The sequence below is a fragment of the Mytilus trossulus genome, chromosome 1, assembly GCF_036588685.1.
Source record: "Mytilus trossulus isolate FHL-02 chromosome 1, PNRI_Mtr1.1.1.hap1, whole genome shotgun sequence".
Classification (NCBI taxonomy): Eukaryota; Metazoa; Mollusca; class Bivalvia; order Mytilida; family Mytilidae; genus Mytilus; species Mytilus trossulus.
The window spans coordinates 11,663,081-11,735,169 of record NC_086373.1 but is presented as its reverse complement, the minus strand read 5'-3'; the positions used below and the strand labels follow the sequence as shown (position 1 = coordinate 11,735,169).

Below are 72,089 nucleotides of genomic sequence, written 5' to 3'. Positions count from 1 at the left end.
ACCAAAGTTTTTGACAAAAATGCATTGAACTAGAAAGTTGTCTATTTACATTGTATCACAGGAAGACAAACTGGTGATTGACAAAAAGAAAGGATTGAAATGAACATCTTTATATTATCGCCATCTTCTTTGAGGTGGGCATACAAATTCAAATATACATTACATCCATTAACAAAATAAATTTCATAATTTTCATACAATCATTGCAGAAGGATGAAGTATAAAATTATACAAACCTTTAGATACAGGAATAGATACCACTGAGTATAGGACTATAACAATGGAAGGAAGTAACAAAATGGCCACCAGACTCCCATACCATCGTCTGAACTTCATCATCCGCAACATCTAAAAAATACAAATCCTGACGGTCTATAACATTGAATATTATCTGTAAAATGTAGGAGAAATAATGCAGCCACAAAGAGACTTTCATCAAAGCACATGTTATAAAATCAATATGCCAAATATGACCATTGGAAGACATGGAATTGCTACCCTCATGACCCTTAACAAAAGTCTCCCCTCAATTAAACATGATTTCACTTTGCTTTAAAAGAAAAAAAATGCTTCAGATCCCATAATTAAAGTGGTTGTAAGCACTGAAGGGTAAAGAAATAAATCTTGCTTTAAGATTCTAATGAAACATACATGTGATGGTAAAGTAAATATTTAAAGCGCCAACATTTTCCTAAAATTTTCATTTCTTGACTGTATTAAGATCTATTAACAGTAAGATTATCAATCTTCATTGAAATTGTTATAAGTAAAAAAATGAATTGTACACAATTTAACTTATGTGACAGGGCAATTAATCAGAAATCAACATGTATGGAAATGATATATGTGCATTTTAACACAACTGCTGCATGTATGTTAAACTGACCTCAACTTAAATTTTAATAAAAATTAAAATTGGTTCTAAATGCTGCAGCCAGAAACAGCAGCTACTTTAAGAGCAGACACAAATGATTACATCTGAAATCTCATTTAGGTAGCACCTGCCTTGCATAATAATATTTAAGATGAAATGTATCATATGTCGTAACATTTTTAATGTACATGTATGTACTAGTCCAAATAATTATGACGTTTGGCAAGGCTATTTTAATTTTTTCCTGGGACGCCTTCCTCTAACGAAGTAGGAAGGCCTCCCAGAAAAAAAAAATAGCCTTGCCAGACGTCATAATTATTTGGACTATGTACATGTATGTACATGTATAGCAGTGCCAGACTGCGAAATAGAAGGGCCACTCTAGTCATGCTTCAATGATTCCCTTTATGCTCAACAAATTATTCTCAGAAAAAGGGAGGTACAGGCTAGGTCCTTATCTAAATACCGCCTCTTCATACATGTAGTCTTTTTTTACTTGATAAGATCATCAGGGTCAAGGAACACAGTCAGTAGATGTCCTCTAGTCTACTTTTTGTTTTCTACAGATAAAATATTGATGTTGAACTTTTTTACTACTTCAACATTGATTTTTTCTTGTTTCATAAAAGTTAAAACTGTTCAAAGTTAAAACCTGTATAAACATGATAAAGTAAGGGATGAAAATATGTATAAAGTGTTAAAAAACATTGTCATGAATAATGAAATAGCTAGTGAAAAACGTATTTTTTTTTCAATTTGCATCTTTTGTACATCCACTCGGGTCAACTTTGGACATAGCAATCTCGAATAAGGCCTTTTCTTAAGGGTTATGGTGGTCAAACGAAAAGAGTTCTGATTCATTTTATCTGTACAGACTGCACTCTGCCTCTAGAAATAGTTGCATCAGAGACATATAATGTATTATATGTCTCTGGTTGCATGTGTACACTTATCATAAAAAGACATACAGCAAATATAACTATGATTATCTGATGGTTGATTCTTTTACCATCGTACACAGCCAAACTGGCCTACACCTCCTTGGGTTGGCTAGGCTTCTCGAATTGCAAACTTTTCATCAACAAAAAAAGTTACACCGGAAATCATAAAAGTAAATGGAATCCAAATCGGACAAAGTTTTCCGGAAAGAAATCTTGTATTTAGGTAACTGAACTGGTTGGAAATTTAATATACTGTTTAAAAAAAGCAGAAAAATGTGCTATTCCGTCAAGGATCATTAAACTAAATGGCCCCAAACTGAAGGTCTCAGCCGAAACCAAAATTTTGCTAAACATCAGTAAACAAAAACACAGGATATGGGATATTGGTGGTCGAAAAAGAGGCTTAGATGACTGCTTTAAACAACTTAAGGAAGCTAAATATAATGCCAGGAAAATGATCCGGAAGGAAAGAGCTATGGAAAGGGAAAACTTTTTTAGTCAATTAGAACAGAAACCCTCATCAAAAACCTTTTTCCAACTCATAAAAAGGAATCTAGGCAATAACAAAACCTCTGTAACCCAAGTCATATGATGTCCATCTCTGGAAGGGGTCCGTAGAACTTTTTATGCCCCACTAAAACAGACTGTTATAAATAAAATTGGGATTGATCAGTGGAAAACAACTTTTCAAAATAGGGAAACATTAAGCCAATTAATTGTTGACTGCAGAAAACTAGTGGGTTCTATACTTCCAAACGACAACAATTTTTTAAATATGGTTGAAACAATTTCTAGGAATCTGTGTGATAAATTACATCAACAGAGGTTAAGTCAGATTAATGCTCTATCATAATATATACATCCATTAACAATAACATGGAATTGAGCTTTCTTTCGATCCTTTTCAGAGCATAAAATAGTGAACTTAAAGAACAGTTAGAAGTGAGAAGTACATGGAGGACAGTTGTGATATATATGTACTTGGGAATACGTTGATATTATCAATAATATACGGAATATACAGACAATTGCCGTATCAAAGTGGTAGCTGATGCCTTCTAGAATATAGAGTCATATTTAATAGTGTCAGACCACGGTTTTACTAATATCATTAAGTGAATCAGTGTCATTTTAGATTTTAGACTATTTTTAACGAAGTATCAAAGTGAATAACTTTTAATATCGTCCGTGTAAAATAAGCCCATCGTCTTTTAATATATGCAATTGCGTTTTATACTGTGAAATAACAAAGTGATTTTAGCTGTATAAGTCCGTGTAATATAAGCCCATTGTGTATAATCAAGAAATTGATGTGCTCCTAACCACAGGAGGAAGTTACTGAAAGAAGAAGAAGGTAAAATTCGGGATAATGTTATTTTAACTTTTGAAATCAGAATGTGGTATTTTTCTGTATTTTATTTCTCCCCTGTATTTTGCCAGATAAATGTGTATTGTATTCTAACGAAAATTAAAAGGTAAATGCAATTTACAGTCTCTTTTTTAATTCATCATCAATGCTTTCAAGGCCAAAGATAAGACTGTCAGTAAGCATACTATGTGACCATCCCTCTATAGTCGATTGGTTCGCGTTGATCGTGACTGAGAAATATAATGTATGTCTCTGATCGTGAGTAGTAAACATGGATACAGTACATATATGGTATATTGGTACAAATAAGTGATATATATGGGAAAATCTGAGAAGACAGCTGGACATAATATATTTTACCAGTCCAAGGAGACAAGGGAAAAGGTGTGAGAAAGGAGAGGAAAGATCCACAAATCACATGTACACCAAAACTAAAGAAATTCGAGCAAAAAGTACAACAAGAACTCCGTCGTGCATATTTAAATTACATTCAAAAAATATATTGATACCTGAAGAGGATATCTACTAACAATAATGGTGGTCACGGTGTGTTGGTTGGTTGGTTAGTTTGTTTGTTTTTTTTTTTTTTGGGGGGGGGGGGATTTATCTCTGTTATTTGTTTTTCCGAGAGGAAAAATGAAAATTATCAGTTCTAAGAAACGCCCGAGTAAAAGGGGATATAATGAAAATAAAACTGTTATGCAGGAGGCGAGTGCAAATAAAAGAAAATGAATTGTTCAACTCAAATCAGGAGACTCTAACAGTTGCCTCATAGTATTATCAATTAAGACAGAAAATAACCCTAGAAAGAACACAATTTTAAACACTGGGATGAATTTAAAAATGACTGTGACGAAAATGCGAATCTTTTGATAAAAGCTCTCTTTTCACGTTCCGTAGCACGGGCACCTGTCTCAGAATTTTGTTTCCTATATACCATAATATAAGTGTTATATTAAGGTATATAGGATTTTTTTTCTGAGACAGGAACCTGTGTTCCGTGGGTATTCATGCATAAATTGTTTCACATTTCGCAGTGATATAACAATGTTACTTTAATTGTTCATCCCTTAGTTTACTGATTTTATATTTACATTGTATCATAGATCTAATTATTCGTTCGGTGTATGTCTACTTGTGTTAACTTATGTCTTTTGATTAAGCCATTTTAATTGATATTTTATAGTGTGTCTTTCTATGTTGTGATGTTGCACTATTGTTTCCGATAAGAGTGAATTAAGGTATGATACCATTAAAACGTTTAAACCCTCTGCAATTGTTTGAACCTGTCCTAAGTCAGGAATCTGATGTTCCGAGTAGTTGTCGTTTGTTGATGTGGTTCATAGGTGTTTCTTGTTCCTTGTTTTCTTGGGGGGGGGGGGGATTTATAGCTTGATTTTCGGTGTGAGCAAATGCTCCGTGTTGCAGACCGTAGTTTGACCTATAATGGTTAACTTTTATGAATTGTGACTTGGATGGAGAGTTGTCTTATTGGCACTCATACCACATCTTCCTATATCTATAAAGACCATACTTAGCCTATAATGATTTATTTTCACAAATTGTGACTAATATGGAGAGTTGTCTTATTGGCACTCATACCACATCTTCTTATATCTATAATAAAGACCATAACAAGACCTGTAATGATTTATTTAAGTCCAAATTGTGACTTACATGGAGAGTTGTCTCATTGGCACTATGCGTACCAAATCATCTTATATCTATTAAATGTCGTTTTATAGCACGCTGGTGTTTAAATGCCATTTCATTGCACATTTATATACTAATTAGTTATATTTATATATCATGAGCTGAAAATAAAAATTTTAAAGACATAAAAGTCAAGACACATATAGTCATCACAGTTCAGTTTTCGCATGATATCTAAATCTGGGGGAATGAAAAAATTAAGCTCTTATCTACCAGCATGCACTACCCACAATTAAAGTACATTTTCTAGTTTCTCTCTCTATCCCTGTTCGTCAATATAACTATATTTAATGTAATAAACCGACTGTTGATCAGTGATCGTGACATATTCAATATTTTCATTCACTAGTCGATAAATGATATCTTTATTTAGAGAGACTCAGAGTATTTTATTTTGGATTGCATCAATTTTCAATAAAGCTCTCTTAATACAATAATAATTGCATTTAACAATACAGATTCAATAATTAAAATAAAGATGCAATAAAAATTCAAAAAATTAACAAATTATTATATGGATGATTAAACCGTTATAATACTGTGTTTGATTTTTTTAATGTAATACTAGGAAGAGCATTCCAACCTTTTTGTCATCTACAGGTACGAAAAAAAATAAACATCAGCAACACCGCCTTCTGTTTTGGAATTATAATATTATCAGAAGACGAAAATTTCGTAAGTTTGGTTTGCAGAAGCTGATAAATAAGACATGACACATAATATAGAGATAAACATAGATGTATTAACCCATACATCTATGAAAGTAAACCATTGTTTGCCTTATACAATTAGTAATGATTTATGGTAATGTATCCTTTTAGTATTTGGCAAAATTTCACATTCGTGAAAAAAATCGCTAGAGGATTTGCTGTAATCATGTTCGTCTAGAATCATCTTAGAGAATGGTATAAAAAGAAGATGTGGTATGATTGCCAATGAGACAACTGTCCACAAGAGACCAAAATGACACAGACATTAACAACTATAGGTCACCGTACGGCCTTCAACAATGAGCAAAGCCCATACCGCATAATCAGCTATAAAAGACTCCGATAAGTCAATGTAAAACAATTCAAACGAGAAAACTAACGGTCTTATTTATATATAAAAAAAGGAACATGTTGCTGCCCTCATGATTGTTGCAGTTGTAGTAAAATACCTAATAAAAAGCTGTTGCAGTTCCCCGAAATTGAACAACAATAATCTAAATGATGTAAAAAGTAAGCGATATAAAATATTTTCTTTGTCTGGTGATTCAAGTTTATCTTAACCCTCTTTCAAAAAAATACCTAGAACCTTTTTTCACATGTACATTACTCTCTTTTATTTGTTTCCGATAATGGCTAGATCAAATATATATTCATCTGGTGTAACAGCAGAAAGCTTCTGTTTAGAGCCAATACATATGGTTATCGTCTCAGATGCATTGCTAGAAATATCTCGTAAAACCGTAAAAGATGTTTGACAGCTATCATTAGCAAACAAATTAGTGATATGTTTATAGGATTATTTAAAAGAAGATCTATTGTAAAAGTAAAAAATTCTTAAGGGTTCCGCGGAACTCAGTGTCTCGCCTACTTATGCTGTTAATGCAGGCTCAACAAAAGAGGAATAAAATCAATAAAAATATTCCTCTTGATACTGTCTTATGATTCTAAGAAGCTTCTGTCCAAGTTTGGTAAAAATACAGTATGTTTTTTAAACTTTTTTAAAAAGTCCATTTATAAGTAAAATACAGATACCAGCTTTTGATCATAAACAAGCTTCTGTCCAAGTTTGGAACAGGTCCAAAATAGTATAAGAAAGTTATTAAAATTTTAACCAGATGCTCCGCAGGGCGTTGCTTTATACGACCGCAGAGGTTGAACCCTGAACGGTTGGGGCAAGTATGGACACAACATTCAAGCTGGATTCAGCTCTAAATTTGGATTGTGATTAAATAGTTGACACAGCATAGGTTTCTGACACAGAATGAATGTGTTCTAATGAACTTAAAATTTGTATTTTCTCTTAGAGCAATTCACTATGCTGTTGAATATTAATCCTCTCAAAAAAATGTTTGAAGAAATTTTCATTTTATTTATGAAATTTTATTTCAAATGAGAAAATTGAACCCAATTTTTTTAATCACATCCCCCTTTCCCTTATTCCAAATTAATCTCAATTAAATTTCTAATAGAGTTTGCAACAATAACTACTCATTTAAATACATCATAAAATATTAAGATGTAAAAAAAACTGCTTGTTATCACTGAATGTTAAAGATTATTTTAATTTATCAGTTGGTAGTAAAAAGTGAATATACATTGTATATAACAAAGATTTGAGTTGATTCTGGACAAAGAAAGATAACTCCAATTAAAAACAAATATTGCTATTTCACAATATTGTGCGATTAGATATTTCTTGCTTACTATTCTGGACAAATAAAGATAACTCTAATTAAAAAAAATATTGCTATTTCACAATACTGTGCAATTAGATATTTCTTGCCATTGTGCAATACTGTGCAATTGAAAAGACTTGATATTGCACAATACTTAATATAATATATTAGATCCTGATTTGGACCAACTTGAAAACTGGGCCCATAATCAAAAATATAAGTACATGTTTGGATTCAGCATATCAAAGAACCCCAAGATTTCAATTTTTGTTAAAATCAAACTAAGTTTAATTTTGGACCCTTTGGACTTTAATGTAGACCAATTTGAAAACAGGACCAAAAATGAAGAATCTACATACACAATTAGATTTGGCATATCAAAGAACCCCATTTATTCAATTTTTAATGAAATCAAACAAAGTTTAATTTTGGACCCCGCTTTGGACCAACTTGAAAACTGGGCCAATAATCAAGAATCTAAATACATTTTTAGATTCAGCATATCAAAGAACCCAACTGATTATTTTTTTGTCAAAATCAAACTAAGTTTAATTTTGGACCCTTTGGACCTTAATGTAGACCAATTTGAAAATGGGACCAAAAATTAAGAATCTACATACACAGTTATATTCCGAATATCAAAGAACCCCAATTATTCAATTCTTGGTGAAATCAAACAAAGTTTAATTTTGGACCCTTTGGGCCCCTTTTTCCTAAACTGTTAGGACCAAAACTCCCAAAACCAATACCAACCTTCCTTTTATGGTCATTAACCTTGTGTTTATATTTCATAGATTTCTATTTACTTATACTAAAGTTGTTGTGCGAAAACCAAGAAAAATGCTTATTTGGGTCCCTTTTTGGCCCCTAATTCCTAAACTGTTGGGACCTAAACTCCCAAAATTAATACCAACCTTCCTTTTGTGGTCATAAACATTGTGTTTAAATTTCATTGATTTCTATTAACTTAAACTAAAGTTATTGTGCGAAAACCAAGAATAATGCTTATTTGGGCCCTTTTTTGGCCCCTAATTCCTAAACTGTTGAAACCAAAACTCCCAAAATCAATCCCAACCTTTCTTTTGTGGTCATAAACCTTGTGTCAAAATTTCATAGATTTCTATTAACTTAAACTAAAGTTATAGCGCGAATACCAAGAAAATGTTTATTTGGGCCCTTTTTGGCCCCTACTTCCTAAAATGTTGGGACCAAAACTCCCAAAATCAATACCAACCTTCCTTTTGTGGTCATAAACCTTGTGTTAAAATTTCATAGATTTCTATTCACTTTTACTAAAGTTAGAGTGTGAAAACTAAAAGTATTCGGACAACGACGACGACGACGACGACAACGACGACGACGACGACGACGACGCCAACGTGATAGCAATATACGACGAAATTTTTTTCAAAATTTGCGGTCGTATAAAAACTTTAACCACAGAGTGAATGCGTTGTTTCCTGGCAGAAAATCTAAGTCCATTTAAAAGTAAAATGCACAAAAAATGGATTTATTTGTTAACAAAATTTACTTCTGGATACTATGTTATGATCATAAACAAGCTTCTGTCCAAGTTTGGTACAAACCCAGGATATTTTAAGAAAGTTATTAAAATTTCAAAAACTTTAACCACAGAGTGAATGTAATGTTTCCTGGCAGAAAAACTAAGTCCATTTTTAAGTAAAATATGGAAAAAATGGAATTTTATTTTTCCAAAATTTCCTTCTGCATACTATCTTATGAACATAAACAAGCTACTGTCCAAGTTTGGTAGAAATCCACTTTAGTTTAAGAAAGTTATTAAAATTTCAAAAACTTTAACCACAGAGTGAATATTTGTTGACGCCGCCGACGACGCCGACGGAATGTAGGATCGCTATGTCTCGCTTTTTCGACTAAAGTCGAAGGCTCGACAAAAAACCAACAGCACAGGTCCTTCATATATATATATATATATACTAGTATATAGAAGTTCACCCGGTTTTTTTTTTGTTATTTCTTCGTCTAAAATGTATTTGAAATAAATATCATCTTGTATCTGTCAGCCAAATAAGATTTAAACGAACATATTGATTTTAGTACATGAAAAACAGAATAAAACAAAAAACATTTACATTGGCCAATGAACCATGAAAATGAGGTCAAGGTCACATGATACCTGGCAGACACCTTACAATCAGGCAATACACAAATAAAGTTGACCTATTACTTATAGTACCTGAAAAACAGTACAAAACATACAAAAAATGGCATTGACCAATGATCCATGAAAATGAGGTCAAGATCAGGTGAAACCTGTCAGACTGGCAGGTACCAAGTAAAACCAGTCTAATATTACATATATATTGAGCTACTGATTATAGTATTAGTGAAACAGACCTAATTTCGTAACTTTAACCTTGATCACTGCTGCATGAAGGCCTGGTGAACCCTGTCTAATGGACATGCAGACGTAGCAATGTACTCATATACCAAATATAGTTATCAAGCGGTCGTTGAACCATGAAAATGATGTCAAGGACAATGAACATATGACAGACAGAAACTTTGTTACATGAGGTATCTCAGTGAAAATATGAAGCATTCAGATCTTTTACCTTACTGAAATACAAGGCTTACCCAAATGGTAGAAAGACTGTTAGTACTGAAAGTAGCAAAAAATAAGCATTTATATAAGAACGGCAAAACTCGCTTGTTTGGTTAGTACCGTTTAGCCGACTCCTCATATATATGTTACAGGCATTTTCTAAATTTCGGCATTTTGTAAAATGACTGAATTTTCAGGCAATTTATAAAATGCCTAACCTTGACAGGCATTATACAAAATGACTAACAATTCCTAGTCATTTTGTATAATGACTGAAATTTTGAAACACAATTCCACCAATTGCCCCTTCAGTAATATCTGGGAAGGTTTGGTTTGTATGTCATATGATGTGTTCTTTTTAGTGAAACCACGTTAATTATGTACTCACTCTGTATTCCATGTACCGGTAGTACAAGTCCAGATTCAAAACAGTAACTGCCGCTTGCCCATTTATAGCATGGATTTCGCGATAATACAAGGCGGTTAATGGTTGAGATGTATGGCAAGCCGTTTTACTATTTATTCGAATTTCAAGATATCTCCTCTTATATAATATATAAGATATCTCCTTTAATATATAAGATATCTTATATAATTTCATTTTTATAAGATATCTCATATATTATTTAAGATATCTCCTAAAGTTTATAAGATATCTCCTAAAGATTATAAGATATCTTATATAGTTTATAAGATATCTTATATACTTTATAAGATATCTCCTAAAGTTTATAAGATATCTTATAAAGTATATGAGATATCTTATAAACAACTTTTATATAAGATATCTTATATAATTTATAAGATATCTTATATAGTTTAAAAGATATCTTATATAGTTTATAAAATATCTTAAATAGTTTATGAGATATCTTATAAAGACAATTATATAAGATATCTGATAAACTATATAAGATATCTTATAAACTCTATAAGATATCTTATAAACTATATAAGATATCTCATAAACTTTAGAAGATATCTTATAAACTCTAGGAGATATCTTATAAACTTTATGAGATATCTTATAGACTATATAAGATATCTCGTATAATATATAAGATATCTTATATAATTTCATTTTTATAAGATATCTTATATATTACATGAGATATCTTATATATTATATGAGATATCTTATATATTATATGAGATATCTTATATATTATATAAGATATCTCCTAAAATTTATAAGATATCATATATACTTTATTATATATCTTATATACTTTATTAGATATCTTCTAAAGTTTATTAGATATCTTATAAAGTATATGAGATATCTTATAAAGAATTTTTATATAAGATATCTTATAAAGAATTTTTATATAAGATATCTTATATAGTTTATAAGATATCTTATATAGTTTATAAGATATCTTATATAGTTTATAAGATATCTTATATAGCTTATGAGATATCTTATAAAGACAATTATATAAGGTATCTGATAAATTATATGAGATATCTTATAAACTTTATAAGATATCTTATAAACTATATGAGATATCTTATAAACTATATAAGATATCTTATAAAGTTTATGAGATATCTTGAAGTAAGAATAAATAGCAAAACGGCTTGCCATAGAGATGACAATGTATGATTATTTCCTATGATAAAAACTGCCTCAAGTAAATTTCTAATATATATGAATCATTGGTTATGGGCAGGTCTGATTCAGTCCGTTAAAATCTATAAATCAACACGCTAAATTAAATCATGACAAAGTTCTTTTATTGATCTTCTGGGAACATATAAAAAAGAAGATATGCATGTGTGCATGGCTGGTGTGCTCATTGCATGCGAAACACAATGTTTAGTGTTTTTTTTCTTTCCTTTTTTTTTTATATCAAAAATGGTAATGAAAGTGCTTATAAAAAAGAAGATGTGGTATGGTTGCCAATGAGACAACTATCCACAAAATTGGTGATAATCCAGGTTTCTCCTAATGTGGCCGAAGTGCTATAACTAGATTTTACGCCAATCAATGTATTTGCAAAAATCAGGACAAATACTGTGACCAGTTCTGTCAACCAAACATATTTAGAAATTATATAATTCAGTTATTGTCATAAATAAAACTGCTTTGATGTTCAAAGCTTTCAATTTCATGTTGTTTTTTTTTATTTATTCTATAAATTTTATTTCAGGCATTTTGTATAATGCCTTTCACTTTTTTCAGGCATTTTGTAAAATGCCTACAAAAATTAGTCATAATGTAGAATAACTGAATCTTGCAGGCATTTTAGAAAATGCCTAAATTTAGAAAATGCCTGTAACATATATATAGGAAATAAATAAGTCAATAGTAAATAGGCATAACATTACCTGCCATCCTCGTATATAAGAAAGTCAAGTTATTTGCGGTATCAAAGTCATTGGCTTAGATTTACCAGTGGTTCCGTTATAGATGACGATATTAAAAATCGCCCATGCATGTATGGAAAGCATATCCAAACGAATTGGGGCAAATACAAACTGATAAACTAATAAGCGTCATAATTTCGCACATCAAACATAAGACTCATTAATGATAATATAATAATAATACAGACATCTTTAAGATTGGATAATAACAAACATAACCTAGCTTGTTAAACAGTATATGAGACATTATCTGAAAAAGTCGATTTTCCATGTCCCCACTTCACCAGCAATTATTTTTTTATTCAACCATCTTTTTTGAAAATTTCAAGTTTCAGTATGAACTAAATTATATAATGCACCAACTCTTGCCAATTAAACACTCTTTCTTATATTTCTTCCAATAAAATATTGTAATCTAAATGTTCAACCCCCCCTAAAATCATGTTGTCCCCTGTGTTTTTTTGAAAACTAAATCATTCAAATAATATCCAAATTAATTAAACAGGCGTTCGATTCTCACATATATGATAAATTATATAATAAACTTGCCCTTAATTTGTCTTTTTATATTATAACTATAGCATGTAATAAAATTTTGCAAATTTTAAGACAAAAAAAAATTGTCCCCAGAGGTGATTTCCCTCCTGTTACCACACGGGTTTTTTTTACCTTTGGAAACGTTTATAAGACTTAGAGTTATTTACCCATTATGTATTGTGAAGAGCATCATTTCCTGAATGCATTAGTACAAAGAAATAGTTGGAAAGGCAGCCAGGTTTGAAAATCAAGCCCATCCAAAGTAAGAATTTATAGAAAAATATTTATTGGTGTTCTATCCTGTTATAGCCTTTTCTTCAACTTTCTGAGAATATTTTTAAGTGTGCACCACAATATTAATATATTTTTGTTTTTATATCATCTTTTTAAAAGTTATAGGACACAGGAAATTCACTTACATTTAATGTGATAAAAAGGACAAAAACTATCGCGTAATTCCTTTCTATTACGTTCTGTCATGTTACCTGATAAAAAGTAACAGCATAACCATCATTAGTAACAGGAAGGATGCTCAAGACATTTTCACTGAAGAATCGAAGAGTTAATCTACTGTATATGTCAACCATTTCATTTAATATAAGTTATCACCACCATATCAAATAAATTTCAAAATAATATACAGTATATTGAATAACAAAATAGGTTTTTTGCTTTTGATAACAGCAGAGAACATTGTGCATTTTAAGTATAGTAGATAGTAACAGAAAGGAATTAATTTTAGAATTTTTCATTACCTAGGCAGATTTTTCATCTTGCAAATACAGTTTCGAAGTATAAATGACATTGTTTGCTGTTATCTTCCAATTGATTTGTGACCAATCTAAAAATGATGTATTTTTCTTAAACTTTAAAATAAAGCAGAAAAATCCTTTCTGTTACCAACTCTGTCCTGTTACCGTTGTCCTGTTACTCAAGATTCTTTCATGTTACCGACATACCGAACTATATTTAAGTATATTTCTAAACCTTTTGTATTGCAAATGTTAAAATCAATAATTGGCATTTGATAAACTATTGTAGGATATACTAGTAAACCACAAATAACGTCTAAGACTTATTCCTTATTCCCATTAGAAACTTTTTAAAATTGATTCCCTTTGGTAACAGGAAAGAACTGGATTTTTGTTGTACCATTTTTAAAATTGCCATTGTTTCCTTATTAAATAATTGTTTGAATTACAGACAACAGTTCCTAGATCCCAAATGTGTGTTCTTCGATTTGTGCTATTAAAATACCGGGTTTAAAGACATTTTTTTTTTCTTATAGCCAAAAAAATTTTCAGATATTGTCTCATATAATACATTTATTTTCAAGATTAACAACTAAAAGTAAAAAAAAAATATAAATAGCCCTTCCTTTTAAACATTTATTAGTACATTAAAACTGAAAAATACACCAGAGTACAATTCATATAAACACAAATTACTATACATACAATTTGAAAATTAACAAAGTCAAACCGTTAAAGTAATTTACTGTCGACACAAAACGCTAGCAATGGCTCCATCCTTACGAGTTCCAAGCATAAACTCAACCCATTCACCCACATAAACTGATTTTGTTATATTCCCCCTTTTTTCTGTGTCTATATTAGCAAACATCATTTTCACAGCTTCATCTTGTTGAATTCCAAGACAACGTAAACCTCGAACCATGTCGTCTGCAGTTATCTTTCCGTCGTTGTCGGTATCATAAATGTCAAAAAATGAACCCACCATCATTTCAAAATTATTTTGAAACAGACCTTGGTTCACTTCAACGAGTTGTTCAAACGCATTGGCATACTGATCCTCTGTTATTGCTTCGCCTCTATTCAAGGTTTCGGAAACGTCGAAAACCGACGCTGCGTTAGCAGACGTCAATCCGCCATTTTTGCCAGAATTTGCCAAATCTTCTCCCTCCTTCACTAAAATATCCCATCCTTCACACAACCATTTCTTCAATAGCGAATATTGTGGATCTTTTAGTTCATATTCACGTTTGAAAATGTCTGCTATTTCTTCGAAATCGGTTTTGCCCATTCTTCCGTTTCCTTTGATATTGTTCATTTTAAACCATGTCCTGATTTTTAAATCCATAAATTTTTTGTCGGTCATCTTTTTCAATTTGTATTCAACTTGACTGATTATTTTTCCTTCTCGATAGAATCTGTGGTACACTATGGATGAAATTGGTCATGTGGGCTTTTATATCATGATTTGAAGCTGAAGCCAAGTAAGGCGATTGGGTATAATTATACGTCTTGTAGGTCGTAGCCAGTGCGTAAATTAAAATACAATCCGATTTCATGGTGTTCCGTCGAGTCAAATTAATCAGATTTTAAATATCATGCAACAACCTCCCTCGTTAAAATGAAACTTCAAGAAGATACATCACAAGAGATAAAGGTATCAGGAATGGATGGATTAAAGATGACACTGAGCAACTACATAGAAATAGAAGAAACAGTAAAGAGCTCTTAGTCTATATGTATAACCGAACTATTAAATATCTTGATTGTTAAATGACAATATAAGTTAAGTCGATCCTTTAGTATTGGGCATGGTATGTGAAATTTGATTACAGTCTGCCCGTAAAAACATGTACAAGCGTTATCAAATTGCGTTCATATTATGGTAAATTTAAAATTAATTGCGTTTATTGACCGGTCAATAAAAAAAAAATACAAAATGAAAATAAAATGCAAAATCCTTCTATATATTTCTCTATAAAAGGTAAAATCACAAAATTATACTGAACTCCCAGGAAAATTTAAAAAAAAGTCCATAATCAAGTGACGAAATCAAAAGCTAAAACACCTCAAATGCAGATAGCAATACCATTTTAAACGTATTTCTTTGCTTTGATATAGTATTTAAACACATTTATTACAATTTTTGAAGGATGAGATATGAACGCAAGTTTGCATACCTTTTTTCCAAATAGAGAAATCGCGAAAATAACTTTACATTAGAAAAGAAGTCAAATAAATTACGAAAAATTAAAATTAAAATGTTGAAAAAATTATCTGTTCCGATTTATGAAATAGTAACTGGTGCTATAGTGTTGCCACATTTTGGTTCGGAGTCATTATTTAGTATATCGAAGTATGAAAGTTAATGGAATGCTACTTGGGAAATAAGTCAACATAAGCATACTCCTAAAGGTCTAATATGAGACAAATATCTTCAAAAATGGTTGTCACCGTAAGGCTTTACAATCACAGGCACCTCTCTTAGAACAATAATTTCATATGATACGTGTTATATTAAAGTATATATAGGATTTTTTTCTGTGACTAGTGCTTGTGCACTTACAAAAACGCATATACTAGTAGAGGATATTTATTGTATTTAAAGGTTTTCCCTCTGCATTAAACTTGAACGTTATATTCGATAATTATAATAACCAACTGATCATCATGCTAAGAATAACCGACTGATCATCAATATCAGAATGACCGACTGATCATAATTATACTCAGAATGACTGACTGATCATCATCAAGCCAAGAATAACCGACTTATCATCAATATGAGTTGTTCAATGTACATTTAGCGAACAATTATGCATAAGAGTTAGTATTAGTTTAGTAAAGCTCTGTTCGAGTTGGGATTGAATGATTGTCGAAGGCTTTAAGCCTAGTGGCAATTGGTTCATGCATGTTCTGGACAAGAGAAAATTCACAATAGACTTGTAAATGCCACTGAAATATGAAGGTGTAATTTAAGACATCTTCCATACTTCATGTACTTCAAGTTCAACTTTAAGTTCCATTGAGCATGTTGAGTTTATATCATCTATAATACTAAAATTACGAGGTCCAATTTGTCAGCCGTCATCACGTAAAAACGATGAATCAAGTAATTCAACTTTATATATAACTGATATAGTACAAAGGTGTAGATATAAAATTACACCACTCCAGGCCCTTTTGTTTTCCACGTAATTAATATTGTAAATAATTAAGAAGTTCCAGGTTGAGTCCGATACAGATACCAATAGTATATTCAACTGGTCCGAGAACACAATTAATTCGTAGTGCATTTCTTTTAGAACAAAAATTAAAATTAAAAAAATCCCACCTGCGCTTTCTAAATGAAACTTTTACAGTGTGTTGTACTACTTTTGGGACAAATTATATCAAAATTATAGAAAAATTCATCGTCTCTAACTCAAAATATGGACAATTTTATCTTTAGGGCGTCTTGAAATCTTTTGACAGCTTCCGAAGTACTATTTTTCAACCTTTTTCACCTGGACCAAATCACTACTTTCCTTTAAAATTCTGGACCCAAATTTTTTTACAGTGTAATTTCACCCCCCTACTTACAATTTGAGGCATTAAACATGGAGAAATAAATTTGGAAGGTATAAAAATTAATGGCAAGTAACCCACTGTTAACACTAGGGACTATATTCGTGAACAACGAAAATCAAGGGACGACAATTGTGGTCTCGGACCTAATAGGATAGAAAGAGTTGACAAATCTTAAAAAAACTTAGTATGACCAAAGCTTAATAAATTATAACACTGCTTGCAAAGTGTCATAACAATAGGATATATATTATAGACAATATGTTAAATTCTATACTCATCTTTGCGTGTTAAATTTTGACGTTAAAATTGAAAAATTTCAACTATCTACATGTTGAGCTTTAAAAATTAAAATATTGCAAAAAACTTCCTTTTAAATGCCTTAATATATCATTTATTATGTACTTAAAGCAATAGAGTACTCATTTGATTAATCAGACTTAGCATAATTATTCAAAAGTCAAATTTATATCAGCATGGGCCTAAAAATTGAGGTTTTTCAATGAAAGGGGGCCTTACATGAAGATGTAATATTTTCCAGCAATTTTAAATTTGTGAAGTTTTTTGGTTATAAATAATCCTTACATATGTATTGAATGTACTTTAAATGGAAAGAAAAGTTACAAATAACATATCATATTAGTTTAAAAGGGTCTTAAGCCAAGTAAGACTGGAAAAAAATAAGGGTCAATTTAGGCCGTGCCACATATTTACATTAAAAAATGCATATTGAGTCTATAAGAAATAAAAAATTATGTCTTTTTTTATCATTTCTATACTCATGTGACATGATACAACAAATCTGAGCACAAAAAGGCTCTTGCAATTAACTTTTCTTGCAGACAGTATGGTCTGATACAAAGATTTTTGGCTTTTTAGTGAAAAACTTGAATGCAATTTTAGTCTCAACAGGCTTATATTTAAACCACTTGCTATCCTACAGAAGAAAAGAAAGATATTATGTGAAATGGAACAGGTACAATAGACATTGTAAAGTGCTTTTGGTACAAATTTAGTGAGGTCTTTATTGTGGACTTCAAATTTTATTAACCGAGAACCCCACTTTTGACTTCATCCAAACAGGGCGTAAGACAAGGGTCATTTATACAACACATTTTGCACATATTGTCTGAGATAATCTTCTTTTCTGTAGATTCTGAGTTCATAAACAAGTAAAAGAACTATTTATAGGCATAGAAACACAAGTATTGACACATGAAAACCTGTCAGATAGAAAGTCAGAATGCCATGTGGATGCATCAATATTGAAAAAGCCTTAAAATGACTATTTCGACCATAAAATGTCAAAATTGGTCATTTTTGCAGAAATTTTATAGAATAAAAGTTTGAATCCTTTAGTTTCATGCTATTTGACAAATTGACCCCACCAACTCATTTAGGGAAGTTGCCAAAGTACAGACTTCACCTCTTAGGTCCGAGAACACAATTAATTCGTAGTGCATTTCTTTTAGAACAAAAATGAAAATTAAAAAAATCCCACCTGCGCTTTCTAAATGAAACTTTTACAGTGTGTTGTACTACTTTTGGGACAAATTATATCAAAATTATAGAAAAATTCATCGTCTCTAACTCAAAATATGGACAATTTTATCTTTAGGGCGTCTTGAAATCTTTTGACAGCTTCCGAAGTACTATTTTTCAACCTTTTTCACCTGGACCAAATCACTACTTTCCTTTAAAATTCTGGACCCAAATTTTTTTACAGTGTAATTTCACCCCCTTCTTACAATTTGAGGCATTAACCCTTTCCTCCATTGATTTTTTTTTTTGCATACTTGATTCGCATAGGATTTTTTTGATAAAATGCTAAACTTATGCTTTAAAGTATTAAGGAATTGCGAAAAACAACTATTTCATCAAATAAATTTAAGTTGGATATTCCTATGATATTCCTTTTCATATTGGATACAAACTTTATTAAGTCAACTGCAGACACTTTGTAGTCAAAGTGTTTCAACTGAGGTACTACACAGGCGTCATTATGGAGTAAGGGGGGTGGCGTCAAAAGGCGTCATTATGGAGGAAAGGGTTAAACATGGAGAAATAAATTTGGAAGGGGTATAAAAATTAATGGCAAGTAACCCACTGTTAACACTAGGGACTATATTCGTGAACAACGAAAATCAAGGGACGACAATTGTGGTCTCGGACCAACTGTTACCTATTACCTTATCTCATATTATAAGTTATCTGTACGTTCCGCATCTGACAGGCTCACCAACAAACGGTGTATTCAGGATTAATATGCTAAATACACGGGTCATAATCACAGGGTTGACACTACTTAATTGTCAAATTGTTACTTAAATTGTAGTATTTTAATCAGTAAGACTTTCTAAGAATACAAATACTAAAAATCTGGATTAAAAATAAGGCGTATAGGTACAGTCAAGTTACAATTTGTTAGCGGGCATGACGTAAAACAGCGAATCAAAGAATTCAACTTTATTTATACATTTTTTGTAACTAATATAGGACAATGCTGTATATTTAAAAATACTCCATTCCAGGACCTTTTGTTTTCCAAATAATTAATATTAGTAATACCAATAATTGATAAGTTCCAGTTCGACGTGTTCAAACTGAAAGATTTCACGAAAGCAGAGAAAACTGTTTCTCTAATTTTTGTGCTATTTTCACATTTCCTGACCGGTGTGAGAAAAATATTTATCCTCACTAGTGAAAAATCTGTTCTCGGAAAATGATTAGTCGAAATTTGATTATGACATCAAAATCTTTTGTTTTCTTCTCAATTTTCCTATTGTGACGTTATGAAAAAAGGCGACCTTGCCTGATGACGTCGCATATAAAGAGCACAATTTTCTGAAAATCTTTGAAAAAGAACGATAAAAAGCATTAGAGAAACAGATTCCGACACTATAACTCGTGTATTACGATATTTCTCTACTCTCGACAGTTATATTTTATTATTTAAAGGGCTCGGCATATGGATGGTATGTTTGTATCTGGGAAAGGGGGGGGGGGGTACTTACTTCCTATATAACTTTTATATCAGAAATATGCCAAAAATCAGGGTCGCTGTTTCATGCCCTGCTGGTTAGAATAGGGTACCGGTCCCTTATTTATGACCTTCTTGTGAGAACAGGGTTTTTTGTAAACAAAGTATTTGTCTTCTAGGGGGGTTGGAGGGGTCCTGATTGCAAAATCCGGGGCATAAAAAAAAAAATCTAGAGGGGTGGGTATTTTCGTCACCCAAAACACCACCAAACACCCCGAAAACCATTGACCACCTTTTGTCAATCATACATGCACAGAGTTTGGGAAACACAGTCACTGTTTGATTTTATATGATTTTAGTTTATGTAAAAACTTAATCATGCCAAGTAAATAAGTAATTGGTCAACTGTTTTGTGTGTAGTGAATGCCAAGTTTCACATACATGTAACCTTTATCTTATTTTCACAGCTGGTTGAATTGGTCAACAGTGGCAGATCCGGAAATGTTAATAAAAGTGGGGTGTTGCACTGACTGCCAAACTGGAGCCTCTCCAGTCATGCGTGATGATGCTTCAATAATTCCTTTAAAGGTAATTTAAATTAAAAAAAAAAGATTTCGATCCTACATGTGTCTTACCGACAACTCTATAGTGGGTATTCTTTTGTGAAATGTTTTCTAATTTTAATACCCGTATCCTATCTGCTTGTTTGAAACATGAATTAAAACTTACTAATAATTTTATATATAAGACATACCAATCAATATCCAGTACCAAAAGAACTATCACTAAATGCATGAAGCCAGACACAAAAGATTGTTTAACGGTGTACAAAATAAATATACAAGTCACTTTATAAAAGGGGGATGCTGTTATTATAATATTTTTTTTCGTGTCATTTTCATTGTGAAAAGGCAGATAATTAATCATGTGGTTGTAATTCTATAGAAATTAAAAAATTTGGGCATTAGATGGTTTGATAGACATGTAAATCATTTAATGTATAGATATTCCCCATTTCCAGTCTCAATTTTATTGTCGAGCCTGCAACTTTTGTTGCAGAAAGCTCGACATAGGGATAGTCATGATAGTGATCAGGGGGCGGCGGCTGCGGTGTTAGCTCACTTCTTGAAAGGTTTATATTTTAGAAGATGAAAGACCTTGATGCTTCATACTTTGTATATAGATGCCTCATGTTACGAACTTTCCGTCAGTCACATGTCCAATGTCCTTAACCTCATTTTCATGGTTCAGTGATCACCACTTGAAAAAAAAGTTCAGAATTTTTGTAATGTTGAATTCTCTCTTATTATAAGTAATATGATAACTATATTTGGTATGTGCGTACCTTGCAATATCCTCATGTCCGTCAGACAGTTTTCACTTGACCTCGACCTCATTTCATGGATCATTGAACAAGGTTAAGTTTTGGTGGTCAAGTCCATATCTCAGATACTATAAGCAATAGGGCTAGTATATTTGGTGTATGGAAGAACTGTAAGGTGTACATGTCCAACTGGCAGGTGTCACCTGACCTTGACCTCATTTTCATGGTTCAATGGTTATAGTTAAGTTTTTGTGTTTTGGTCTGTTTTTCTCATACTTTTTGCAATAGGTCTACTATATTTGTTGTATGGAATGATTGTAAGGTGTACATGTCTAGCGGGTAGATGTAATCTGACCTTGACCTCATTTGCATGGTTCAGTGGTCAAAGTTAATTTTTCAAGTTTTGGTCTTTTAATCTAATATTGTATGACAAAGGTCAACTACAGTACATGTATATTTGGTGTACTGAAATATATTATGATCTAAATGTCAGTCCCTCAGGTTTTATTTGACCATGACCTCAATTTCAAGGTTCCTTAATATATTGCACAGTGTTAAGTTTTTGTGTTTTGGTCTATTTTTTTAAAACTTTTAAGTAATAGGTCAACTATATTTGTTGTATGAAAGCATTGTTAGCTGTACATGTCTGCCTGGCATGGTTCATCTGACCTTGACCTCATTTTCATGGTTCATTGGTCTTTGTTTAGCTATCTTGGTTAATGTTTAGTTTATGTGACAGTTGTAATAAAGCTTTATACTTATAACTATCAACATAATATCAATGATAAGTAAAGAAGGCAAGACATTTCAGTGTGTGCACTCTTGTTATCTATAGGTGTAGTAAAGTCAGAACTGACACGAATACAGCACAAAATCGTGATACATACATGTATATACTTGCTGTTCAGTGTGAGCCAAGGCTCTGTGTTAAAGGCCGTACCTTGACCTATAATTTAAATTTATGAATTGTTATTTTGATGGAGAGTTGTCTCATTGGCACTCATACCACATCTTCATATAACTTAAAATTTCAAATTCCTTTATCATGTTAATACATGCATATGTACATGTATTATGTTTATTGCCCAAAGATTGACATTAATTGACAAAATCAGAGATGCAATATAACCAGTTCATTCATTAAAATGTCGTATTGATCATATTGATTTGAAATGATGCAGGAGAACATTAAAATAATTGATGAAATGCTTTTTGTAAAGTCATATTTTTTAGGGCAAATCTGTTAGTTTTATTTTAAAATGTCAAAGTGAGGCAATTTTGCCAGTTACATGTATCATAACTTCATGTAATTTCCTTTCATCATGTTTATCATGTTTATGCATTTAAACATTTTTCTTTTAGCATTTTTAATGAAAGTACATGCACTGAAAGAAGTAGTGGAAAATAATCAACAAAACAGAAGTCATTAGAGGCGATGCTTTCTATATTTATACATGTATCTAGACTAGTAGTGGATTGATGTGCAAATAAGGAGCAGCAGCCAATGAAACATTGCAAATGTGTGATCAGAGGTATGTCATGAAAGTTATGTTTAAGTTTTTTGTTTTCAGACTTAGGGACGACATCAAAATTTCAATATAGGATAAAAAAAACTTACTTCACATAGTTTTTCACTGACCTCCCCCCCCTCTCATAACTTAATTTGGGAAAAAAGGATTTACCTATAGGGATATATGTAAATATCGATTTAAGATATACAAAACTTGCAGGATTTTAAACCCCCCACCCCCAAACTATTTGATTTAAATTTTTTATCCTACATCGATCTTTTGATGTCGTCCCTTACATGTACAATGTGCGTACATGTACAAGTAAATGTTGAGGACATAGAGGTGACATTTTTTATTCTTGGGTTAGTTTGAAAATTAACCATGTTAGCAGTAACATACTATTTATTTTAATTGGAAGCTCTCTTTACAATCAAGTATAGAATTTTAAACACAAGGTTAATGACCATAAAAGGAAGGTTGGGATTGATTTTGGGAGTTTTGGTCCCAACAGTTTAGGAATTAGGGGCCAAAAAGGGCCCAAATAAGCATTTTTCTTATTTTCGCACAATAACTTTAGTAAAAGTCAACAGAAATCTAGGAAATTTCTATGAACATTAGGTTTAGGACCACAAAAGGAAGGTTAGGATTGATTTTGGGAGTTTTGGTCCAAACAGTTTAGGAATAAGGATCGGAAAGGGTCCAAAATGAAACTTTGTTTGATTTCATCAAAAAATGAATTATATGGTTCTTTGATCATGTTGATGCCAAATCTAACTGTTTATTTAGATTCTGAATTTTTGGTCCTGTTTTCAAATTGGTCTACATCAAGGTCCAAAAGGTCCAAAATTAAACTTAGTTTGATTTTAACAAAAAATGATTTTTTGGGGTTCTTTGATATGCTGAGTCTAAACATGTACTTAGATTTTTGATTATGGGCCAAGTTTTCAAGTTTCAGATCGGGGTTAAAAGTTAAACTTTATTTGATTTTAACAAAGATTGAATATATAGGGTTCGTCAAATTGGTTCACATTGAGGTCTAAAGGGTCTAAAATTGAACATTATTTGATTTCATTTGATTTCATCAAAAATTGAATTCTTTGGGTTCTATGATATGCTGAATCTAACCATGTAATTAAATTTTGGATATTGGACAATAATAGATAAATGTCCAATTTAAATTTTTTAAGTTTTTAAGTTTTTAAGTTTAAGTTCTTAGACCACATTTATTCTGTGTCAGAAACCTATGTTTTGTCAACTATTTAATCACAATCCAAATTCAGAGCTGTATCAAGCTTAAATGTTGTGTCATACTTGCTCCACATGTTCAGGGTTTGACCTCTGCAATCTTATAAAGCTGTGCACTGCGGAGCATCTGGTTTACTAAACATAAGTACATAAGATAAGTACATATATATAATCTTTAAATCAGTAATTTGTAATAAAATCAATATTTTAATTGTTTTAATTTCAGAGGTCATTTTTCCACAAAAACAAGCTAATATATGTCAATGGGCCTGATGAAGTTGAGTTTTTTTTTTACTTTTGGGAGAAATGGAACATATATAAGTGAAGAAAAGAAAAGAAAAGGGGAAAATATAACAGACACAGTACATGGACACCAATATGAGCAAGTTAAGACAAGGTATTATGTTATATATATTTATGAATGTTTTTATTAACTTGTGACCTCAACCAATCAAATTATATCACCACTAAATGAAGTGGGTGGTAAACAGGAGTTTCCTTGACCAAATTCACATGTAAACATTAAAAAATAACATAGAAAATATGATAAACAAATTCAAATTACCACCTTAGCAATTCAGCAAAGCTATCGATAAAAAAGTGTCACAATGCCATCATCGCACTTTGACTTAATCAAAATTTGCGATAGTGCGTTAACCCATTGCACATCAGCATGCGATAGTGGTGCAGAATCCTGCATGTGGGATTACAATGTTACTTTTGAATTTCTTTGCCCTCAACAACAAAAAAGTAGTAAAATTTAAAACATAATTATTTTGCAATTTGGATTATTAGGAAGTTTATATTAGTTAGACAAAACACATTAACATGTACCTTTATGCTTTAAAAATGACATGTAAAGTATGTCAAACAATTTAAACTAGAGAAGGGTGACAGTTGAGGATGCAAACAGAAATTGTTTCCTTTATTATTTATAATGAGTTATTTGAGAAGAAAAAAATCACTGTTTAAATAAGTATTCTGATATATATGTGATTTTCAATGGTTTTAACTTTTTAGTTCCCTTCCTGTGGTCTGTCCATCCAGTTTTCCACACTTTTTTATGCCCCTTTTATATGATTGGGCATTTTGTTTCTCGGTTTGTGCATTGGTTTCTCTGTCTGTCTTTCTTCAGGTTAAAATTTTTGGTCAAAGTAGCTTTTGATGAAGTTGAAGTCCAATGATACGATCTGTCTAAATTTAATGCCAAATTAGAGTTTTGTATCCAATTTCATGGTCACTGAACAAAGAAAATTTGATAGTGCAAGTGGGGCATCCATGAACCAGTCTATGGACACATTCTTCTTTCTTCATGCTTGAAGATATTGATATGATATTGTTTTATCATGACAAGTAACAGATCCAGTTTAATTTTTTTTCTGGTCTAATGATTTTGAGCGTAATAATAATCCTTGGTCTTACAAAATTCACTTAAATAATTAGTTTCAACACTTTGATTTGATATTTGTTATATAGTTTACACATGTTACACCATGACAAGTTATACTATGGATTCATTCATTTTCGTGGGTACCAATTTTCGTGGATTGAGGAAAACTTACAGGTTTGCGGATATTTAATTTCGTGGTTTTGCTGAAGTCGGCATACAAGCCATAGGAAAAATTGTCATTCGTTGAACTTTTAATTTCATGGTTCAACTGTCAGTGATATTTTTGTTTTTTTTCAAAACTACCTCTACCCTTTTTTATTGGGAAAATATGCGTCATTTTCATCAAATTGAGAAATTTAAAATTAACCATGAATTTGACTGAAACTTCAATTTACAGAGCCATTTTAAAATAAGACCTCATTTTGTCAGTGATGATACCTAAATAGACCCTCAAATCTGCAAATATAGTCATTTTAGGCGTGAAAAATGTTTAAATGAGTGTTTTTCAGTTTATATTCATGCAGAATTTCTACTGAGACAGCACTGTTTGGGAAAAAATTGTCTTTTTGGGAATAGTTTTAAGCCATTTTTTTTAAAATTGGGATTCTTCTCCAGGGGAAAAAGCCTTTATTCTCCACTAAATTAAGGCAAACAATATCACTGACTGTTCACACGAAATCCACGAAAATTGGTATCCAACCAATAATAATGAATCCACAGTAGATAAAGTTAGAAATTTGTTCCAATATAATGAAATTTAACTGGTAGGGGACTATATTATAAGTTATATGGTTGGCTATTGACCCCTACAGATCCATAGAGGGTTAGTTAAATCCATAGGGGGTGAGGCCGGAGGCCAAATCCCCTATGAATTTATTCACCCTCTATGGATATGTAGGGGGTCAGTAGTTAACCGTATAACGAATTTATCAGACACCAGACTTTTTCTGCTGCGTTCTGTTGAAAAAATTAACAATGAAACACAACAACATTAATAGATGTCACCATTAACGTGTCATGAACCTCTTATGAAACTAACTAACCCCAAAGGGTCTCATAGGGGGTCACCACGTGAGGGCGTTTAACCAATCACAACGTGATAATTCAGCTGTGGTCCGATAAATTGTAATGCAATACTGACAGATTGCTTGTAAATATACAGATGTTCATGTATCACTGTAAGTAATAATAATATTATAATATTTTGCTTGTTTTAAAATCAAGATATATTGATAGTTAGTTGCTGTTATTATAAAATTTGCATCTTGCGTTTATTTCAGAATCTGCCATGGAAAGAAACTGTTAAAAGAAGAAAAAAAAGATGAAGAAATAGACTTTTACTTGTGTTACATATATGTACATTTTATTATACTATTAACAAATTTTTAAAATATATTCTGTTACCAAAAATGAGAATTTATTATCAATCATACCATTTTAAGAAAACATGCATGTATAGATATTGGTTTAATTTTAAGCTGATGGGATGGTTAAGGGGTTCTCATTTTAATGATACAGTTTGTAAGCGTTCTTAAAAATCCTTAAAAAACCCATGTCAAAGTGCAAACTGTAAAGCTGTAGATTCCTTATTGATTAAAACATCTGCATTCAGACGAAATGCTCAAATGATGCAATAGAATTGATACCATGAAAGTTTTATTTCAAATGAATAATTCACATGATGACATGTTTTGTTCATATATTCTACATGTTATTAGAACCCCTCAGTTATTCTGAAATTGAGTGCAAGAGGTTATTAAAGGTTCAAACAGGGACAGAGTCAATGCAAAGACTTGAAAACTGGTATAAGCTGCTTTGCTAGGCAAAAAGCATTAAGAAGTAAGAGCAGACTGAATCAACACATAGTCAGAATTTTGTGTCCAGGTAGGGAGACATATCTTCCTGCAAATTGTTACTTTGTGAGTAAGGGTGTCAGTCTTATACAAATTAGGGTTGGAGCTCATTTCTGATTATCATGATTTCATAGCCTGAATATGCATATGACCTGCAACTGGAAGTAAAGCAACCATCATCCAAACATATGTTTACCATACGGTTTATGATCATCTGTTAACCATATGTTCTCAAACATATGGTTACCGTTCTCAAACATGGTTACCATGAACATGCGTTTATCATGTGTTTTCAAACGCATGTTTCACATAAACATCTGTTTACCATGTGTTTTCAAACGCATGTTTTCCATAAACGCATGTAAACAATACGTTCTCCAAACATGCGTTTAACGTACGGTGCTCCAAACATGCGTTTCTGACATGTTTTGAAACGTATGGTAAATTCCTGGTAAACATGCGTTTACATGCGTTGCAATTTTGCCTGTGTAAAGATGTATATATATTTATAGATATTTCTTTGATCAAATCTTTTCAACCCATAGAGAAGTAAACTATGGAAGGGAATATCCGCCAAAATTCTTTATTTCTTTATTTGTAAAATGTAATTTCTTAATTTGTAATATGTATTTGCTATATCTGCTACATGAATTTCTACATTTCTTGATTTCTTAAATCAAATGTAACTTCTTAATGTGTGACTGCAATTTCATTATTTGTTCACATATTTTCTTAGTTTGTTACATTTCTTAATTTTTGAAATATTATTCCTTTGTTTGAGTTAAGTTTTGAGAGAACGTGTGACAATGTCAGTGTAATTGTTACTGCTGTCAGCCAATGAGAAGTTCCTTTTCTCAAGAAACACTACAAGTTACAAATCAAGAATAAAACAGTTCCACAATATTCCACATGATGTAGCTGTTGATCCATGTCAACTCGTAGCTTAGCCAACTCGTACCAAACCAACTCATATTTCTAACAACAGAATTTTTTGCTGTCTTATAAAAACAGAAGCACATTTTTTAAACAAAGGATAAGGTACAAATTAGGAGGAAATTGACCAGTAAAGATAATATATCTAAAAAATCCCACTTTATTTAAATCAAATGTTGAATCTATGAATTTTCATAAAACAATTTACATGGAAGTTTTTTTGGTTAAAATATACCCTTTTCATGGTTCATACTACAATCAAATGACAGCAAATTGTATAATCATGCAAAATCTAATAATGATATAAAGCAAAAGTGTCCCTCAAAAAGTTAATTTAACAGGAAGATTTTTGTGTTTATCACTCCATTGACATAATATTCTCATTTCTTGAAAGTCCTTCTTCTGATACATAATGTGAAGGAAGTATGCTTTCATACATTGTTTTATTTTCAGTGAATGTACAAACAATCCCTAAATAAAACCTTCTACATTATGTATTCTGACTTATTGTAAACTTGTCAATTGTGAAGCTAACCAAATACTTTTAAAGCCATCATATTTTAATAGAATAAATTATAAGGAACCAGACCATAAAGAAAAGAAAAGACAGACTAAAATTCTCTCATTCATTAAATATGATATCACTGTACAAAGTATTTATATAATTATGTCTTGATCCCCAATTTCTTCCTCTGAAGGTAATACAACAGTGTCAGGGTTCACTAAATTGGGATCAACTAAAGGTAAACCCTCTCTTTCTCTCCGTTCTAGTTCTAAGAAAGCTTCTCTCCAAGCCCAATTTTTCAGTCTGAAATATAGAATATTATACTGTTACTCAATTGACCGATTAACACAGAAATTAGCACAAACAGTTTGTGTAATAAAAATATTTGTGTAATTAATTTAAAATTGCACCTAATCTTAGTTTTTAACTACAATGCATGCAAAATGATTGTAACTGAGGGAGGGTTAAGATTTGAGAGGATTGATCTGGCACAACCACATTATAATATGCCTATACATGTATAAAGTCCTAATTGATTGTTATTATGATACATGTATCTTAGTGTGAATTAAGTTGTTATTCTGGATTATGTGTGTTAAAAGGAGAGCTAAATTAATAAGGTATCTTATTATATTTCTTTACTCTTTTCTAGACTCTAGATAAAGTTAAATCAATAAATTCTGCAGAATTTTAATATAAAAAGTACATGATACAGTAATGGGAAATATAAACTTATCCAATTACCTTAGTGTATATTACTCAACCATAATCTCAAAATCAAGTGACTAGATACAGGGGAGATAATCTTATTGATTCAACTACTTTTTGGTTTATTTTTTTTGTACATTACAAATGTAAACTTACAACAAACCTATCAAATTGATAATGGACCTTACATGTACATTTGTAAATCAGGGCTAGCTGTACATTACAAATGTTAATTATCAACTTACAACATACTTACTTATAAAATTGAGAATGGAAATGGGGAATGTGTCAAAGAGACAACAACCTTACATCAGGGGTGTACCTGTACATCACAAATGTTAAACTTATTACAAACCTACTAACCTTACATCAGGGGTGTACTTGTACATTACAAATGTTAAACTTATTACAAACCTACTAACCTTACATCAGGGGCGTACATTACAAACGTTAAACTTATTACAAACCTACTAACCTTACATCAGGGGCGTACATTACAAACGTTAAACTTATTACAAACCTACTAACCTTACATCAGGGGCGTACATTACAAACGTTAAACTTATTACAAACCTACTAACCTTACATCAGGGGCGTACATTACAAACGTTAAACTTATTACAAACCTACTAACCTTACATCAGGGGCGTACATTACAAACGTTAAACTTATTACAAACCTACTAACCTTACATCAGGGGCGTACATTACAAACGTTAAACTTATTACAAACCTACTAACCTTACATCAGGGGCGTACATTACAAACGTCATAGCTGCAACAAACATACAACTGACTATAAGAAACATAACCATATTTTTCATGAATGTGTCCATGTCTCTGTCTGTGAAATCAAATCCATATGAAACCCAATTCTGAAATAGAAAAAAAAACATTTTAGCATATACATTATTAGAATTTTAATGGCAAATGGTGCTATAATTACAACGATCCTAAATAAATTAATTTTAAATCTCAATTTGATAGCAATTATTTACCAATAATGCTTTTCAAAATTTCTCTTCTTCAATTACATGAATTATTGCTTTATACATGTTTATTATGGTTATGCATGTACATTTTGAAATACTTGTTGACGCGTTGTACCCAAAAAAGAGCTTAAAAATCCATTAAAAGCCATCAATAAAGGGAAATAACTCTTAAATACAATCATCTGACAATTTTTGATGAATTCATAATGGATTTCAGTTTTCTAAGCTTATTTTTGAAATCCATGTCACACAAAGTTTTAACAAATTAATTTTGACAGGCTTATATATATATATGTCTTCTTTTCAATAATTGCATGTACCTGCTTTGGATGTACTGTATAGAAAGGTGTTCACTGTTGTAGGTGTAATAGGAACTGGGTTATTGTGAAATTTTATCAAATAGACTTCATAAGACTTGAAGGGATTATTTATAAGATGACAAAATTATGAAATCTCTTTGGAGACAGAACACAAAAAGGAATTAAAAAAGAAAGGACTAACGGTAATAAAGATTTGAAGATCATAACCTATAACCAACTTTATCGAAAGTCAGAAACACAAAGCAGGCTGTTATTCTCAAATGAAATTGACTTGGGGCCTGCACCAACCTGATATCTCATTCACGGCACCAATTTAGATAATCATTGTCTGCTAAATAGACGCACAATCGAAGTTCAAAGACAATAATTTGCTTTATTTTCAAGTTTTAATTATGAACAAACATATATGAATTTTGAATAATCGTAACTACGACCTTTGGCCTGGTAAATATATACATGAAACAACCTCCATTAGGTGGACTAGCAGCGTATTCATTAAGGAGGGTAATTATATATATAATAATGGTGGTACTTTCATTTGGAATCTAGAAAAAACTTGCCAAATGACATTAACTGTAATTTTTTATGCAAGACGATAAAATGAACACTTTCTATTAGATGATAGAAAAATTGACCGATTTTGACAAATCACTTATTTTTTTTCCCAAAATAACGGTAACATTAATTATTTCAGACCTCTGACAAATCACAATAAAAATATTATGATGAATCACAGTAAAATTTTAACCAATTTGACGCAAACGGTAGCCAAAAATGACTGTTTGACACCTGATGGTAAAGGGCTTACTACCCTCATTAAGCAATACACCTTATTGCTATTTATCCGCCATTACTGGATATCACACAGGTTCCCGTAAATTTTGTAGTCATCATACAAAATATCTGACGCCACAATGGAAAAGTGATTGTTGTATGCGTCAAAAGTTCAAGCGGCTGTGTCAGCCGGGATTAGCGATAAGGTGTATTAAAGCATACATGACTTTTGGCGTTTGTAACTTTGAGACAAAAATACCGCTCTTCTGCTACATCACTTTATCGGGTACAATGTTGATTTAGTATTCTATTTTTATTGATAAAATCAATGTTTCAAGTAGAAATAAGCTATTTTTCATGTGAACCTTTGATTTCTCTGGATCCCAATCTGCAAAATGTTCCTTCAGTCTCTTGAATTCTTCTGTTTCTTCAAGTGGGGTTGTCGAATCAGGTCTTACAGTTAAGCTCTCTTTGTTCTTCTTTGAAGTTGAAATGAAACAGCATGGCTGACCAAATTTAGTATGATTAAAGACCCTAGTGATATAAATTTCGGTTGTTTTCCTTGCCACCAACCTCAGCAAGGTCGCCATTTTCACTAATTTTTCACCAAATGTCGGAACGGTATGAACAATTTCCGTGTTTGATATTATTTTTAATTGTTTATTTAGGATGACTATTCAAATTATGTTTTATAAAAAAGTTTTTCTTAAGGATTATAGTTAATGGAAACTAGCAACCAATTTTAGAATTAGCCGTAAAATAACTGTCTAATATTTACGGATATTCTAATATTATTCAAGGTGTTTCTGCTTTTAGTTTTCAGCAAAGACTGGTTACCTGTCAATCGAAAAAAACAGTAGAAGTCTGCGGCGGTAAATATTGAAACTGATGTATGATGTGTTTGATATTTACTTGAAAAACATGTGAAACCTCTTAATTTACATAGCTGTCTGGGTTTATAGTCTTGTGGTTAACACCGATGGCTACAGTGTTGAAGGTCCTAAGTTCGGGGAACTATACAGTCATTGCACAGGCACTTGTCTCAAAAATAAAATAATTCCTATATTCCTTAATGTTATATTAGCTGAAAACGTAGCTCTATTGTCCTTTGAAATTTTTTTTGCAATAGATCCAGTCCGCTAATATCAAAAACCATCAAAAGGACCTTAAGAGCTACGTTTTCGCAGCTACTGTTATATTAAGGTACTTAACTAAATTTTTTGAATGACACCCAGTCCCAAATTCCCATTATTTTTTTTATTTCTTGGTTGTCAAATCTACTTAAACTTAATATGCCGTAAATTTAAATTGATTTATCTACACAATGGTATATGACACGACTATCAGACTATCATTGTTGTCGGGATCAGTAGTAGCAGGCCTCAGAAGTCGGTCAACTGGATGATTTTTTGCATTCGTCTCAAACTTTGGCAACACCCAGTCAGCATGTAATTTTATACTGGTTTCTCATTGGTCAATCGTCTGGCTAAAAATAAATGTGGGAAATTTTGGTCAATTTATAACTCTACATTAGTGTCGTTGTGTACACAAGTGTTTCATAACAAACTTATTTGGGTTTGTTTCACATAATCTGTAAAGAATTTACAATAAAGGTAATAATTCATAGTCAGAGGGAAGCTGACAGTTTTTATTTTAATAATTTTTTATAATAATTCAATCACTGCGGGCTGGGTGTTGCCAAAGTTTGAGACGAATGCACAAAACATCCCGTTGACCGAATTCTGAGGCCTGCTACTAATGATCCCAACAACAATGATAGTCGTGTCATATACCATTGTGCAGATAAATCAATTTAGATTTACGGCATATTAAGTTTAAGTAGGTTTGACAACCGAGAAATAAAAAAAATAACGGGAATTTGGGACTGGGTGTCGTTATTCAAAATATTTAGTTAAGTACCTTGTGTTATATTAAGGTATATAGGAATTTTTTTTTTGAGACAAGTGCCTGTGAGTCATTGAACAAAAGTGAGTTCCCAGTCAAAAAAAGTCCTATCATTTCAACTAAAATCGATAATTTTCAAAAAATTATTACAAAGTAACTGTATTATCAATTTTCTAAATATAGATACCAAAAGTTGTAGAAATATCTGTCAGAAGTTTTATTGTGTATTTGGTTATAATATTATTCATGCTCATTTTCATTTTCTGACGAGATAAACACAATGAAAAAAATTTCTTGAAAAGTTTGCTATCATTCTAACCAAATTAAAATCGTAAAAATTTGCATTTGTGTTTAACTTATCAGATGATGATAACAAAACTCAAGAAAATTATGACTAAATAAACAATAAAACTTCAGACATTTTTACATCTTTAGGTAGCATATTAATCTAAATCTATTGCAATAAAAAATCATAATATCTAATAAAATTTGTAGAGTTAGCAAATTAAGTCCTTATATTTGTATAAAGTAACATTCGTTTATAGTGGAAAATAGTTTTAACGTTGATTCAGCTACAATTAAAAATTGCTTGCCGGTCCCTGTCTGTGATTACCATTAGATAACGCTGGTTCATTTCCCAATCAATCTATCATCAAGAGAAGATAATTAATACGATTTACATTCATAGTCTTTTTCAAAAATGATGAACGGTTCTTGGTATGTAATCATTTTAAACGTTTCAAATTTATGAAATTATATTCTTACATCAATTTTTTTGATACACCAATAACAAAAACTGAAATATATTGAATTGATACACTTTGTAATTATTCAAAATTATATCAGAAACGTAAACTTAATTATAAAATAATGAACCTTTTAAGGGGAGAGAATACTCGCATAACTTTTTCGAATTGACACATAATACAACAAAATGTCACTCTTGCTTACAAATGGCACATCAATAGAATATTTTAACTGCGCAATTGTCAGCCACCTTCAATGATGATTCTCAATTATAAATATAACCAAAAGTTGCTAATCTATAGATAGTGAAGACTAATGAAAGCTAACCCACTGTAAAAATATTTTTTTGCAATTTTTTAAAACTTCCTCAGAAAAATGCTCGAGCCACTTGACTTTCAAAGCTCAAAATTAACGATTTTACACAATATTTGAATAATTGTAGTTAAGGATTATTCGCTTCTCAAAGTGTAAGACGCAATAAAAATCGTATGCTTGCACCTTCCTACCGAAATACAGTTTAATTAAGTCCTGAACATTTCAACATTTCTTCGTATATTTATAACAAAACCGGTTTTAACCAAATCACAAGTACGTGTTAAGATTCGACTAAATACCTATTTCCGGATATGGTCAGGTAAAATTACTACTTTAGGTATCTACATGTATTTTATAAAAATCGCTCATACAGTTAGTTGGTAATATTTTTTTGAAAAATACTGATTTTGGTTGAAATGATAGGACATTTTTTGAGTGAGAACTCACTTTTGTCCCATGACTGTAGTTAGTCAAATCGGTACCTGGTGATCATAGTGATAGCCCCCCCCCCCCCCCCCCCCTAGAAAAAGTCTTAGTCAAATCGGCACCAGCTTAAAATCTGACTGTTCAATCGGCATCTGGTCAATTCGGCACTCATTTAAAAACAAGTTAATTTGATATAATATACGGTGCAGTTGGCATATCCATGCACTGAAGACTTTTGACCTCGCTTTATTCAACTGATATTGAGATTACTCTGACGTCCACTGCCATTGGCTGTTTTGCCAGTCAAGCTGGGGCCGTGGAATGTCAAAACTCGTCTCATATCAAAAAGTGGATATTTGCCCGTCCAGAATAGTTGTGCTGCTTTGACGCTTCGTGTGCCATCTAATGGCCTTGGAATTTTATTTTATTTTCTCATATTTAGACAGTTTTCACAGTGACCCATTGATTTTGATCAGGCAAATATATCCACTTTTTGACATTGGACAAGCTTTGACGTCCCACGACCACAGCTTGTCTAGCCATGGACGTCGGAGTAATCATGGACTCAAAACAAATAATCAGATAATATTTTTTGTGCAAGGATTTGTATAGTGACAAATCCTTGTATTGTGTGAACAAATTTATAACTTAATTTTAATTCATAAAATCTTCTGTACATGTATGTATGGTTTTGCTTTAAAGGTTTTGTGTAATTGGTGTTCAAAATGAGGGAAACCCCTGTTTTGAGCGTTCAACAAATGTCTGCTGATTTCGTGCACGCCTTCTAAAAATAGCATATTTTGAATAAAGGAAAGATTTTATGCTACTAAATATTGTCGTGATTGTAGAATATGAACTAAATAGACTGCCAAAGATGTAAATGTAGAACAAAATAAAAATTCAATTTGATAAAATTTGACATCAATGAATCAAATTTTATCAGATTATGTGTTTTTTTTTATATAGAAATTGCCTAAATATGGTTAACTTGCAGTCTTAAATTTACTCTTGTACTTAGCAATTTTAATCTTTTCTGTCCCATTGGAAGACTAAACAAACAACAAGAATGTTTCTCTTTGTGTAACATTGCTGATATGACAAAATGCAGCTGGACATCAACCCCAAGAAAATAAAAAATATTAAACTCAGTAAAATTTGATGGACCAGAATTTCCAGAACGTTTGATTAAAATCATCCAGAAATTCTGGTCTGTCAAATTTTACTGAGTTTTATATTTTATACTCTTTGGAAGTGACATATTTTGGTCTTTTTTTTAAAGGTCAACTTTATTTGGTGTATGGAAATAATTTATGATGAACATGTGTCAGTCTAGCAGATTTATTTGACCTTGACCTCATTTTCAAGGTTCATTGCTCAGTCATGTCAGTGTTAAGTTTTTGTGTTTTGGTCTGTTCTTCTTAAACTTTAAGCAATAGGTCAACTATATTTGCTGTATGGAGGAACTCTAAGCTGTACATGTTAGCATGGCAGGGTTCATCCGACCTTCATCTCATTTTCTTGGTACTTTGGTCAAGGTTTAGTTTGCTTGTTTAAGTCTGTTTCTTAGAAACAATAAGCAATAGGTCAACTATATTTAGTGTATTAAATGATTGTAAGGTGTACATGTATTTCTTGTTTGGTTTATACGACCTTGACTTCATTTTTTGGATCATGTTAACAGTTAAGTTTATGTGATAGTTGTAGTAAGTTTTATATTTAGGACTATCAACATAATATCAATGAATAGTAAAGAAGGCAAGTCATTTCAGCATATGCACTCTTGTTTAATGTATCTATTATCATGATAATGTACTGATGTATGTCATTATTTTTACAGATAAAAAAGTTCTACAATGAAAATGGAAAAAGGAAAAGGGGTGTTTGAAAATATAAAATGAAAATGTAACCCTATGTGATGGCAGCTAACTCTTTGTTTTCCTGCTTTAGAGGGAAAAAATTCTCATACACTCCTCAATTAAAGAACCTACCAAGAAATCCTGTTAACTTGTTGAGAGTTAACAGTATGGACAAACCCCCAGCACCAAAGAAAAGAAAGGTTGAAGAAGAAGATGAACTATGGGGTGATGATGATGATGACTTTGAACTCACTCAGAAAGACTTGGAAAACCTAGACACTGAAGTAATTGCTTCTCAGTCAGTAACAAATGGGAGCACATATAGAAACAACTCAGCTGATCCAGGACCATCTGGGGCAGCACGACCTAAATTATCACTATCCAAATCTGGATCAGACAGGTCTTCCATGTCCTCGGGACATTATCAGCATTCCTTTACAAAGCCTCATCCTGTCAACAGCTCTTCTTCTTCAGAATCTCTTAACCCAGCATCAACATCTACTAGTAGAAATAACAGTTCATGTAAGTCAATCGTGTTATAACTTTCATGTACATTGTAAGAACATGTTAAAGCTATTGTAATATTGACAAAGTCATATTAGACTTTTTGACCTATCAAGTTAATGTTTTTTACTTCTTTACAAGAACAGTTTTCTATTAGTTAAATTTAATCCCTTACTGCATGTACTGTCTTTTTCTGTTTATCATGTTTATTTCTCCTTGCTTGTAAACAAAAGTGTTTGGTTCCTAACTTCTATTCATGATAGTTATGATGGTTGACTGTCTGTACATGTTAAAGTGTCTTTAATGTATTTACTTTAACAATACTCAGAAACTGCAAGACAAAATTTTGGTTGAGTCATCATTAATTTTGATCTGATGATTTTGAAAAGTCATGGATTTCTATTTTGAATGGTGATGTTGATTAACATTTATCTTTTGATTAGGTAGTTCCGAGGAGATACCATTTGCACCACAAAGTAGACGTACTTCTTCGTCACATTCCCTCGATGCCAATGATCAGTCCCTCACTACAATGTATCTAAAGAATCCTATTGTTGAAGCTGAAATGGACAAACTGAAACAAGAATGTCAGCGCCTTCAAAGAGAGGTAATGTTATAATGGGCCTTTTTTCAGTTTAAAGATGGTTGTCTTTAGTGCTATTCCTATGATTATGTCTAATGATGATAGACTAATTATGTATTAGCAAAAAATAGTCAGTTCAGGCAATCCAGCTAGATAATTGAACTTTAAGAAAGGTTAGAAGTCATCTTGAAATGATTGCAACTTGCAGTGTTTCAGAAGAATATATGTAGAGAGTGGAAATATAAGCTGAATTGTAAAGCAAGATATTTCGTTGCATAATTAGAGCTTAAAAGCATGACTTCACATTTTTTGAAATGTTTAAATATGACCTGTATTTCATGTTCCTGTTGCCTCTTTCAAAAACAACAGATAACATAATCAATACATATAGTAGGTTCCTTTGCCAATTATAACTGATCATAAAATGCAATTCCTCACTGATCGATCAACACCATTTGTCTCTATTATTTCTAGCTTGAAAGTGCAAAAGATGACAGATATTCCAATGATGGAAGACTAAAGATCTTACAACAAAACCTCTCCAGCAAAGATGCAGAGTTGGGAATCATACGACAAGAAAGAGCTAAATATATAGAACAACAGAAAAGAGAACAAACTGAGAAGGAGAAAAACTTACAGACTGAAGTAGACAAGCTGACTACACAGTTACAGTTCAAAGACAAGGAACTGGATAATTTCAGGGACAGATGTAGAACATTAGAATCAGCTTCTGCTGCAGGACCCAGTGTCAGTCCTGTTCGTAGTCCTCGAGTTTCAAGTCCACTTGTTAAAAAGCATAAAACAGAAGACAATTCACCCAAAGGAAGGTCATCATTTCCTACATCACAAAGTTTTATGGCGGAAAATTATATGACACAACCATCAACAAGTCGAGCTGGTTACAAACCAGTAGAAACCAGAGATGAAGGTAGTTTTTTAAGAGTAATATATCGATATAATCCTACATGTCAAAGTTAAATAAAAAGGCTAACTGGACAATCAGATTTATTGGTCAGCATCATGTAGAATTATATAGTTTTGGTATCATTTTGACAGCAAGTAACCAATAAGATATAGCCTTCAATGCTTTTCTGTCAAATGTGATGGCAATAATTGCTAAAGTTCAATGATTAAGCCAGAATCAAGTGTCACCAGAAAAGTTATGTTAGATCAATTATATTTTTGACATATCTCATTTCAATTGAGATTATTGACCCTGCCCTCTCAGTTAGTTTTCTATTGTTTACATGCTAAGATGTTGCCATTTTGACTTCAACATTTGCATTATACAATGTATACTCTAAATTGCAACAGGAATTTGCTGCAAAACATACATTTAGTTAACAGTTCTAAATGAGTGTCTAAGACTAAACCTGTTCAGCAATGTGTTGAATAAAGCTTTTTACAATGTATGTAGGTTTTGATCAAATTTTCATTCAATCTTAAAATATTTTGTAGGTACCATGGCAACAGAGCAGCCAATTGTTGCAGAATCTTCAACTCCTAGAAATTTTAGGCTGAAATTAAGATGCCCCAGAGGTACATGTATATTCATGTTTTATGCATCCTGATTTAAATCTGATCTTTACAGAAGAGAGAAATGAAAAGTTGAGAACCGTATGAATCGACTTCGAAGTTTTTAAAAAAAAAATTGGAAAAAATAGTAATAATAAGCTTATTTAGAATTTTGAAATAGTTCTGTAATGCTTTAAAAAATAATAAGTTACTAATATCTGTAAGAGTTGAACTGTAATTCTGAATGTACATGATGCTTGCAGTTACAACAAAAGAATACACATTTACGAAATGTATTTGTTAAATGACAGAATAAATTCACAGGTTAAGATGGATTCATTTTTGTTAACAGGTGATGTTCCAGGTGTAGAACTGCTGGCAGATTTATTAGATTCTGATCTAGGTACAGAAAAGTCAGGAGAAGAGAAAGGAATTGTAGGACTTTTACAAAAAAGGACTTCAGTAGTAGATTTACAATTTTTACAGTTTGACAGAGACAGCAGTAATTTATTATCACCAGTACATAATAAAAGGTCAATATAACTAATACAAGTAAAAAAACCATCAGCTCATGGAATGGGTTTCATTTGGGTTGAGCATGACACAGGATTTGCCATTTTGTTATGTGTGATATGTGAAAGTCACTTAATATAAAAAAAGAAGATGTGGTATGATTGCCAATGAGACAACTGTCCACAAGAGACCAAAATGACACAGATATTAACAACTATTTAATTAAGTTTGCTTGAAAACAGGACAGGAAATTGTCTATTGTTGTCTATATGACAAATGTTGCAGTACCAAAACACAAGGACACTCATTGGGTGCCAACACCTGTGACTCTAGAATATTTGTGTAAACTACAAATTTTAAAACATCCAAGAGCTGGATTATGTAACATCATTAGCATTGCATATTACATGTATTAACTACCTTGGATTCATAATTTTTTGTTGGATACCAATTTTCGTTGAGGAAGAGGTGAACCACGAATTCAAAACGATCAACAAATTGTTAATTTTCTATAGGCTTTGTTTGTATATCTTGGCAGAACCATGAAATAAAATATCCACAAAATTTTTCTCAATCCATGAAAATTGAAACCCATGAAAAAATAAATGAAATTACAGTATTATGAATTTGATCATATCATTTAGTGTTGGGGCATATAAACCTCTTTTTTGAACTTCAATCTTTACATTTTAAGTATAATGTATGAAAATGCTTTAACAATATCTTGTTTTTCAGAGTACTGGATTTAAAACATCAGCCTTCTTCAATTGTGTCTCCTGAAAAACCTGTCAAAAAAGCTATTATCTCCCCTGACAGTTACTCTTCAGCAATTCATGGCATGAAATGTCTACTACGTAATCAACAAACTTTCCAAAGTAGATCAGAGACAAATATTGTTTTAACAGAAAATACATTAAATGGTGCTATATTAATTTTACCTATGATTGACGATTATTTAACTCAGTATATTGAAATGTTGAGAATTAATTTAGATGCTAGAACATGTGTCAGTCCTCGTAGCTCCTTTACGTCATCAGGATCGTCTAAATCAAGTTTTGACAGTTCCATACAATCTTTGACTGGATCATTAGATATGCTATTAAAGGATAGTGCTGATTTTGCAAATAATTTAGAAAATATGGCTTTAGTGACATTACAAGTTTTACATAAATTGGTGTCATTTTCTGCTGTTATACGGAACATTTTATTGAATGTGGAAAAAGGACCGCAACCTATGGAATCTACTGATGAGGTATACATATATATTTAATGAAGCTTGGGGAATTTTTAAATCAACTATGTTTAGTTAATCACTAGTGTATTTATAGTTTTTGTTATTATTATTCAAGTATCAGTATGGGTTTAAAGTTCATCAGTCTTTAAAGAAAAAGACTTGACAAACATTAAAAGAATTTTGGACTTCAAAATTACATATCTGAGAAACCTTGGTTTCTGAATGCCTAAACAAAATAAGGTTTCTTTTAAGTACAATAAAACAAGCAGTCAAGTTATCTACCGGTGCAAGAAAGTAAAAGAAGTGTAAACCAAACCTCAATTGACCTATACTTGGAAGAATCAGTGGATAATTCAAGTCAGATGTCTGATTAATATGAAGAATTACCAATGCAGTGTTCTCCTCTCATATGCCACATAGCATCATGGTAAAAAAAGGAAATTTGAAATACCATCATGTTTCTAAAATTTGTAGTTTCACATCCATAACACAATCTATAAGAAAATCAGATAGCATCACATTCAGAAATGTAGATCACATTCAGAAATATAGCATCACATTACCATGATGCTACAAGGTCCTGGGGAGAACACTGCAATGTATGTCACTCCAGTTAAACATAGTGGTATATTATATCATAAGATATATCATTCAAGTTTTTAAAGGTTTAATAACCTATCGATACTCTATTAACTTTTTCTTGTACAGGGTGAGCAACCAATGGAAACAGATAGAAGTAGTCCTGAATCATCTCTAGATTCTGACTGGTCAATATCTTCTGAGAAATTTTCAAATCTCCAGGTTTTAAAGAAAGTAATAAAGATAGCTGATTGTGGTCAAAAGGTAAGTGTATTCTGTTCAATATTATTAATAATCTTTGATAACTCTATATGATTTGCATATTAGGGAATACATTGATATGATTGGTCAAGAGGCCTTCCGGAAGTTGATCATGACGTTGGTTATTTTGCGATAGATGATGTTGACTGAACTTCTTTTTGTAACCAATATAAACAAGATGGCGGTGATAATAACACTGATGTTAATAAAATTTATTTTCACTGCATGTTAATCGTTAAATTAAATAATAAACACAAAAACATTCGTTTGAAGGGTAATAAAAGTTTGTGCAGTTTATTTTTTATCAGATAGCAAATTTCATTAAGTTCATATTATTGCGTTAACCAACAAATATACTCATGCGCCAGGCCTATCCAATGACATAAATTTACAATAAAAATGTGATAGAGGTAACAAGTGTAGAAAAAAATATTTCCCCATCCAATTTTAAAGAATTATAAGGATTAAACACCATTTTAAAGAATTTATTGGTGTATAAACTAGACCAAGTCACTCACAAACATATCATAAAAGTCCTCCAGAATTGGTCGAATTATTCACCAATGATTTAATTTTGGATGTAACACGTCTTCTGATTAGCTGACGTTATTTTGTTATCAGCCAATAGACATAGTTGAGGGTCTGAATGGGGGGGTCTGTTATTCTGTAAACATTTAATTTTCACCCCTTTTTTCTCTAATCTTCAAAAAATAAGTCTATTCTTTAAAAGTGATTTTTTACGCATTATTCCCTCATTTTTTCCCCAGTTTTCTTTAATCTTTAAAAAAAAGAAAGTAAAAACAGTCTTTTAAATGAATGAAAACGGTATTTTCCAAACAACAGCAAGGCTTTCATTTGTTTCTCAACAATGATGTGTTGATGTGTATTGTTCTGCATGATTTAATTGCTAGTTCCTTGAAGTAACAAGTCAAAGTTCTCATCAGTTCTTTCATGCAGTGATTTGACTACATATAAGAAGATGTGGTGTAATTGCCAATATTGAAGACAACTCTTCAAAGAGACCAAATGACACAGAAATTAACAACTATAGGTCACTGTATGGCATTCAACAATGAGCAAAAGCCAACCGCATAGTCAGCTATACACAGCGGCGGATTCAGGTTTTTTGAACTTGAGAGGGGCCTATTTGTATGTAAAGATAGCCGAGCGTAGGAAGGCGAACTTTTTTAAGCCCCTTTTTAGGACTAAAAACATAGAATAAGTGAAATATGCACTTTTTAAACGGTTCCTTGCGTGGGGCATGCATATTTTGTAGTTGCTTGTGAGGTGTAAGGGTTGGACATTTTAGATGCTGTATCTCCCTATTAATTTCTATCATTAAATGATAGTTTGGATCCAAAAGCTATGTACTGATACATTAAATGTGTGATTTTTCAGTAAAACATAAGCATATGAAATTCTCGCACGTTTGTTGTAAGTTAAGTTAATAGAATAACCTCACAGAGTTCTTGTTGTTAACAAGATATACGCTGGGCTATTCGATTGAATTTGAAATACGACCGACACGAGTTAAAAAAGACAAACAAGCAATTTTCATCCAAATGGTTGGTTAATATGTTTCACCCAACAACATTAAGGGAAGTAAAGGGTTCCAAATCAATCAAAGGATAAGAATGAGTCTGAAATGACAATGAATTTATAAATGGGGACCGACAAATGAAGACATAAAGGCCACACCCAGTAGGCAGGTTGCAGTCTGGTCTTGAAAAAAAGTATTCCATGTATATCAGTTCTGCGAAACAGACATTCCGGTCAGATATGAAAACCCCTGCTACAAAAAAATATGCCCGCTTTAATTCATCATGTTCATTTAATGCTAAATAATTTTGTTGGGAATTTTTGTTTCTAATAGCAAAAAAATGGACAAGATTTTTGTTTTGCGTCTAGAAATTTTGTTAAAGGCAAAAATCAAAGTTATTTTCTTTCTCTCAAATATCTAAGACTGTCTCCTTAAATCAAATGGTTCGTACTTTTGACTTTAAATCTATAATAATTATAGAGCTTATACTGACTGGGATCATTATTCAGCTATATTATTTTTAAAATAGGCTGGGGCGTTTGGGGTTAAACATGTTTCCGTAGTTAGATACTATTGCTGTGGAACTTTTTGTTCATGAGAGTGTACTAATTGTCTATAGAGCATTACTTTCTGTTTGGTGAAATAGAAGTCAAAATGTTCTGGCTAAATCCTGTGTCGCTTTGAAGGTGTCCTGATTGTCATCCTCAGCCTACGCAATGTGTTGCTGTAATTTTAATTTCAAAATGACTGAGAGACGTTTTATTCGATGCACTGCAGGTCAACTCCACCATATCGAATCACATAACTTTGATGATCAGTAAATTCCAGCGAAAAATATCTTTATAAGTCAAGAACTGTCGTATAAAAATTGAATAGTAATACACGGGAAATGGCAAAGTTCACCATGTTCACGAAGTCTAGTCTGATTAATCTTTTTTTTTTTAAAGTCAGAGCAAAGATTGGGGGCGTACGCCCTCTACGCCCCCCTCTGTATCTGCCACTGAATTAAAAGTCCGAGCAGAAGTATCGGAAACCAGTTCTCATTGACTGAATCCTACAGTCTGTTATCGCGAAACCAAAATAGGTTTACAAAGTTTGTTTTCACTTTTATCATATTTTTACAATGATAATTTTGATAATTTTCTTTACATTTTATGAAGGGAAAATTCTGTTAACAGTTAATTTTTAGCGGTTTTTTTTATCAATCATTCAATATTCATTATATTTTTAGACCACGAATTTCTCTAATCTTTATTTTTTTTGCCCATTATTCTCTAATCTTCATTTTTTAAGGGCATTATTCTCTAATCATTTAACCCCATCCAAACCCTCATAGTTTAGTCATGTGACTGTGATGTCATCAACGTTTTTTCAGGTTTTTTTACAGTTTAAAATGGATATTGTAATTTAATTATAAGAAATGAATGTAATAGTTTTTTCTGTCTATTCGAAATAACATTAAAAATGTGGTGCACACTGTTAAATAATCCGCTACGCCCTTTGTTCAGTGTGCACCACATTTTTTATGTTATTTCTTCATAGACAGAATTTTTTTAAGTCATTCCTTAAATAACTTTCTTTAAAAAGGTGTTTAATCCTATAATAAAGTGGTGTGTCTGTTACCTTTGTTATGTCTTTATCTGTGTGCCAATCAATCAGTCACTTTCTATTGGACAAAATTTAAAAAAAAAAAATTTACTCGCACAGCATTTAGTGTTTTAGTAAAGGTGATGTATAACAGTTTGGTTGTACAAAAATGTTTTGACATATTTATAGTATAAAGGCTTATCTATTCTGGAGAAATAATTTGGATAATTCTTTTGTAACTTTATTAAGTCGAGGTGTATATGCAATTTTCTTTCTTTTGTACTTTGCAGGTCAACACATGTAACCTCTTGTTAATACTAGATTACAAATAAACATTTATTGTTTTAGGAGAGGTGGTATAACAGTTTGGTTGTACAGAAATGTTTTGACATCTTGATTGTATTAGGAACGAACAGTACAGAAGAAAAACTTAGGAGGTATGGTTTTGCATTTGTGATTGATTATTTATACAAGTACAGTTTCAGTTAAAGGAAAAGATTGATAATAAGTGAAAAAGGTACAGGTTATTTTTGGCAATTTATATAGCTTTTGAAACAGATATAGTAATATTGAAAACGATCACTTATGAGATTTCTGACATCAATCTTGTGTTGAGCTCTAATGTCTTCTCCTGTTGCAGGTAAAATCTTTCAAGCATATTTCTTACTTTTTACAATTCACCCACCGTAACATGAAGATAATTCTCTTTTGTCTACTTTATTTAGTTTACAGCCTGAAAATATTGGAAGAGTTTTGATAAACGCTTTAGACTGCAGGACAGATAAACAAATGGTGCTATGTGCTCTCCACCTCATCTCTACACTGGTCCAGTATAACAAAGTGGTATCATCTTTATGTATTTGTACAGGTAAAAAAATCTATGTAACTTGTACATAACTTAATAGAAATATTGGGAAATGATAATTAAGAATAGAATAAAGTTGTGTGTAATTCCCTGTAAACACATATAGCTTGCAACCTAAGCTGACATTATTGGACTACTTATCATTCTGGAGTACCCAAATTGAACAATCATTTGTTATAGGGGTTTATGCTGCTCAATAGTTTTCTTCTGAGTCTGAGTAGAGCTTAATAAACTTGTTTTGGTCTATTTCTTTTTTTCTTTTGACCTAGTGAAGTCTGTTTGTATTGACTAATTCTATTTTGTTGACTCCTTTGTTTTCTGCTCCTTTTTAGCTCACATTGTAAAAAGGACAGGTTGGCTTTTCTCATTACTTTGCATCAGGCATTGTCATAATCTGTTTACATTTACAAAAAATCTTTTTATCTGAAACTACTCAGCCACGATCATTATTGAAGTACACAGTTTATAAATGTGTCTGGCGATCCTGTCTGTCTACCAAGATGGCAGTCATTGCTGAAAATAGAACAAAATGCATAAATATTTTGTCTCTTATCTTTTAAATCCTTATGAATAGACAAAATCTGACCGGTGCAAAAATGTTGAGATCTGCCTGCTGTCCATTTATGTCAAATTTACAAATAACTTCTTAAAAGAGTTATTGCCTTTTTTTTTATGTTTATTTTTATATGACAGCAAAAATCTTTTTTGGTAGTTTTTTTGTTTTGAAATTTTAGTAGTTTATTTGTATTGACATTTTTGTAGTTTTTGTATTGAGATTTGTTAGTTTTTTGTATTTACAGAAAGTTGTGTAAGATTTTTTGTAATGTTAAATTCTCTCTTATAATAAGTAATAGGATAACTATATTTGGTATGTGCGTACCTTTCAAGGTCCTCATGCCCGTCAGACAGTTTTCACTTGACCTCGACCTCATTTCATGGATCAGTGAACAAGGTTAAGTTTTGGTGGTCAGGTCCATATCTCAGATACTATAAGCAATAGGGCTAGGATATTTGGTGTATGGAAGGACTGTAAGGTGTACATGTCCAACTGGCAGGTGTCATCTGACCTTGACCTCATTTTCCTGTTCAGTAGTTATAGTTAAGTTTTTGTGTTTTTGTCTGTTTTTCTCATACTTTATGCAATAGGTGTACTATATTTGTTGTATGGAATGATTGTAAGGTGTACATGTCTAGCGGACAAATGTCATCTGACCTTGACCTCATTTTCATGGTTCAGTGGTCAAAATTAAGTTTTTGAGTTTTGGTCTTTTTATCTAATACTATATGCCATAGGTCAACTATATTTGGTGTATGGAAATATTTTATGATCTATATGTCAGTTGTGCAGGTTTTATTTGACCTTGACCTCATTTTCATGGTTCATTGCTCAGTGTTAAGTTTTTGTGTTTTGGTCTATTTTTCTTAAACTATAAGAATAGGTCAACTATATTTGTTGTATGGAAGCATTGTTAGCTGTACATGTCTGCCTGACATGGTTTATCTGACCTTGACCTCATTTTCCATGGTTCATTGGTCTTTGTTCAGTTATCTCTCAGTTATCCTGGTTTTAATGTTAAGTTTATGTGACAGTTGTGATAAAGCTTTATACTTAGGGCTATCAACATAATATCAATGATTAGTAAGAAGGCCAGACATTTCAGCCTGTGCACTCTTGTTACAGTAATAAAGCTTTATACTTAGGACTATCAACATAATATCAATGATTAGTAAAGAAGGCGAGACATTTCAGTGTGTGCTCTCTTGTTGTATTATCAGAAGGTTTTGTATTACTGAACATGTATCAGACTTGTACAGATTTGATAGTTTTTGTATTTACAGAAGGTTGTGTTTTACTGAACATGTATCAGACTTGTATAGATTTGATACTTTTTGTATTTACAGAAGGTTGTGTTTTACTGAACATGTATCAGACTTGTACAGATTTGATAGTTTTTGTATTTACAGAAGGAGATGTGTATTACTGAACATGGATCAGACATGTACAGATTTGATAGTTTTTGTATTTACAGAAGGTTGTGTATTACTGAACATGTATCAGACTTGTACAGATTTGATACTTTTTGTATTTACAGAAGGTTGTGTATTACTGAACATGTATCAGACTTGTACAGATTTGATACTTCTTGTATTTACAGAAGGTTGTGTATTACTGAACATGTATCAGACTTGTACAGATTTGATACTTTTTGTATTTACAGAAGGTTGTGTATTACTGAACATGTATCAGACTTGTACAGATTTGATACTTTTTGTATTTACAGAAGGTTGTGTATTACTGAACATGTATCAGACTTGTACAGATTTGATAGTTTTTGTATTTACAGAAGGAGATGTGTATTACTGAACATGGATCAGACATGTACAGATTTGATAGTTTTTGTATTTACAGAAGGTTGTGTTTTACTGAACATGTATCAGACTTGTATAGGTTTGATACTTTTTGTATTTACAGAAGGTTTTGTATTACTGAACATGTATCAGACTTGTACAGATTTGATAGTTTTTGTATTTACAGAAGGTTGTGTATTACTGAACATGTATCAGACTTGTACAGATTTGATACTTTTTGTATTTACAGAAGGTTGTGTATTACTGAACATGTATCAGACTTGTACAGATTTGATACTTCTTGTATTTACAGAAGGTTGTGTATTACTGAACATGTATCAGACTTGTACAGATTTGATACTTTTTGTATTTACAGAAGGTTGTGTATTACTGAACATGTATCAGACTTGTACAGATTTGATACTTTTTGTATTTACAGAAGGTTGTGTATTACTGAACATGTATCAGACTTGTACAGATTTGATACTTCTTGTATTTACAGAAGGAGATGTGTATTACTGAACATGTATCAGACTTGTACAGATTTGATAGTTTTTGTATTTACAGAAGGTTGTGTATTACTGAACATGTATCAGACTTGTACAGATTTGATACTTTTTGTATTTACAGAAGGTTGTGTATTACTGAACATGTATCAGACTTGTACAGATTTGATACTTCTTGTATTTACAGAAGGTTGTGTATTACTGAACATGTATCAGACTTGTACAGATTTGATACTTCTTGTATTTACAGAAGGTTGTGTATTACTGAACATGTATCAGACTTGTACAGATTTGATAGTTTTTGTATTTACAGAAGGATGTGTATTACTGAACATGTATCAGGCTTGTACAGATTTGATACTTTTTGTATTTACAGAAGGGTGTGTATTACTGAACATGTATCAGACTTGTACAGATTTGTTAGTTTTTGTATTTACAGAAGGTTGTGTATTACTGAACATGTATCAGGCTTGTACAGATTTGATATTAACAGAAACAGATGAAAGTATGCTTGTTATAGGTAAACTGGTAAGTATGTAAGAATTAGAGGGAAATTTCTAATGAAGAAAATTGATTTGAATTATCAACAATTGCAGACTGGAATGATCACAGCAACAAAGGGGAGACAATTCACTCAGAATTAAGTACAATTATTTCTCGGTATACAGCATGAGACATATTAGTACAGAATCAGCTACTGTGTATTCATTATTTTTTGCTGGATACCAGTTTTCTTGGATTTCTTTAGTAGAGGCAAACTACAAGTTTTGATGTCCAACAAAATGGTTATATGCAGACTGTTTGAAAACCATGAAATCAAAAATCTGTGAAAAATTCACTTTTTCCTCAATCCTTGAAAATCAGTACCCACAGAAATATATTATTCCACGGTAAACATAATGATGTTTTTTTCTGTCCCATGTTTTGAGATTTTTGAAACCTACAAAGCTAATGCCTGTTGTTGAAGTCCCAGTTTCATGTTTACCTGGTATTTGAAATGCATCAGTCTAATATTGTTCCTTTGATTTTTGATCTCTTATTATTCCCTTTTCTAACCAAATTTGGAAAAATATATTGATGTGTATGCCTGTTTACAAGTTACATGTTATACATTCATTGGTTTGTTCATTGGTCTTGGACAAAATTTTAATTCAGTCCTCAGTAACATTAATGACTGTGGTATTTAAAATTACCACTAGCAGACCACTAAAAAAAGAATATTTGATATTTGAAACCATCGAGAGTTATTTCAGATTTTCCCTTTCCCTTTTGAAATACTAAAAATTTGTATGAAAAATATGGTCACTTCAAGCAATGTTTGAAATATCCATTACAGCTGTCTTTTATATGATAATATAACCAAGATTTTTTGTTTCTATTTTAGGTGTTAGAAATATTACTATCAATTCAGAATGTACACAAAGGAGGAATTGTGTTACTGTGTGAAGCTGGCTGTAATTGTAGCATAAAGGTAAACAACAAAAACTTTAATAATAAGCATCAGATATACTGTAAATTAAAAAAATGATGTGAATACTGGGACTGTGTGAGTATCGCAAAAATAAGAACCCGCATTGTGATATCTGACACATATAGCTGTAATTATGTATACAGCTTTTTCAGAAATTGCTAAAATTGGTCAGGCATTCTTGTTCATTCTTTACAATTTGCAATAAATGTGTGCAATAATTTGTGAATTTACAGTAAACAGATAATGTCTTCTTGTCTCTGTGACACATTCCTCATTACAATTCTTAATTTTCTTATAAACAAAAAAAATAATTTAAGTCTGACTTGCAACAAATGTTGCAATACAAGACTTCAGCCCACTTCTTCTAGTTGTGTTTGTGCAACAACTCAAGTTTTATATGAGACACATCTATGTGTTAACTGTTTTTTATACCCTTCGACATAAGACACAATCTCTTTATATCAGAATACAACCTTATTAAGACTTGTCAAATATAATAAGAAGGTATTGCCTTGAGTAAGTTGAGTTACTAGCCTTCAATTTAAATGCATGTAACCATTTATAAAGGTATTTGAAATTATAAATCATTTGAAATGCAAACTGGCTATACCTCTGAACCATGTTTATTCTAGTAAAGGTACAAAAATCAAATTCAATAGAAAAAATAGAAAAAAATTAATAAAATTATACATTGCAGGTTGTGCAGACAGTAGTTCTACTGGTACACAAATTGCTGAACATTTATGAGAACTCTCAGAACCAGTCTATCTTAGATGACATCATCAAAGGGTTACAGTTATTACATATAATGTCACAAAAACAAAACAATTTTGCTGAAAATCACTTTCATGTGGAACATCAATACGTTCAATTTGTGTGTGGTCTGCTTAAAGTCCTTAAAGATTTTCCTGGGAATTATGAATCTGAAAGTAAGTGTAAGAATACCTTGTATCACAGTTACAACTATCAGTCAAATTAAAGTATTGTCATAAAAATCAGTCAAGATTAACAAATGTCACAACTATGTGAAAATTAAATACTTGCCACAATTAATAGTCAAATAAAAAACTATCGGACAATACACATGGAATATTCAAACTCATTAGTCAAAGAGAGGCTGACGATACACATGGGAAATTCAAACTCACAAGTCAAAGACTAACTAAAAATGCCACTTCGAAAAATGTCCCCAAAAAACCTTAAGACCAATAACAGGAACCCAACCTAAGACAAGGAGAATCTCAGGTGTTCAGAAATATACAAAAAATGTCCCAAATATTAATTAGTCAATTTAAACAATCATCACAAATATCATTCTAATTGGACTGTTTTCAAATCTAAAAGGCTTTATGTAAAGGTAAAACAAAGAAAATTGCTAAGCCTTTCTATATCCTATTTCATGCTGAATACAAACAGAAATTTTACCTGTAGCATTATACATCATGCATATAGTTTTAAGTATAAAAAAAGAAGATATGGTATGATTGCCAATGAGAAAACTCTCCACAAGAGACCAAAATGACACAGAAAATAACTACTATAGGTCACAGTATGGTCTTCGACAATGAGCAAAGCCCATATAGCAGTCAGCTATAAAAGGGAGGCTTTTATTAAGAAAAGAAAATGCAGAAAACTTAACAAAAAAAGGGACACACAATCGTAATGAAATAGAAACAAGTTTAAAGAAAAAATTGTTGCTCATGACATAAGAGTTGACTTATTTTTAGAAAATGACAAGAAAACATTGTTTAAAGTTTTACTAAAAATGTTTTTATATTTTGAGTTTACCAGTAAAGTTTTATTTTAGCTCATAAAAAATATGGACAGAAATTTTCCTCTGATCAAGTTTTTAACTGGATTTTTGTGACAAAAATGTCGGTTATTGTTTTGGGGATGTACGGCGGGCGGCCGGGCAGTAGTGCGGGCGGCAACCAAATGTTGTCCGTGCATTTACTCATGAACCCTTCAACCAAAGCTTTTCAAATTTTAATATGTTGTTACAGACAACAAAATGAAGTCAAGTTCAATAATGACGATTTGACTTTTACCGTTCAGGAGTAATGGTTCTTGAAAGATTGAAAAATGGCATTTCCAGTCGTGTCAGTGCATTTACGCATGAACTATTCAAACAAAGCTTCCCAAATTTTCATGTGTTGTTACTGATGACAAAATGGAGGTCAAGTTCAATAATGACGATTTGACTTATACCGTTCAGGAGTAATGGTTCTTGAAAGATTGAAAAATGGCATTTCCAGTCGTGTCAGTGCATTTACTCATGAACCGTTCAACCAAAGCTTTTCAAATTTTAATATGTTGTTACAGACAACAAAATGAAGGTCAAGTTCAATAATGACGATTTGACTTTTACCGTTCAGGAGTTATGGTTCTTGAAAGATTGAAAAATGGCATTTCCAGTCGTGTCTGTGCATTTACGCATGAACTGTTCAAACAAAGCTTCCCAAATTTTAATATGTTGTTACTGATGACAAAATGTAGGTCAAGTTCAATAATGATGATTTTGACTTTTACCATTCAGGAGTTATGGTTCTTGAAAGATTGAAAAATGGCTTTTCCAGTGGTGTCTGTGCATTTACTCATGAACCATTCAACCTAAGCTTTTCAAATTTTAATATGTTGATACTGATGACAAAATGGAGGTCAAATTTGATATTGACAATTTTCACTTTCACCGTTTATCAGTTATGGTTCTTGTGATATTGGCAGGATACAAATAAATGTTAATAAATCCGGTTTGCTGTCGTTGTGACAGCCTCTTGCTATTATCTGAATTTAGTTCTTGGTTATAAATCTTCCTATCATCACAATTATTAGATGGTATTCAGTTCTCAAAAAATAAGCGCAGGACCAACAGGACATGACCTGTCAAAATATATTTGGTCCTATTGATTTTTGTTAATTTTGTTATATACACTCCGCAGAAAAATTTGAAATATTATCAATTCAGTCCTACAAATTTATGTCAAACTTCAACTTCTATGACTGTGATTTTATTTTTCAGTTATTGCAATTGGTGATTTATGGGATTTTAATCAAGATGATTCAGAGTTAATTCAAGAAAGTGATGACGAACCAAGCTGATACCATTTTTATGTTCATTAATGTACTAATATGTTTAACAAGATTCTTATCTGTTATTTAAGCTACATTTTATAATAATTTATCAAAATATAGACCTGTTGATAATACTCATTGTCAAAGTCTCCAAATATCTTATCTTATAAGAATAGGTTTCTGATCATGAGTGAAATTTATGCACCCAATGTAACAATAATAATATTATTTTTTAGTTCTGAATTTTCCTGCAAATAAATCTGCAGCTCTTTACTTGTATTCATAACAAGAATTTAATGTAAAGAAAATTGTAATTTAAAACCTTCAGTGAAATTTGGTTACGATAATTCAATAATTTATAATTATGATTTTGTTAATCAACAAACAATATTGCAAGATTTCTTTACTGTGATGCATAAAACACATAAAAATAATAAGGTGATGAAAGTTAAATTTTATGATAAAATGTGAGGTTTATTAAAAAAAACATATCCTGTTGCATTATTGGTAATTATTATAATATGGATTTTTTTTCTGAATTTATAGTCAGTTGTAGATACTTGATAATTGTACCATTAGTCATGGTACTATCATAGTATTTATTTATTGATAAGTATAATTAACATTATTGGTCTGACATTTTATATTTGTTAATTGTTGCTATTTAAGTTGTTTTCTTGTTAGTTAAAAGATGTTGATAAATTCTGTAATGTGTAAATAATATAATGTGTATATATAATTAATAAATTTACAGATTTTAGAAATTATGACACTTTATATTCATCCAATAAATACATTTAAAATCTTAATAAAATTTGTTCTGTGACAAGATTAACATGGCCAAATCATAATTTCTCTTAATGCATTGTCCTGTACATGCAAGTCAGGAGCCTCTGGCCTTTGTTAGTCTTGTATTATTTTAATTTTAGTTTCTTGTGTACAATTTGGAAATTAGTATGGCCGTTCATTATCACTGAACTAGTATATACATGTATTTGTTTAGGGGCCAGCTGAAGGACGCCTCCGGGTGCGGGAATTTCTCGCTACATTGAAGACCTGTTGGTGACCTTCTGCTGTTGTTTTTTTAATTTGGTCGGGTTGTTGTCTCTTTGACACATTCCCCATTTCCATTCTCAATTTTATGAAATAGTTGTCTCATTGGTAACCATACCACATCTCCTTATTTTTAAACGACTGCAAAAAATTTTGCGGTCGTATATTGGTATCACGTTGTTGTCGTAGTCGTCGTTGTCAGCTTTGTCCGAAGACGGATGGTTTCTGGATAATAACTTCAGTATAAGTAAATAGAAGAATTTATAAATAATAAATTAATAAAATTTTAACACAATGTTTATAACCACAAAAGGAAGCTTGGAATTGATTTGTGGGGTTCTGGTCCCTAAGGATTAGGAATGAGGGTTAAAGGGAGCCCAAATCAAGCATTTATCTAGTGTCAGGACAATGAGTTGTGTATAAGTATTTCAACTGTTCTGAAATTATACCACAATAATTAATACCATGAGTAGAAGGTCGGGATATATTTTAAGGGATATGGGGCAAACAGTTAAGGAATGAAGGTCCAAAAAGGGGCCAAAAACAAGCATTTTTTAGTTTCAAGACAATAAATTGGAGTTATCTTTCTTTGTCCAGAATGGTTGTTGAATTACCTAACACCAATGCTTGATGAAATCATCTTTGAAAATTGGAGTTATCTTTCTTTGTCCAGAATAGTAGTTGAATCAACTTAGTTCAATACTATATACAATATACAATGCAATATTCACTTTTTCCTACCAACTGATAAATTAAAACAATCTTTACCATTCAATGATAACAATCACTTTGATTACCATTCAAAGTTATGCCCCTTTACAAGTGGAAAAATTGAAATTGTTTTTCTTTTCTGTTCTCTTAACTTAAATTTGTCTCAACTTATTTAAATGAAATGTTCTATAATGCTTATTACCTCTAAACTCAGTTTAATTTCAACTTTTGGCAGCTTCACTTTTACAGTTCTTGAGATATTTTCCTTTATAATGTTATATGCTAGTTAGGGCATCATCTGTGTCCCTTTGGACACATTCCCCATTTATTTTTTTAAAAGTTACTATTTTAATTAATATTAATTTTAACCTTAACTGTATGTCAGACATTTTATATTTCAGACATTTTAATATTTTATGATTTATTAAAATGAGAAGTTATTGTTACAAACTCCATTAGAAATTTGAATTGAGATCATTTTTTCATTGAAAGAAGGAGGTGAAAAAAATAATGGGGGGGGGGGGGGGGTAATTTTTCTCATTTCGGATTTCAGAAATAAAGAAAATTTCTTCAAATATTTAATTTTTTTGAGAGAATTAATATTCAACAGCATTGTGAATTGATAAAAAAAAAATTAAGTTTTTTAGACCACATTCATTCTTTGTCAGAAACTTATACTGTGTCAACTATGTAATCACAGCTGTATCCAGCTTGAATGTTGTGTCCATACTTGCCCCAACTGTTCAGGGTTCGACCTCTGCGATCGTATAAAGCTGCGCCCTGCAGAGCATCTGGTTTTATTGTTACAAACAACAATCAATCAATATATTGAAGTAACTTCAAGCAAGTTTGAAAATTTGTTTGTACTTAGTTTTATGATTCAAAATTTTTATTTTAGCTTAATGTTCAGTAGCAAATATAATAAATGTTCAGGATGATTTATGTTGAGTGTTTGACATTCTGTTAAGTTTGTGGTAAATTTCTTTTTAAACATCAATAGCTTTGTCAATCCTTCTTGGAATTTTAGAATTATTAATTTTATTTCATATGAATTTCTCACTTGTGTGTAAAAGGATAACTTAATTTAGTATAAGGAAACAGCAAGGTCTTCATGTCTGGACAGGGTTCATCTGACCTCATGGATGAGAAATCAAAGTTAAGCTTTTTTTGTCAAGTATCTCGGATGCAATTAGCATTAGGTCAACCTTATTTGGTATTTTTAATAATTGAAAGGTGTACATATAAAAGTAAGCTAATATAAAAAGATGTGGTATTATTGCCAATGAGACAACTGTCCATTAGAGACCAAATTGACACAGAAATTAACAACTATAGGTCACTGTAAGGCAACGAGCAATGAGCAATGCCCATACCGCATAGTCAGCTATAAAAGGCCCCAAAATGACAATGTCAAATGAGAAAATTATAGGCCTTATTTATATAAAGAAATGAAAACATTTATAGACACCTAGAGGGGATTCAACAATGAATAAAAACCCATACTGTATAGTCAGCTGTAAGAGGCTCGACCTGAAAAATATTAGCAATTCAATTGAGAAAACTAAATGCCTTATTTATAACAAAACAATTTACGGTTAACAAATATGACATAAATGGGCTTACTACAACCAGAAAATATATACAGGTATATTATATGTTATTCAGGTCTCAGACAGGGTATATACTGTGACATTCCCGGCTTAGAGTTTATATCCCCTGAGCCGAAGGATGTTTTCTAAAAGAGTTAACCCATCACATATGCATGTGCCAGTAACTAAGGATTAAAAAATACCATAAAATTGAGAATGGAAACGGGGAAAATGTTAGAGACAACAACCCGACCAAAGAGCTGATAACAGCTTGAAGCTACAAATGGGTCTCCAATGCAGCGGGAAAATCTCACACTTGGAGATGGGCCTCAGCTGGCCCTTCAAGGCTTAGATAAAAATGTGTACTAGTTCAGTTCAGTTCATTAACGTCTTATGGTACTGATTACTATTATTTGGAGAATTTGATGCTGATTGCAGATCTGAAGGTATCTGTTTAATTTATTAACACTGTATGAAAAAGACTTAGATTCACTATATTTGATGCACTATATATATATATATACAAAAAAAAATCTGAATCAAGATTCTTGCCATACCCTTGGAACAGTATATATTAAGCTCCTATCGTACCTTTTAGCAGAGACATATAATACAAGAGATTGGCAACTGGGCGAAATCCCGCAATTTCACACGGCAAGATTTAAATCTCGCTTGATCTCTTGGGTAATCGAGTCATTATCAAAGTTATTGTATTATATGTCTGCTTTTAGCAAGGATTTGTATAGTAATACTATACAAATCCTTGCTTTAAGTGTTCAATTAAAAAAAAATTGACTGATTGTGTCAAAAATACTATACTTAATTATTGTCTAATATTTGATCAATCCTTTATTGTTAAAAATATGAATCTTCTATTTAAGGCTATGAAGAGGTTCTTCCAACCTGAGATTTAGTATCTCAACCATGTACGTTTTTGAAAGAATTAGCCTTTATTTCGAAGCCTCAGAAGGAACTGCACAATTAATAATGAAATAAAACACTTTTTCAAAATGATAGATATTCTACGAAATTTACTTTTTTTTAATACCGAAATTAAATTTCCCGCCACTTCTACTTTTTTTCTTTCGGAATCCATCTAGGCTTTCCTTTTTACGAGCACTGTCATGATTGTTTATCAACAACATGTTTCGGTTTCAGTACCTCATATTATAAAACAAATACGTGTGAAGTTACTCAATAGACATTTAAAGAGTTCTACTAAAGTTCGAAATATCTCAGTATCTGCAGTTGCAAGAAAGAAAATGACTGACAATGAAATACGCAAGAGTAGTTTTGTGAAGGAGGAGGTACACATGTACTGTTTTTGACTGCCATTCCCTCGTCAAATCCCAGCCAACATTTCTCATCATCTCTTCATCTCATGGGACTTATTATTATTATTGTACAAGATATTTTGTTCCAATCATGTACCACAAAGGGACGCAATAACACAGAGGCAGATCCAGCCATTGCCTAAAGTTGGCATGAGGGGATTTCCAATTTCTACCCAGGATAATTGGGGTTCTGGGGACCCCTAAGTCCAAAAACTGTAACATTTTGCGCCCCCTTTACTTGCAAGTTTTTAGCATCACTTGGTGTCCGTCGTTGTAAGTGTTGTTGTCGTGGTCCGTCGTCGTCTGTTAACCTTTACAAAAATCTTCTCCTCTGAAACTACTGGGCCAAATTTAACCAAACTTGGCCATTAACTGTCTCGAGTGGATAAATATTGTATCACGTTCAATGCAGAGGTAGAAACTGTATATATAAACCCAGTACATCATCAGGGGCGGATCCAGCCATTTTAAAAGGGAGGAAGGGGTGTTTCCAACCCTGAGTAAAGGAGGGGGTTAGAACTAAATGCTCCCATTCAAATGCATTGATCGTCCAAAAAAAAGGGGGGCAATAATAAAAACACCGCAATAATTTCTAAATTTAAAGTATTCAGGATTGGTTGATTTGAAATTGAGATATTGTAAACCTGAATAACAGACGCTCTTCTTATTATAAACCTTGATAATACATGTATTTATAACCCGCATGAAACTTTTGATATAACATCATTAGAAGCCAAAAACTAAATTGTATTTTCAATCATATTGTAGTTAAAGAACATATAAAAGAAGTGAAAGTAAACCCATAGTAAATTTGTATGTTAACAGTATCTAAAGTTTTAAGCTGCATTAGAAGCAATACATTTTTTACCACATATAAGGGTGTTTCTAAAAAGGCACAGAGGTTATGGAATTGACCAGTGTGAAAGAATTCATTGAATACTCTTTTTCAGGAGATTTCACGTGGAAAATGGTTGTCACTCAATCAGATCACATACACAGACCCGACTGGAAAGGAAAGGTAAATCTAAGTATTACACTTCAGTCACATACACAGACCCTACTCGAAAGGAAATGTAAATCTAAGTATAACACTTCAGTCACATACACAGACCCTACTGGAAAGGAAAGGTAAATCTAAGATTACACTTCAGATCACATACACAGACCCTACTGGAAAGGAAAGGTAAATCTAAGTATAATACTTCAGTCACATACACAGACCCTACTGGAAAGGAAAGGTAAATCTAAGTATAACACTTCAGTCACATACACATACCCGACTGGAAAGAAAAGGTAAATCTAAGTATAAAACTTCAGTCACATACACAGACCCTACTGGAAAGGAAAGGTAAATCTAAGTATAACACTTCAGTCACATACACAGACCCTACTGGAAAGGAAAGGTAAATCTAAGTATAACACTTCAGTCACATACACAGACCCTACTGGAAAGGAAAGGTAAATCTAAGTATAACACTTCAGATCACATACACAGACCCTACTGGAAAGGAAATGTAAATCTAAGTATTACACTTCAGTCACATACACATACCCGACTGGAAAGAAAAGGTAAATCTAAGTATAAAACTTCAGTCACATACACAGACCCTACTGGAAAGGAAAGGTAAATCTAAGTATAACACTTCAGTCACATACACAGACCCTACTGGAAAGGAAAGGTAAATCTAAGTATAACACTTCAGATCACATACACAGACCCTACTGGAAAGGAAATGTAAATCTAAGTATTACACTTCAGTCACATACACATACCCGACTGGAAAGAAAAGGTAAATCTAAGTATAAAACTTAAGTCACATACACAGACCCTACTGAAAAGGAAAGGTAAATCTAAGTATAACACTTCAGTCACATACACAGACCCTACTGGAAAGGAAAGGTAAATCTAAGATTACACTTCAGATCACATACACAGACCCTACTGGAAAGGAAAGGTAAATCTAAGATTACACTTCAGTCAAATACACAGACCCTACTCGAAAGGAAAGGTAAATCTAAGTATAACACTTTAGATCACATACACTGACCCTACTGGAAAGGAAAGGTATATCTAAGTATAACACTTCAGATCACATACACAGACCCTACTGGAAAGGAAAGGTAAATCTAAGTATAACACTTTAGATCACATACACAGACCCTACTGGAAAGGAAAGGTAAATCTAAGTATAACACTTCAGTCACATACACAGACCCTACTGGAAAGGAAATGTAAATCTAAGTATTACACTTCAGTCACATACACAGACCCTACTGAAAAGGAAATGTAAATCTAAGTATAACACTTCAGTCACATACACAGACCCTACTGGAAAGGAAATGTAAATCTAAGTATTACACTTCAGTCACATACACAGACCCTACTGAAAAGGAAAGGTAAATCTAAGTATAACACTTCAGTCACATACACAGACCCTACTGGAAAGGAAAGGTAAATCTAAGTATAACACTTCAGTCACATACACAGACCCTACTGGAAAGGAAAGGTAAATCTAAGATTACACTTCAGATCACATACACAGACCCTACTGGAAAGGAAAGGTAAATCTAAGATTACACTTCAGTCAAATACACAGACCCTACTCGAAAGGAAAGGTAAATCTAAGTATAACACTTTAGATCACATACACTGACCCTACTGGAAAGGAAAGGTAAATCTAAGTATAACACTTCAGTCACATACACAGACCCTACTGGAAAGGAAAGGTAAATCTAAGTATAACACTTCAGATCACATACACAGACCCTACTGGAAAGGAAATGTAAATCTAAGTATTACACTTCAGTCACATACACATACCCGACTGGAAAGAAAAGGTAAATCTAAGTATAAAACTTCAGTCACATACACAGACCCTACTGGAAAGGAAAGGTAAATCTAAGTATAACACTTCAGTCACATACACAGACCCTACTGGAAAGGAAAGGTAAATCTAAGTATAACACTTCAGATCACATACACAGACCCTACTGGAAAGGAAATGTAAATCTAAGTATTACACTTCAGTCACATACACATACCCGACTGGAAAGAAAAGGTAAATCTAAGTATAAAACTTAAGTCACATACACAGACCCTACTGAAAAGGAAAGGTAAATCTAAGTATAACACTTCAGTCACATACACAGACCCTACTGGAAAGGAAAGGTAAATCTAAGATTACACTTCAGATCACATACACAGACCCTACTGGAAAGGAAAGGTAAATCTAAGATTACACTTCAGTCAAATACACAGACCCTACTCGAAAGGAAAGGTAAATCTAAGTATAACACTTTAGATCACATACACTGACCCTACTGGAAAGGAAAGGTATATCTAAGTATAACACTTCAGATCACATACACAGACCCTACTGGAAAGGAAAGGTAAATCTAAGTATAACACTTTAGATCACATACACAGACCCTACTGGAAAGGAAAGGTAAATCTAAGTATAACACTTCAGTCACATACACAGACCCTACTGGAAAGGAAATGTAAATCTAAGTATTACACTTCAGTCACATACACAGACCCTACTGAAAAGGAAATGTAAATCTAAGTATAACACTTCAGTCACATACACAGACCCTACTGGAAAGGAAATGTAAATCTAAGTATTACACTTCAGTCACATACACAGACCCTACTGAAAAGGAAAGGTAAATCTAAGTATAACACTTCAGTCACATACACAGACCCTACTGGAAAGGAAAGGTAAATCTAAGTATAACACTTCAGATCACATACACAGACCCTACTGGAAAGGAAAGGTAAATCTAAGTATAACACTTCAGTCACATACACAGACCCTACTGGAAAGGAAAGGTCAATCTAAGATTACACTTCAGATCACATACACAGACCCTACTGGAAAGGAAAGGTAAATCTAAGATTACACTTCAGTCAAATACAAAGACCCTACTCGAAAGGAAAGGTAAATCTAAGTATAACACTTTAGATCACATACACTGACCCTACTGGAAAGGAAAGGTATATCTAAGTATAACACTTCATATCACATACACAGACCCTACTGGAAAGGAAAGGTAAATCTAAGTATAACACTTTAGATCACATACACAGACCCTACCGGAAAGGAAAGGTAAATCTAAGTATAACACTTCAGTCACATACACAGACCCTACTGGAAAGGAAATGTAAATCTAAGTATTACACTTCAGTCACATACACAGACCCTACTGAAAAGGAAATGTAAATCTAAGTATAACACTTCAGTCACATACACAGACCCTACTGGAAAGGAAATGTAAATCTAAGTATTACACTTCAGTCACATACACAGACCCTACTGAAAAGGAAAGGTAAATCTAAGTATAACACTTCAGTCACATACACAGACCCTACTGGAAAGGAAAGGTAAATCTAAGTATAACACTTCAGATCACATACACAGACCCTACTGGAAAGGAAAGGTAAATCTAAGATTACACTTCAGATCACATACACAGACCCTACTGGAAAGGAAAGGTAAATCTAAGATTACACTTCAGTCAAATACACAGACCCTACTCGAAAGGAAAGGTAAATCTAAGTATAACACTTTAGATCACATACACTGACCCTACTGGAAAGGAAAGGTAAATCTAAGTATAACACTTCAGTCACATACACAGACCCTACTGGAAAGGAAAGGTAAATCTAAGTATAACACTTCAGTCACAAACACAGACCCTACTGGAAAGGAAAGGTAAATCTAAGATTACACTTCAGATCACATACACAGACCCTACTGGAAAGGAAAGGTAAATCTAAGATTACACTTCAGTCAAATACACAGACCCTACTCGAAAGGAAAGGTAAATCTAAGTATAACACTTTAGATCACATACACTGACCCTACTGGAAAGGAAAGGTAAATCTAAGTATAACACTTCAGTCACATACACAGACCCTACTGGAAAGGAAAGGTAAATCTAAGTATAACACTTCAGTCACATACACAGCCCCTACTGGAAAGGAAAGGTGAATCTAAGTATTACACTTCAGATCACATACACAGACCCTACTGGAAAGGAAAGGTAAATCTAAGTATAACACTTTAGATCACATACACTGACCCTACTGGAAAGGAAAGGTAAATCTAAGTATAACACTTTAGATTACATACACAGACCCTACTGGAAAGGAAAGGTAAATCTAAGTATAACACTTTAGATCACATACACAGACCCTACTGGAAAGGAAAGGTAAATCTAAGTATAACACTTCAGTCATTTACCAAACAGATTTGATATAGAATGTTTTCTTATGTAAAAAAAAAAACTATGATAAGTAAGATTCAGCTTAAACATACATACATTATAGTACGATCATACGCGTAGCCAGGCTTGAAAACAAATAAGCCAGTGATATTGTTGGTTTTTTCAAAACTACCTCTACCCTTTTTAGTGAGAAAATATGCGTATTTTTCATCAAATTGGGAAATTTAGTATTAAACATGAAAATGACTGAGACTTCAATTTACAGACCCCTTTCAAGAGCCAAACCCTGCTTTGAAATAAGATGCCTTTTTGAAAGTGATGATACATAAAAAGACCCTCAAATCTGCACAAATAGCAATTTTAAACATGAAAAATGTGTAAATGAGTGTTTTTCAGTTTGTATTGATGCACAATTACTACTGAGACTGCACTGTTTGGGAATAAAATTGTCTTTTTGGGGATAATTTTAAGCCTTTTTTTCAAATTGGGATTCTTCTCCATGGGATCAAGCCTTTATTCTCCATAAATTAAAGGCAAACAATATCACTGCTTTAAGCACAGATATTAATGTTCTGTTCTAATTGTGACTGTTAAAGTCGGAGTTTGTGAGTCCAAATAACCCCCCTATTGAAATTCCTGGCTACAGGCCTGTACATGGAGTTGTCAATTAACCTGACAAAGAAATACATTAATATTAAATCGCATTTAAGTCTAAAATCACAAAATCACAATAATAAATGCATGCAGTAATTTCTGAATTTACAGTAACTAACTCACAAAATTGAATTGGGCTTGTTTTATATATTTTTATGTCCCCCCGTAGCAGAGCAGGCATTAAGATTTAACCATGTCTGTCTGTCCATCCAAACATCACAAAGTAGGTTTCTGTTCTCTAACTTAAGTTTGCTTTAACCAATCATCATGTCACTTATACAAATGCTTATTACCATATTATACAGATTAAGTTCAAAATTGGCTATAGTCACTACTACCGTTCTTGAGTTATGCCCCTTTATAAACATAAAAATAGCTGCATTTTTTGTTTCCATTCTCTAACTTGACCTTGACCTTATTTTCACAGTTCATTGCTCAATGTTAAGTTTATGTGTTTTGGTCTGTTTTTCATAAACTATAGCAATAGGTCAACTGTTACTTAGTGTATTGAATCATTGTAAGGTGTGCATGTATTTCTCGTTTGGTTTATATGACCTTTAATAACCTGATTTTCTTGGATCATGTTAAGTTTATATTATAGTTGAAGTAAAGCTTTCTGTTATGACTACCAACATGATATCAATGGTAAGTAATGAAGGCAAGACATTTTAGCGTGTGCACTCTTGTGACATACAATGTATCATGTTAGATCATTTTTTTTCTAGAACTTGGGAAGCTGTTTCTAGGACAACTACACAGACAGGATCAGATGGTAATTATGAGTTTATTACCAAATTAAAAATGTTAGATATGAGATTTTGGATACATGAGATTGCTATTTACATGTATATCTGAAATAAGAGTTTATAGAAAACAAATTATTCAAAGTGAAAGATATTTTCACCTAAGTAACTCATGATTTTTTTTATACATTTGAGCAAGCACCCTGGGAAATAATTAATAAATTGAGCAAGCATAAAATGACTAGTTGGCATGCACAGTACACTATAGGTAAAACTGTATATAGATATAGGAAGACAGGATGTGGTATGAGTGCCAGTGACACAACTCTCCATCAAAGTCACAATTTATAAAAGTAGACCATTATAGATCAAGGTAAGGGCTTCAAAATGGAGCATTGGATTACACCAATCAGCAAGCTATAATTTATAAAAGGGATCCAAAATATTATTTGTTTTAAACCATTCAAACGGTAAAATTGACGATCTAATCTATCAGGGGCGGATGCAGGAATTTTCGAAAGGGGGGGTGCTAACCCAGGGCAAAGGGGGGGTGCAAAACATATGTCCCGATACAAATGCATTGATCGGCAAAAATAAAGGGGTGGTGCACAGCCCCGGAACCCCCCCTCTGGATCCGCCACTGTCTATATAAAAAACAAGAAACAAGACACTTATAAACCACACAAATTAACCACTACTACTCAACATGTTTTCAGTATGTCCATCATTCTGTTTATAAATACGAAATTTATGTTGTATGATAAGTTATTTTTGCTTGAACTTTTCCCCCAAAATACACAAATTATGTTGATACATATTAAAGTTTTTTTTGTGAAATTTGGACAAAAATTTGGAGAATAAATTATTTTATTGTGAAAATCTGTAAAAATTTACAACTTTTGATATGCAGTTTCTGGTTAATAATTTATTTGATGGAGTGTGTTTGAAGATACATGTATGATGTATTATATTTTACAGCTGTATGTGTGATAGCCATACTTAAACGAATGTTGAAATATGATTGTCTAGTCCTTGTTAAACAGTACAGACCACCATTGAAAGGTTACACACTGGAATTCCCTGCTGGTAACTTTTTTTTGTAAAATTGAGAATGGAAATGGGGAATGTGTCAAAGAGACAACAACCCGACCATAGAAAAAAACAACAGTAGAAGGTCACCAACAGGTCTTCAATGTAGCGAGAAATTGCATTTTTGTAGATATTTGATTTCGTGGTTTTGCCAAAGTCTGCATAAATATCTAATAGGAATTTGTGATTTGTTTGACATCAGAATTCAATTCCACAAAAAAATGGTATCCAACAAAAAATAATGAATCCACAGTATTTAAAAAATCAAATAGTTTTTCCTTGTTTTATATTTATACATAGAATATTGATAAAAATTGTTAATTTTTAGGATTGATTGATCCATGTGAAACAGCAGCAACTTGTGGTCTCAGAGAATTGAAGGAAGAAACTGGTTACATAGGAACACTTAAACATGAATCACCAGGTATTTTTTTTTGTGCCAGATTCATACGTCACACAGGATTATTTTAAAACATAAGTCAGAAAGTATTTATTGAAACCCAGTGCCATCACTTGAAAAGCTGTTGTAAATATAAGAAAAGCTGTTGTAAATATAAAAAAAATGAAAGCTTAGACTGAAGATTGAAGGCATTCATGTAGTTACAGCTCTTGCATATAAAATAAAGATATTACATAACTACTTAACCTATTTAACTAAAATTTAATCCCCTCTATGCAGTCTATTGGTGGCAATTGATGTCACTTTAACTTTATACTGTAAACCAACTTATTTTCGTGGATACTTTATTTCATGTGTATCCCCAGCTAGTCAATTTCACAGGGATTTAATTTTGCAAATTTGTTATGTACTTGATGAAGTTTGATGGGGAACAAGTTATACATTTTAGCAACAATTTAATTTCGCGTTATTTTTCTAATAAAAAAAAAATCACAAAAATAAATCGCTCGCGAAATTTAGTTGGTTTACAGTATTCAAATTGCTATAGTACCTTCTGTGGTTAAACAGAAAATATATATTGTATCTTCCTGGTTCTATTATATGAACAAAGCCTCTGCAGATGTTGCTTTTGGTTGTATTAGTGCTTAGTAATTATAAAAAATATTCTTTTATGTTGTCATTCTGCTCGATGATTCAATGATTTAATTAATTCAATTTGTATATGCACCAAATCACTGGTGCTGTTATTTTTTACAAAACAAAACTTAAAACTAAGTGCTTTGTGCTATGAACATTTGGTTACCATGACCACAACATCCCAATGATCAATTGTTGTCAGTCACATTTTTGTATGCTGTCTGAAAAGACAAGTAGGATCAAGTATGGCAGAAAGTGTCCACAGAATATTTTAAAGTTTTAATATTTTTCATGTTTATCCTTTAAGCTACAGATTTCCTTTAAGGAAATCTTTGAAAATTACTTTCATACGACAATACTTTAAATTTAAATATCAACACAACATACATACCGGTAGTATATTTATTTCAGTAACTTGTTTGGATCCAGGGATTGGTGGTACAACCTGCCATTTAATAACAGCAGAAGTAAGTTTTACTGATACCAAAGCAATACTTATTTTAAACACTGTACATGTAAATAATACAGTTCACTTTTGTTATCTCAAACTCTTTTATCTCAAAGTAAAATGTCCCAATTTTGTTAGATTTGCACTATACTTATTCCATGTTTCACCATTTGTCGTCTACAGAAAGGGATTTAGAATGGGGTGGGGAAGGGGCCTGGCCCCCCCTTTTCTGGGAATTTTTTTGTTGTATAAAGGGAATCACTGAAGCGTAATGGGAACATCCCCCTCTTAGGCAATCAGTGTGCCCCCACTTATGAAAATTTCTGGATCTGCCGCTGGTCTATTTAACTTTGATAAAACGACTGCTGACTATACATATTGAGAAAAAGTTCTGGCCCTTAAATTGTGACTGACAAGACAAGTATGATAGATTTTGGACCAAGGTTTATCTTTCTGTGCTATCATTAGAAAAAGACCTATTATACCAAATGATTCCAAAATATGCTCTATCTATAAAACATGCACAGTATTTCATTCTAGATTAAAATTAACTTTATTATTTGTTAAACAAATAATAGATTTATAAGTCAACAAAAACAAAAGATATTTGGGTTTCTGTAAAGAGAACACACAATTAGGAAGCATGAATGGCAATATAATTAAAAACCAATCTCTCATCGCTGCCGTTTTCTGATATGTTGGGTGGGAGATCTAACGAAACCCGCTTTGAGGTCACATGTGAGTGACCTCGTAGGTGTGTCTTTTTGACCAATGAAAATGAATCTTCCACAACTTGAAAGTTTATCATGAGGTAAAGGGATGTAACTCATTTTATTTACGAAGAAATCGTTAGTCAAAAGAGTTCATAAACTTTTTTGATTGGCTTATTGATAGGTCGTCAACTCATTTGCATATCATTATAAATTCATAACTTTAGTTCACTCACATGTGACCTCAAAGCGGGTTTCGTTACATCTCCCATGCGACATATCAGAAAACAGTAGCGATGAGAGATTGGTTTTTAATTAGATTGCATGAATTGAAAAAAATAAATGTTCTTTCATTACGATTACTGAGTGGAAATAATAATCACTCTGTCTCTGAACAATTCAAACATAGATGACATTGAAATTTTTATTTCCTGTTGATTTCCTATGTAACAATGTTTATCACAGAAAGAACCGATTCTGACATGTAGTTGTTTGACATCTTAATGAGTTTTACTAAATTTAATCGAATTAAATTTTATTCCATATATTAAGTATTAACCTTGTAAATAATAAACCTCTTTAAGATGTCATTAGAATTAATAATGCTTTATTATATGTTTTTACAGATTGATGGAGATATAGATAGTAATATTCATCCCAAAAATAAACTAGGTAAGTTCATATAAAACCAAGTCTTGGTAAATTTGCATTATTTGTTGTAGATGAAAAATATATTCTCAAATTAATCCATTGCAGAAGAAATCTGGTAATCATGAAAGGAGACCAAAATTGGTTTATTGTTATATCTTAGCATTAATTTACTTAGTAAGATTACATTCCATTGCTAGGGTTAGTTAAGATAACTCTCCACAACCTAAAATAGTACTCCAAAAATTTAAACTCAGATATGAAAGTGTCCTAGCTTCAAAACGAGCAGTTTAGAATATGAGCATAAAAACTTGAAATCGTAATTGTTTCCCGGGTATTGGTGCACACTATTGTTATGTAAAATACCAATATTGTTAGTAAGCTACAATTCTAATGAATCATAAGCATCTCAACTAGAAAGACATTATTTTTATGCATTAAGTCTAACCAAGCTAATAAACCTCAAGATACAAGGCAGATGAAATGAGGAGAAAGCTACCATTACTGCATACCTGAAGTTAATTGTGTATCTTGATCTAACTTAGTTGCAAGGTACAAACTATATTATCATTATAAATATGAAAATATTCTAACATAACTTAAGTTTAAAGGTTGTGATCATAGACCTCTTTAAGTCACATTCTAAATAAAAAAGTTAGAGTACATATTATGAAATTATGAATAGAAATTATGTGTGCATATCAATAAATTTTACAGTTAAGTTTTATATTTTGTGAACAAAACTTTCAAACATATTTGTAGCTTAATCTCATATATTTAAAAAAAAAAATCTTCTTTTTTTCATATTTGTTTGTGGGAAACAGAAGAGTCAGGTGAGTCAATAACAAGAATCTGAACTGGGTGATATAATTGGATAAATTATCAGTCACTGTAGGCTGACCGTACAAGGGTAATCAAGGTCATTAAAAAAAACCTTTAACGTAAGTGTAGGTTGGATTGACAATATATTAAAGTTTTTTATTTGATCAGCATTATAAGAACCTTTTGCATTTCGTGTGATTAGGTGAGATTAAGGGGAACAACTAATGGTTAATTAATGATATTTGATGATGATATAAAAGCATAGGCAAATCTTATTTCAATGAAGATCTTTCAACCCACACTTACAGTCATGGTTTTTAAAAGTTTAAAATTTGTAATAGTTATACATGATAAGATTGTTTTTGGTTAAGACGTAGGAAACCAAATAATAAGAAGTCAATAAGTTATCTCCCCTTATTGATCAATACCCAAACATTTTTGATTCTATCAAAAAAGCATTCTATAAAATAATAATAAATTTTTTGGAGAGTAATGAATACAACCTTATCACATTACTAGAAAATCTGAGAAAGTTTCATTGTAAATGATGTGTTCATGAATGTTTGTTGGTGATATTACATTGTTTTAATTCTGTTTCAGAGTTTATAGAAGTGTTATGTATTCCTACAGATGAACTTCTGAACAAATTAAATGGTAAGCACATACATAGTTCTATATTTAAAAAATGTCCAATGTAAAAAGAGATGCTTTCAAATATTTACACCCCAACTATGTCAAATTGCTAGTAAGGGGGGAGGGCTGTGTGTGTCAATCAAATTTTCCTTTTGTTCACCCATCCTTGTCAGGTTAATTTATGGTTTGAGGTACTTCACCATGCAGTTGTGGTTCCATACATTTGAAAAATAGTACACATTTTCATTATGATGTAAACTTTTTTAAACAATTTACCAAATGAGTTGTTGATTCATGTTTAAGTATTGGTTTTAAGGATGACTTGATATTTGACCAGCAGACTGACATTGATTAGTTGTATTGTATGCTCACTATCTGTCAGATACCTGCTCCCTGTTTACAGATGGACATTGATTAGTTGTATTGTATGCTCACTATCTGTCAGATACCTGCTCCCTGTTTACAGACTGACATTGATTAGTTGTATTGTATGCTCACTATCTGTCAGATACCTGCTCCCTGTTTACAGACTGACATTGATTAGTTGTATTGTATGCTCACTATCTGACAGATACCTACTCCCTGTTTACAGATTGACATTGATTAGTTGTATTGTATGCTCACTATCTGACAGATACCTGCTCCCTGTTTACAGATTGACATTGATTAGTTGTATTGTATGCTCACTATCTGACAGATACCTACTCCCTGTTTACAGATGGACATTGATTAGTTGTATTGTATGTTCACTATCTGTCAGATACCTACTCCCTGTTTACAGACTGACATTGATTAGTTGTATTGTATGCTCACTATCTGACAGATACCTACTCCCTGTTTACAGATGGACATTGATTAGTTGTATTGTATGTTCACTATCTGACAGATACCTACTCCCTGTTTACAGATGGACATTGATTAGTTGTATTGTATGCTCACTATCTGACAGATACCTACTCCCTGTTTACAGATTGACATTGATTAGTTGTATTGTATGTTCACTATCTGTCAGATACCTACTCCCTGTTTACCAATGTATTGCTGAGTGAACATAATATAAGGTGTATATAAACACTGTCCTTCATGAAGTAACTTGTAGGATTTAATACCTACTGAGGGTTCACAATTATTCGTTGGATACCAATTTTCGTGGATTTCGTGGGTATAGATGAATCACGAAATTAAATGTTCAATGAATGACCAATTTTCCAAAGGCTTGTGTGAAGACTTCGGTAAAACCACGAAATTAAATGTCCACGAACATGCAAGTTTTCCTTCATCCACGAAAATTGGTACCCACGAAAATTGGTACCCACGAAAATAAATGAATCTACAGTATTTGTGTTGAAATTTATCTAATGATAATAAACACTGGTATTGTTTACCGTATTTATGACTTCATAAGAAACAAATTTGTTTCTTTAAATATTTGGATTAAAAAAAATAATATAACAAAGTGTTTTTTTTTTTTATATTTCAGACTTTACAAAACAAGGAGTTGTAGTAAATACAATGGTTTATTCATATGCAATAGCGATGGAACAGTCAAAGAAAACAAAAAATAAATCTTTATGATAAAATTTATCAAATTGTGTTATAATTATAAGAGAAAGAAAGCAACATTGGATAATGTTAGATAGATCTTTCAATAGATATAGGAATATATGATATGAGTGCCAATGAGACAACTGTCCATAGATCAAAGTATGGCCTTCAACATGGAGCCTTGGCTCACACTTAACAAAAGTTATAATGGGCCTAAAAAATTACTAGTCTAATCTATATAAAAATTGAGAAATGAGAAAACTTATGACAACGTATCAACAAACGACAAACACTGAACATCATGTTCCTTATTAAGGAGGAGACTCTTATGATTACACTGCCATTACAGAATTCTTCAAAATGTGGTGGTCCAACAGTCCTGACCAC

At 32.0% G+C, this 72,089-nt stretch overlaps 5 protein-coding genes and 1 long non-coding RNA gene across 11 annotated transcripts in view; 3 read left to right on the top strand and 3 right to left on the bottom strand.

Annotated features, from left to right (window-relative positions):
- Positions 1 to 1,990, bottom strand: part of LOC134715257 (carbohydrate sulfotransferase 11-like) — a 7,841-nt gene extending 5,851 nt beyond the window's left edge. The window contains exons 1-2 of one of the 2 annotated variants that reach the window (XM_063577324.1): positions 1,884 to 1,990; positions 237 to 348 (exon numbers count right to left, since the gene is read on the bottom strand). In XM_063577324.1, the coding sequence (XP_063433394.1) occupies positions 237 to 348; positions 1,884 to 1,886 (115 nt within the window). In that variant the 5' untranslated portion in view covers positions 1,887 to 1,990. Of the gene's footprint in view, positions 1 to 236; positions 349 to 1,842 lie in introns of both variants that reach the window. The other variant, XM_063577332.1, reaches the window with a different exon arrangement.
- Positions 1,991 to 14,200: 12,210 nt separating this feature from the next.
- Positions 14,201 to 15,157, bottom strand: LOC134706715 (uncharacterized). The gene has a single exon (XM_063565904.1). It carries the CDS (start codon positions 14,893 to 14,895, stop codon positions 14,272 to 14,274), a length of 624 nt encoding a protein of 207 aa, XP_063421974.1. The 5' UTR covers positions 14,896 to 15,157; the 3' UTR covers positions 14,201 to 14,271.
- A 5,390-nt stretch (positions 15,158 to 20,547) lies between these two features.
- LOC134706710 (uncharacterized) lies at positions 20,548 to 27,589 on the top strand. Its single transcript, XR_010105650.1, has 4 exons — positions 20,548 to 20,664; positions 22,763 to 22,932; positions 24,383 to 24,553; positions 26,827 to 27,589. It is a non-coding gene; the product is annotated as an uncharacterized LOC134706710 (long non-coding RNA).
- A 1,355-nt stretch (positions 27,590 to 28,944) lies between these two features.
- On the bottom strand, positions 28,945 to 32,255 carry LOC134715246 (NADH dehydrogenase [ubiquinone] 1 beta subcomplex subunit 11, mitochondrial-like). 2 transcript variants are annotated; one of them, XM_063577315.1, is made up of 4 exons: positions 31,996 to 32,255; positions 30,304 to 30,419; positions 29,850 to 29,867; positions 28,945 to 29,140 (listed from the first exon to the last, which is right to left on the bottom strand). In XM_063577315.1, exons 1-4 carry the CDS (start codon positions 32,218 to 32,220, stop codon positions 28,990 to 28,992), a joined length of 510 nt encoding a protein of 169 aa, XP_063433385.1. In that variant the 5' UTR covers positions 32,221 to 32,255; the 3' UTR covers positions 28,945 to 28,989. The 2 variants fall into 2 exon arrangements, with proteins under 2 accessions (XP_063433385.1, XP_063433376.1); XM_063577306.1 differs by lacking the exon at positions 29,850 to 29,867 and having other exon boundaries at positions 30,286 to 30,419.
- A 144-nt stretch (positions 32,256 to 32,399) lies between these two features.
- LOC134715223 (ATR-interacting protein-like) lies at positions 32,400 to 54,176 on the top strand. Of its 4 annotated transcripts, none has more exons than XM_063577276.1 (14): positions 32,400 to 32,502; positions 36,861 to 37,401; positions 37,827 to 37,990; positions 38,441 to 38,894; positions 39,425 to 39,505; positions 39,834 to 40,014; positions 40,730 to 41,246; positions 41,937 to 42,071; positions 45,544 to 45,632; positions 45,921 to 46,063; positions 49,355 to 49,443; positions 50,300 to 50,386; positions 51,084 to 51,315; positions 53,406 to 54,176. In XM_063577276.1, exons 2-14 carry the CDS (start codon positions 36,939 to 36,941, stop codon positions 53,483 to 53,485), a joined length of 2,715 nt encoding a protein of 904 aa, XP_063433346.1. In that variant the 5' UTR covers positions 32,400 to 32,502; positions 36,861 to 36,938; the 3' UTR covers positions 53,486 to 54,176. The 4 variants fall into 4 exon arrangements, with proteins under 4 accessions (XP_063433346.1, XP_063433338.1, XP_063433362.1 ...); XM_063577268.1 differs by having other exon boundaries at positions 32,406 to 32,520; positions 53,406 to 54,175; XM_063577292.1 differs by having other exon boundaries at positions 32,464 to 32,520; positions 36,971 to 37,401.
- Positions 54,177 to 57,888: 3,712 nt separating this feature from the next.
- On the top strand, positions 57,889 to 71,765 carry LOC134708226 (ADP-sugar pyrophosphatase-like). The gene is made up of 10 exons (XM_063569026.1): positions 57,889 to 58,118; positions 59,096 to 59,163; positions 64,754 to 64,800; positions 65,750 to 65,857; positions 66,189 to 66,284; positions 67,308 to 67,363; positions 68,681 to 68,726; positions 69,527 to 69,556; positions 70,098 to 70,178; positions 71,638 to 71,765. Exons 1-10 carry the CDS (start codon positions 57,936 to 57,938, stop codon positions 71,730 to 71,732), a joined length of 810 nt encoding a protein of 269 aa, XP_063425096.1. The 5' UTR covers positions 57,889 to 57,935; the 3' UTR covers positions 71,733 to 71,765.
- Positions 71,766 to 72,089: the final 324 nt, after the last annotated feature.

Excerpts from the sequence above, each read along its gene's own strand:
- LOC134706715 (XM_063565904.1), bottom strand. The coding sequence starts at position 14,895 with ATGACCGACAAAAAATTTATGGATTTAAAAATCAGGACATGGTTTAAA.
- LOC134715246 (XM_063577306.1), bottom strand. The coding sequence starts at position 32,220 with ATGGCGACCTTGCTGAGGTTGGTGGCAAGGAAAACAACCGAAATTTAT. Across the intron at positions 30,420-31,995 it reads GGGATCCAGAGAAATCAAAG|AATTGGGTTTCATATGGATT; the intron begins GTTCACATGAAA and ends TTTCTATTTCAG. Across the intron at positions 29,141-30,285 it reads ATGTACGCCCCTGATGTAAG|ACTGAAAAATTGGGCTTGGA; the intron begins GTTAGTAGGTTT and ends TCTATATTTCAG.
- LOC134715223 (XM_063577276.1), top strand. The coding sequence starts at position 36,939 with ATGGCAGCTAACTCTTTGTTTTCCTGCTTTAGAGGGAAAAAATTCTCA. Across the intron at positions 40,015-40,729 it reads TCACCAGTACATAATAAAAG|AGTACTGGATTTAAAACATC; the intron begins GTCAATATAACT and ends CTTGTTTTTCAG. Across the intron at positions 45,633-45,920 it reads ACAGAAGAAAAACTTAGGAG|TTTACAGCCTGAAAATATTG; the intron begins GTATGGTTTTGC and ends TACTTTATTTAG.
- LOC134708226 (XM_063569026.1), top strand. The coding sequence starts at position 57,936 with ATGATTGTTTATCAACAACATGTTTCGGTTTCAGTACCTCATATTATA. Across the intron at positions 68,727-69,526 it reads TCATCCCAAAAATAAACTAG|AAGAGTCAGGTGAGTCAATA; the intron begins GTAAGTTCATAT and ends TGTGGGAAACAG. Across the intron at positions 70,179-71,637 it reads ACTTCTGAACAAATTAAATG|ACTTTACAAAACAAGGAGTT; the intron begins GTAAGCACATAC and ends TTTATATTTCAG.